The sequence below is a fragment of the Tachyglossus aculeatus genome, chromosome 14, assembly GCF_015852505.1.
Source record: "Tachyglossus aculeatus isolate mTacAcu1 chromosome 14, mTacAcu1.pri, whole genome shotgun sequence".
NCBI lineage: Eukaryota > Metazoa > Chordata > Mammalia > Monotremata > Tachyglossidae > Tachyglossus > Tachyglossus aculeatus.
The window spans coordinates 59,134,465-59,192,382 of NC_052079.1; the positions used below are offsets into that span (position 1 = coordinate 59,134,465).

At 51.2% G+C, this 57,918-nt stretch overlaps 1 protein-coding gene and 1 non-coding gene across 2 annotated transcripts; one reads left to right on the top strand and one right to left on the bottom strand.

Annotated features, from left to right (window-relative positions):
* The first annotated feature begins 756 nt into the window (after positions 1–756).
* ARFGAP3 (ADP ribosylation factor GTPase activating protein 3) lies at positions 757–32,180 on the top strand. Its single transcript, XM_038756281.1, has 16 exons — positions 757–895; positions 5,553–5,671; positions 7,023–7,095; positions 9,396–9,527; positions 10,066–10,149; positions 11,475–11,571; positions 13,970–14,026; positions 14,785–14,831; positions 15,783–15,925; positions 18,271–18,399; positions 19,039–19,167; positions 24,622–24,762; positions 25,171–25,294; positions 26,228–26,318; positions 29,993–30,114; positions 31,060–32,180. The coding sequence occupies exons 1-16, from the start codon at positions 827–829 to the stop codon at positions 31,075–31,077; spliced, it is 1,575 nt and encodes a 524-aa protein (XP_038612209.1). The 5' UTR covers positions 757–826; the 3' UTR covers positions 31,078–32,180.
* Positions 32,181–51,110: 18,930 nt separating this feature from the next.
* On the bottom strand, positions 51,111–51,248 carry LOC119937294. Its single transcript, XR_005453971.1, has one exon. It is a non-coding gene; the product is annotated as a small nucleolar RNA SNORA7 (small nucleolar RNA).
* Between the last annotated feature and the right edge of the window lie 6,670 nt (positions 51,249–57,918).

A 57,918-nucleotide genomic window follows, 5' to 3' on the forward strand; every position in this document is an offset into this window, starting at 1 on the left:
TATCTATTCTGTTTTCTTTTGTTAGTATGTTTGGTTTTGTCTCCCCCTTTTAGACTGTGAGCCCACTGTTGGGTAGGGACTGTCTCTATATGTTGCCAACTTGTACTTCCCAAGCGCTTAGTACAGTGCTCTGCACACAGTAAGCGCTCAATAAATACGATTGATGATGATGATATTTATTTATTTATTTATTTTACCTGTACATATCTATTCTATTTATTTTATTTTGTTAGTATGTTTGGTTTTGTCTCCCCCTTCTAGACTGTGAGCCCGCTGTTGGGTAGGGACTGTCTCTATATGTTGCCAATTTGTACTTCCCAAGCGCTTAGTACAGTGCTCCGCACACAGTAAGCGCTCAATAAATACGATTGATGATGATGATATTTATTTATTTTACTTGTACATATCTATTCTATTTATTTCATTTTGTTCGTATGTTTGGTTTTGTCTCCCCCTTTTAGACTGTGAGCCCGCTGTTGGGTAGGGACTGTCTCTATATGCTGCCAACTTGTGCTTCCCAAGCGCTTAGTACGGTGCTCCGCACACGGTAAGCGCCCAAGAAGTACGATCGATGGTGATGATGTTAGTCCCCGCCTCCCCGCGGGGAGCTGCCGGTCACGCGGCTGGTCACGCGGACAGGCTCGTCGATGTGGCGCGCGGACTCCGCGCGAGGGCCCGGGGCGCATGCGCACGCGCCTGCTGGGGGCCGGGGCCAGGCGCGCGACCGCCCCTCCCCCGGCGCGTCCCCGCTCCCGCGCTCCCGCGCTCCCGCGGCCCGGCTCCCGCGCTCCCGCGCTCCCGCTGCGGCCGACGCTCCCCGGGGACGATGGGGGACCCGAGCAAGCAGGACATCCTGGCCATCTTCAGGCGGCTCCGCTCCGTGCCCACCAACAAGGTACAGGGCCCGTTCTTTCCCCCCCCGCCCCGCCGACTTGGTCCCCGCCCCCGGCCCGGCCCGGCCCGGGGACACGTCGCACTGTCGGGGCAGAGATGTCGCCCAGGCCTCCCCCCACCGCACTCCCATTTGCAATCAATCAATCGTCTTTATTGAGCGCTTACTGTGTGCAGAGCACCGGACTAAGCGCTTGGGTAGTCCAAGTTAGATCAATCGATCAATCAATCGTCATTATTGACCGCTTACTGTGTGCAGAGCACCGGACTAAGCGCTTGGGAAGTACAAGTTAGATCAATCAATCGTCTTTATTGAGCGCTTACTGTGTGCAGAGCACCGGACTAAGCGCTTGGGAAGTCCAAGTTAGATCAATCAATCGTATTTATGGAGCGCTTACTGTGTGCAGAGCACTGGACTAAGCGCTTGGGAAGTACAAGTTAGATCAATCAATCAATCAATCGTATTGAGCGCTTACTGTGTGCAGAGCACCGGACTAAGCGCTTGGGAAGTCCAAGTTAGATCAATCAGTCGTCTTTATTGAGCGCTTACTGTGTGCAGAGCACTGGACTAAGCGTTTGGGAAGTCCAAGTTAGATCAATCAATCAGTCGTCTTTATTGAGCGCTTACTGTGTGCAGAGCACTGGACTAAGCGCTGGGGAAGTACAAGTTAGATCAATCAATCAATCGTCTTTATTGAGCGCTTACTGTGTGCAGAGCACAGGACTAAGCGCTTGGGAAGTACAAGTTAGATCAATCAATCGTCTTTATTGAGCGCTTACTGTGTGCAGAGCACAGGACTAAGCGCTTGGGAAGTACAAGTTAGATCAATCAATCGTCTTTATTGAGCGCTTACTGTGTGCAGAGCACTGGACTAAGCGTTTGGGAAGTCCAAGTTAGATCAATCAATCAGTCGTCTTTATTGAGCGCTTACTGTGAGCAGAGCACTGGACTGAGCGCTTGGGAAGTCCAAGTTAGATCAATCAATCGTATTTATGGAGCGCTTACTGTGTGCAGAGCACCAGACTAAGCGCTTGGGAAGTCCAAGTTAGATCAATCAATCGTATTTATGGAGCGCTTACTGTGTGCAGAGCACCGGACTAAGCGCTTGGGAAGTCCAAGTTAGATCAATCAATCGTATTTATGGAGCGCTTACTGTGTGCAGAGCACGGGACTAAGCGCTTGGGAAGTCCAAGTTGGCAACATATAGAGACAGTCCCTACCCATCGGTGGGCTCGCAGTCTAAAAGGGGGAGACCGAAAACAAAACCAAACATACTAACAAAATAAAATAAATAGGATAGATATGTAGAAGTAAAATAAATAAATAGAGTAATAAATATGTACAAACATATATACAGGACAGTCCCTACCCAACAGAGGGCTCACAGTCTAAAAGACTGGGAGAATTTCCCCCTTCCCCCAACCCCCGTACCCTCCACTCCCAAGCCCCTCCCCTCCCCCCGTGGATCCGGAGGCAGACCCCCATCCCCAGGCCCCGTCCCCAGGCCCACCCTGCCCATGTAGGGCAGTTTCTGCCCAATAATAATGATCAATCAATCAATCAATCAGTCGTATGTATTGAGCGCTTACTGTGTGCAGAGCATGGTACTAAGCGCTTGGGAAGTACAAGTTGGCAACATATAGAGACGGTCCCTACCCAACAGTGGGCTCACAGTCTAAAAGGGGGAGACAGAGAACAAAACCAAACATACTAACAAAATAAAATAAATAGAATAGATATGTACAAGTAAAATAAATAAGTAAATAGAGTATTAAATATGTACAAACATATATACATCATTTGTTATATATATTTATTATATAATGACGGCATTTATTAAGCGCTTACTATATGCAAAGCACCGTTCTAAGCGCCGGGGAGGTTACAAGGTGATCAGGTGGTTCCACGAGGGGGCTCACAGTCTTCATCCCCATTTTACAGATGAGGTAACTGAGGCACAGAGAAGTTAAGTGACTTGCCCAGAGTCACACAGCTAAGTGGCAGAGCCGGGATTTAAACCCACGACCTCTCCACTCCAAAGCCCGGGCTCTTTCCACTGAGCCACGCTGCTTCTCCTAATGAAACTTTGTTTTTCTTCCCCGAGTTTCTTTCGTGGCTTGACAGTTAATGTCCCCGTCCCCGTTCACCCTCCCCCCAGCTCCGGGGTGTGTGTGTGAGAGTGTTGGGGTGACGCACCGGGCTGTCACGATTCCGGGGAGGCCCGATTGGGTGTAACATATGGGAAAGGGCAAAGTGCTCGTGGGCCCACAGCGCCCCAGCTTCACCCACCATCTGCTGCAGAGAGCGTTGTGGGCAGGAAATGGCTCTTTTCTAGTGTACTGTCCCAAGCACTTAGTACAATGCTCTGCACACAGTAAGAGCTCAGTTAATATGTTCGACTGACTGACTGACATCGGGGCCCAGGGCAATCGCACCGGCGGGGTGAGAGGCACCTTAGCAAGATAGCTTTAATTCTATTTGACACCTGTCTACATGTTTTGTTTTGTTGTCTGTCTCCCCCTTCTAGACTGTGAGCCCGTTGTTGGGTAGGGACCGTCTCTATATGTTGCTGACTTGTACTTCCCAAGCGCGTAGTCCAGTGCTCTGCGCACAGTAAGCGCTCAGTAAATACGGTTGAATGAATGAATGAACGCCTCCCCTGGAGCATAGTCCCCACCCCCAGCCTCTGCAGAACTTTTTTACTAAATGCCAGGCACTGAACTAAATCCTGGGGTAGATACAAGATAATCAGGATGGACATAATCCCTGCCTCACATAGGGCTCACAGTCTTAATCCCCATTTTACAGATGAGATAACTGAAGCGAGGAGGAATTAAGTGACTTGCCCAAATTCCCACAGGTGGCAGAGTAGAGATTAGAACCCAGGTCCTTCTGACTCCCAGGCCCGAGCTCTATCCACCACGCCACTCTGCTTTGTGCCTGCCTCCCCTCAGACAAATCCACTGTAATCGAGTTGGTAGATGGAATCCCTGCCCACAGGGAACTTTTAGTCTACAGGGAAAGATGAACACTAAAATTACAGGCAGGATAAATGGATAGAGACGAGTTAATCAGGTCATACACAGTCTCCATCCCATTTGGTACTACAGTCTAATCAGGAGGGAGAACAGGTATTGAATCCCCATTTCACAGATAAGGAAATAGGCCCAGAGAAGTTCCTGCTTGCTTAAAGTCACACGGCAACTTGTATGGACACATAAATGCTAGGGGTGGCCATCGGGTTGACCTAACTGAGGTGTTGGAAGTTAATCAGGGAAAGGCCTGTTGGAGGAGGCTGGACTTTAGAAGGGTTTGAAGATGGGGAGGGCAGAGGTCTGGCTGATGTGGACTGGGGAAACACAACGGCCACAGCTGTGGGTGAAGAGGCAAAGGGAAGAGGCGACCTCGTTAGCCCCGCCCTCTCCTCAGCAATCTCGGGTTTCCAGGACATCTCTACCAGGATGTTCTGCCAGCACTTGAGGTGCAACATGTCCAAATCTGAACTCTGTCAAAGTCCTCTGGCGGAAATCGATATCGGATGTAGAAAAACTGTTCCTTTCACCGGCGGTGTGAATCAGCAGGGTCCATGGACTGTTGCCCTGGTGACAGCAGCTGTCCCTGGAGGCCTGGCGTGTGTCCCGTGCTCCCCTCCCCCCCACACCGGAGCCAGAGCCGGGCCCGTGGCAGCTGAGGAATTGCCCTAGGCTGCTATGTGGGCGCTGCTGGTCCCTGGGCAGCACCTTGGGGGCAGACCACCCAAGCTGGCAGTAAGGCCAGCCTGGGCCTGGATCATCCCCTCAGCCCCAAGGGGGCATTCCACATGTGAGTGCTTCTGGTCCCTGGACCGGTGGCACTCGGTGTGTGTAGCACTGTAGCAAGTTTTCCCTCTCCCGGAGACGTAGGTGGCTGGCGGGTCGACACTAAGGAAATCCTGGACCATGGCATACAGCGGGAATTGTGCCTAAAGAAGCTTTCCTTGATTGTTCTGGTCACCCGTCGGCTGAGATTGGAGCCAGTTCTGAGGGACAGCCCATGGCCTTAAGAGTGTGGGAAGCCCTCGGAGGCTGTTCCCCACAAATGCTGCTCCGCATACGGGCGTTACCCTGTGAGGGCCTCAGCCTGGGAGCTGGGAGCCACTGGCTTTGGCCCCTGTGATAGTGTGCGGGATGTCTGTGGTACAGCTGTTGGAGCCGTGGTGGGGGTGTCCGTGAGGGAATGCAGTGTCTGTTAACGGCAGTACGGGCCTTGGTGGGGGTACCCGTGAGAGTGGGATGGCCATGTTATGGCAGTGGGGACTGGTGGGGATATCTGAGAGACTGGGGTGACTTGCAGCAATGGTGACTGGTGAAGTGACCATGAGAGAATGGGGTGGCCGTTACAGCAGTGGGGGCCTGTGGTGGGCGTGTCTGTCAGAGAGTGGGGGGTCTGTTACAGCAATGGGGGCATAGGAGCTTTGATTCAAAACTTAGACAACTGGTGCCCTTGCAAGTCCTTATTTAAAGTGGCTTATTTAGAGACAATCAGTATAGCTAGAAGAAAGGGTCGGGCATGAAGCTGGGGCCTGGGGACCAAATTTGCGGGAGTTTTCCGCCCTGCGGCAGGAACTCGTCATTCAAACGTTTGAGTTTCACTGGGTCTCATGGCGGGGGTTGTCTTCCAGGTGTGCTTTGACTGTGGCGCCAAGAACCCAAGCTGGGCCAGCATCACCTACGGCGTGTTTCTGTGCATCGACTGCTCTGGGACACACCGCTCTCTGGGTGTCCACTTGAGCTTCATTCGGTGAGCTCTTCTGCCCATCCTTCTTCCTTCCATCGTTCCTCAGTGTGGGTGTATGCTGGGGACCGAGCACCTCCCTCTTTCTCTTCTTCTTCACGCTCAGCTCAGGGCATCGTTTGGGAACCAAGCCACTGCCCCTTCTCCCCCTCATCCTGCCCTGGCGCTGCCCTGATGGGTCCTGGCTCGGAGCCTTTTTCTCCAGTGGTCCCTGACGCTCCCTTCCTAGGAGGCTGCGGATGAGAGCGTGGCTTCCGTCCTGGGGATTTTGGTTTGTTCCCCGCTGGCTGAGGTAGAGGCCCAATGCCACTGGGCTTCCTACTCTGAGAGGACTGTGTGTGGGGCTCCCCGGGGAGCTGGAGGTCTCATGCCCCGAGGCGATAGCAGAGCTGCTTAAGCTGCTGTTTTCTCGGGTGATGGAGGCCCAGCAGGAAGAGGGTTACCCACAGGGATGCCCTGACCCAACCCAAGCACCAAACCGTGCACCTCCGCCTGGTCTGCAGGTTGAGACGAGGCAGTCTGGTGGGTTCTCCCCGCCGGGTTGCTTTCCCTTGGACTCGGGTGATCCGTGGGGCCTGGTGGAAGGGGCTTCCGTGGCTCCGGTGTGGAGCATCACCGATTCTGGTCAGTGTGTCTCCTGGCCCTGCTGCCCCCTCCACGGCCCCACATCGCCCATGCCACCGCGGCCTGGTGACTACACCAGCCCAGACGCCTGAGCTGGCCAGTTTCAGTGTGTCTCCCGACCTGTCTCTCCTTTCCGGGGTGCCACGGGGGTCAAGTCAGATGTCATGGGATGGATGGTCTGGAATTAACCCACCAGCTTCTTCTTCCACGACAGACTCTAGGAAATCCTGCTTGGGTCATCTGGCGGCCAGCAAAGGTCAGGCCTTTGTCTCTGGCCAGGGTGATTGTCTAAAGCGCTTAGTACAGTGCTCTGCACATAGTAAGTGCTCAGTAAATATGATTGAATGAATGGCTCTGCTGGGAGACGCTCAGTTGCAGGTGTCTGAATCCTTTGCCGTCATTTTCTGGGTCCTGGCCTGTGCTCAGGCTATGAGAGAGTATCCTCAACCAGCGTTGGGCGCCAGACCAAGCATACCCCTGAGGACCAGTACCTGGAGAGAGAAAGTCCATGCTGACCCATCAGCTTTAAGTGTGTCTCTCTCCAGTCCTCCATCCCTGACCATACCCACACTTCCATTCATAGATTGTGAACCCCTGGAGGGACAGGGTCCGTGTCCAGTTGCCACCCAGGTGTTCTTTCCTCATGCTTAATATGGTGCTCTGTACACAGTAAGCACTTAATAAATACATTTCTGAAGTCAGGTGCTGAAGTTGGAATCTCTCTTCGCCCTAGGTCGACAGAATTGGATTCTAACTGGTCTTGGTTTCAGCTGAGATGCATGCAAGTCGGAGGGAACGCCAGTGCCGTAAGTGTCTCCTAGAAACCACGGCCTCCCCCGCGGAGGCCCTGGCTCTCGTTAGCAGGCCGTTCGTGGGGTTTGACCAGGCTCCCGAGGCAATACAGGATGGGGTCAAAATGAGCTTTTCAAGGAAGCCCCACTTGACGAGGGCTTGTTTTCATGTCTTTGGACAAAAGATCATGTGGACCTGAGGTTTGGAGTTTGAACTTGATTTCTAGGGCTGTAGTCAAACCACCAAAAGCAACAAAAGTCTTCAGATTTTTTCACTTTTTACATCACTGTCTTAGCAAAGGAGTCAGGATGATATTCTCCTGAAAGTCTTTCTGGTTTGGGAAGCGAGTGGTTTTGAGTCGTCCAGTGAGGTGCCACCTCAGACTCTCACTGACCGAGCATCCACCCTGAGGGTTTTGTGTGGCCAATTTGTAAATGAGCCTAGATTCCCAGGGGGTCCTCCGCCCCTTCCAGAGATGGTCGTTGGAGGGTTTTTCAGGGCGGTTTTGGGCTCGTCACCCTGCTTTTTCCTTAATCCAAGGGATTAAGGTCGCATTCACACCTAGAGATTCATTAATTCATTCATTCAGTCATATTTATTGAGCACTTACTGCATGCAAAGCACTGTACTGAGCACTTGGAAAGTGCAATTTGGCAACAGGTAGAGACAATTCCTACCCAGCAACGGGCTCACAGTCTAGAATGGAGAGATAGACAAAACACCACAGGTAGATAGACATCAGTAGCACCAAAATAGATAAATAGAATTATAGATATATATGTAATATAGAGATGCTGCAGCCGATGCAGTCAGGACAGTGCTACTGACTAAATTAAGAAGAAATAGTGAATCATTGCCCGGGACCGGTCCATTGCGGAGAACAGCTTCAGAATGACCAAGACCTGGGCTCCTGCTGGCTTCCTTTTCCAAATCCGTCACTTCATAAAGACGTTGTTCATTTGCCAAGCGGGCCCCCGGGACAGGACTCCAGGGTCAGCCCCAGTGGGTCAGCTTTTTTGGCCCTTCGTCTGTCTGTTCCCGTGTTTTTCAGTCTCCAGCAATGTTTCCAAACTACTGTTGATGGGTTTACCATGCACTCTTCTCTCGTTATCATAGTCAATCTTCAAGTCCCAACGAAGGTAGCCTTCCACTGCCACTCAGATTCCTTGGCACAAAGTAGGCCAGTGCACTCTCGCTCACTCTGGGGTGGGGTGGGTTGGACTGGGGACCCACCTACGTCCAGCTCCCCCCATAATCTGGTGATGATAATGATGGTTGTGAGATTTGTCGGGCGCTGTGCTAAGCACTGAGGTAGATCCACCCAGCTCTCCCATTCCACAGAGGCTACTCTCCTGACCAGCCCACGTCAAGGAAAATTTGCGCTCTGGCTTGCACTCTCTCACCAGCATTTCTTGCGACCCTACAACCGTGTCCTAACTGGGCAGACGTGTCGTCGGAAGAATAATAATGATGGCATTTATTAAGCGCTTACTATGTGCAAAGCACTGTTCTAAGCACTGGGGAGGTTACAAGTGATCAAGTTGTCCCATGGGGGGCTCACAGTCTTAATCCCCATTTTACAGGTGAGGTAACTGAGGCACAGAAAATTTAACTGACTTGCCCAAAGTCACACAGCTGACAATTGGTGGAGCCGGGATTTGAATACGTGACCTCTGACTCCAGAGCCCGTGTTCTTTCCACTGAACCATGCTGCTTCCCCAACTGGGCTCTAGCCTCATGTTCCCAAAGAGTGTTTGCATCTCCAGGAACAAGGGGGCCAGAACCCATGCCCCCCCGGCCTCCTTCCCTGGGCGGAAGGAGAACATGTCGCTGCCAGGTGGTCAGTGCCCTAGGCAACCGCCTGCATCCAGGGCCGTGGAGTGCAGGTGTGTTCCAGGCCAGGACCCTCCTGCCCATTGGCTATTTCCAGAGTTGAGGGGGAAGTCTGGAGGGGCATGGCAGCCGGGGGAAGTCGTGGAGAGGGAGCGGTGGCTCGGGGATGGCCCTGGGTAGCACTGGGCACAGGTGGTCTTGCTCTCCCAACCGATCCCTGTAACTGATGTCTGTAACTGCTGAGCAAGCAAATCATCACCCCAAAGCCACAGCCCGGTTGTCCGAGAGAGTCGAGAGCCCGGCGACTTCCTCCCGCTGTCAGCTGGGCCACCGTAGATTTCTGGAGGTGTCGGGAGAGCCCGATTTTACGTGATGTGACCTCAATTCCTATTTCAGTGATTTGGTGGCCAGGGACTATCAGCCCCAGTTGAGTCGGAACCTTGCCTTCTCTCACTACATTCCTGTGCCCTTTCTTTTTCAGACATCTTTTTTCCACCAGCACGGCTGCACCACAAACGACAGTAATGCCAAGTACAACAGTCGTGCGGCTCAGCTCTACAGGGAAAAGGTTAAGTCTCTCGCCTCGCAAGCAGCCAGGAAACACGGCACAGACGTAAGTCACGTGGGACTGGGCGTTTGGGGGTCGGAGAAACCGAGGAGTTTTCAGCAATGCATTCCTTAAACCTCACTGATTTTTAATGAGTGGTTTCTTGATTGCTATCATCAGAGTCCTGAATCAGCACAATCATGTCACAGAGTCTAGTGGCAAAAGGAAACCGTGTTTTTATCCATTTTGTTCCTCTTGCAGTGCAGTTGGAAGAGTGAACAAGGAAATGCTAATTATGTAAAGAAATCTGATTTTCAAGTGACACAGAGCTTTGCTTTTCCTGCTGAGATCCAGAGAGAAAATTATTTCTTTCTACTTTATCTTCTTTCCTAAATAGAATCGAAAACTTTAAAATAAGGGAAAATAATCCAACCAGTTCACCTAGAAGATATTGCAGGCAGCTATCAGGCAGTTTACCAAGGCCTGCAAGGGTTGGGAAGAAGGAACTGGGTCAAACGCATTAAAATTCCTTGTCAAAGTGGGAGCGTGGTGTCGGGACCATTGAACTCTGAGAACCGCATCCCGTTCTGTTCTCTTGTTCCAGCTGTGGCTCGAAAGCTGTGGAGTTCCACCCGGAACGCCTCAACCCAAAGATGATGACTTCTTTGCATCCCATGTGTCTACCGAGGTCTGGAACAATCTCTAGGATGGGGTTGGGGGCCGTCTGGGGTTGGGGAGGGCGGGTGGGTTTCATCTGGCCACAGCAGGCATCAGCGTGGCTCAGTGGAAAGAGCACGGGCTTTGGAGTCAGAGGTCATGGGGTCAGCTGTGTGACTTTGGGCAAGTCACTTAACTTCTCTGTGCCTCAGTGACCTCATCTGTAAAATGGGGATTAAAATCGTGAGCCCCTCTTGGGACAACCTGATCACCTGGTAACCTCCCCAGTGCTTAGAACAGTGCTTTGCACTTAGTAAGCGCTTAACAAATGCCATCATTATTATTATTATTATGTTTCAAGAAGAGTTGTTAAAACCGAATATTTGGAGCTTCCAATATATGCAAGCAGGGTGAAGATGTCCGCACAGCCCCTGAATAGTAATAGTAATAATAATATTCACGGTGGTATTCAAGTGCTTACTCTGTGCCAACTGCTGCACTAAGTGCTGGGGTAGAGACTAGATAATCAGACTGGACACAGTCCGTGTCCCACATGGGGCTCACAGTCCAAGTCTGAAAGTCGACCAGTCTTGGCCAGAAGTCATTCCCATGGCATAATAATAGTAATAATAATAATGGTGGTATTTGTTAAGCGTTTACTATGTGCCAAGCACTGTTCTAAGCCCTGGGGGGGATACAAAGTGATCAGGGTCGTCCCACGTGGGGCTCACAGTCTTAAACCCCATTTTACAGATGAGAGAACAGAGGCCCAGAGAAGTTAAGTGACTTGCCCAAGGTCACACAGCTGACAAGTGGCGGAGCCGGGATTCGAACCTATGACCTCTGACTCCCAAGCCCATGCTCTTTCCACTGAGCTACGCTGCTTCTCTAAAGTATGGCATACTTTATCAGGTGTTTGAAATATGGAACCCTCTGGCGTTGGGGTTCACACCGAACAAAAACTAAACCCAGCTCCACAGAATGTTCAGTAGAAGCATTCTTTCTTTTCATACCTTCCCTGATTCTTCTGGGATGGTGGTCTCCAGGAGAGCATTCAGTTGAGTTCCACGTTAACATGGAATGCAGCTAGAGGGAATAGAGATACCTCAAGTGTCCTCTTCTGGGTTGTTTTGGGTTTTTTTGCCTGTGCTGATGATTATTGTCAAAGCAATTCTGAAGCTCAGACTTTATTTTTGTTGCCCTAGAAGTCAAAATGCAGTGTTTCCTTTTCTGTATCCTGTTTGGCCCAGGAGGTGGCTATTGGCTATTTCATATTAGGCCACTTCCAGTTTAGGACTGGCTGGCTCTGGAGAGAGCTTGCCCTCCTGCTCGTTAACAGCTGTTTGCATTGTCCAGGTGGGCAGCGAGGAGTGGGCAGCGCCATCACCAGGAACACCACCTGAGCTAGTCCCTTCAAGGACCAGACCTTCCGACCTCAGCCCAGAGAACAAAGGTATTTGGGGAGCTGCTGGGTCACAGTTTCAATTGGCAGGGAGTGGTTCCCTACTTCCTGAAAGAGCTCCCACATGGTAATGTTCATTCAGAGCTTGTGACTGAATTTTCATTCCAGACTTCGAAGAGCGTATCTGGGCCAGGGAGTAGGGTTTTCTCAGGCCCAGGGTCCTCTGACCAGCAGCAGGATCTGTGTCGACCTCAAAGAAGTAGTTTAGTCATTTGATGGACTGTACTGAGCACTCCCTGAATGTTAGGCACCGTACTAAGTGCTTGGGAAAATACAACAGGAACAAGACTCGGATACCCTGCCCTCAAAGAGTTACAGTCTAATGGGAACGACAGACAAAACTCAATGGGGATAACTAGCGGAAGAACAAGAATGAAGCAGGAAGTGAAAATATCCATTGGTGCCCAAGTGTTGAGGACAGAATCAGAGCTCCTGAGCTTTTTGGAAGCTTTTCCCAGCTGTTCAGTCTAAAAGTGCAGTGGATTGTCAAGAGCTGCAATGGATCCTAGTGGCCAACCCCTCCTCTGTCACCCAACCTGTCTGTGTAAATCTCCACTGTCCCAGGGTAAACCAAGGAGGAGGTAAAGTCAAGGGCAGCAGAGATGGGGAGCTTGCAAGAGTCCCCCAGGAGGCATTGGGGAAGGTGAAGGAGGAAAAAGCTTAAGAATTACACTCCAAACCCTAAGACCAGTCCGGAAAATAAATACACGCACGCACGTACGCAAACCTCCCCTTCCTCGCTGCCCCCTCTTCTCTCCCACTCTTTCCCTCTCTTTCTCCCTCTCCCTCTTAAGCACTTTGTATGAGTCAAGCTCTCTTCGAAGTTTATCAGTCATATTTATTGAGCGCTTACAGTGTGCAGAGCATTGTACTAAGCACTTGGGAGATTACAGTATGACAATATTGCAAGCACATTCCCTGCCCACAGTGAACTTACAGTCTAGATGGGGAGATGGACATTAATATAAATAAATAGATTACGGATATGTGCGTAAGTGCTTTGGGACTGGGAAGGGGATGAATAAAGGGAGTAAGTCAGGGCGATGCAGAAGGGAGTGGAAGAGAAGGAAAAGAGGGCTTAGGGAAGGCCTTTTGGAGGAGGTGTGCCTTCAGTAAGGCTTTGAAGATGGGGAGAGTAATTGTTTGTCAGATATGAACCGGGAGGGAGTTCCAGGTCAGGGACAGGATGTGGGCAAGAGGTTGGCAGCAAGATAGAAGAGATCCAGGTACAGTGAGTAGGTCGGCATTAGAGGAGTGAACTGTGTGGGCTGGGTTGTAGTAGAAGAGTAGTGAGGTGAGATAGGAAGGGGCAAGATAATTGAGTGCCTTAAAGCCAATGATAAGGTGTTTCTGTTTGATGTGAAGGTGGATGGGCAACCACTGGAGGATATTGAGGAGTGGGGAAACATGAACTGTAGAATTTTGTAGAAAAATGATCTGGGCAGCAGAGTGAAGTATGGACTGGAGTGGGGAGAGACAGGAGGCAAGGAGGTCAGCAAGAAGGCTGATAGAGTAATCAAGGCAAGATCATCATCATCATCAACATCAATTGTATTTATTGAGCTCTTACTGTGTGCAGAGCACTGTACTAAGCACTTGGGAAGTACAAGTTGGCAACATGTAGAGACAGTCCCTACCCAACAGTGGGCTCACAGTCTAAAAGGGGGAGACAGAGAACAAAACCAAACATACTAACAAAGTAAAATAAATAGAATAGATATGTACAAGTAAAATAAATAGAGTAATAAATATGTACAAACATATATACATATATACAGGTGCTGTGGGGAAGGGAAGGAGGTAAGATGGGGAGGATGGAGAGGGGGACCAGGGGGAGAGGAAGGAAGGGGCTCAGTCTGGGAAGGCCTCCTGGAGGAGGTGAGCTCTCAGTAGGGCCTTGAAGGGAGGAAGAGAGCTATCTTGGCGGATGGGCAGAGGGAGGGCATTCCAGGCCCGGGGGATGACATGGGCCGGGGGTCGATGGCGGGACAGGCGAGAACGAGGTACGGGGAGGAGATTGGCGGCAGAGGAGTGGAGGGTGCGGGGTGGGCTGTAGAAGGAGAGAAGGGAGGTGAGGTAGGAGGGGGCGAGGTGATGGAGAGCCTTGAAGCCCAGGGTGAGGAGTTTCTGCCTGATGCGCAGATTGATTGGTAGCCACTGGAGATTTTTGAGGATAGGATAAGCAATTGGATTAACATGGTAAGTATCCGATCAGGCAGAAGTCTGTGTGCTACCAGGACAGAACCGGAAGCTGGGAGTGGAGAGAGCATGGTGGGAATTAGGTAGTGACCAGGAAAGGTACGGCTGACCCCACATCCATGTGATCTGTGCGGGAGCAGGACACCCTTTCCACGCTTTGGACATTCTTCTCGGTGTTCTGCTTTTTCAGGTGGAGATCAAGGACCTAGTGTCGACTGCCTGAGTATGTCCCCGAAAGCGGCTCTAGGTAACGAGGCCCAGGCCCCACGGCGGGGCCCGTCTCTCTGGGTCCCACTCAGCCAACTCTGCCTTTTCCCCTTCAGCTTGGTATCTGTGCCCCCCTCCCGCCCCCGCCCCCAACTCCTGGTTTTCGGGATAAGACCCGGCCCATCCAGCAAGTGGCAGAAGATTGTTTTCCAAGAGAACGTTTGGGATCCCCTGCCCGCCAAGGGTTCCAAAGGTGTTTTGTGCCACAGCCGAGTCCCACCGACACCAGGGCGTGCTTAACCCAGGCTCTAGCCAGGAACCCAACCAGTCATTGGCTGGGAGCGAGGGGGAACCCCACCCCCTGCAGCTCTTCTGAGACCTTGGGCCCAAACAGAGCCAGTGCACGTGCAGACCAAAGGGCTTCCCATCAAAGAGCCATCTTCTGGGAAGGCTCTGCGGGGCAAGCGTTAAACACCCCCCCACCCCACCCCCATGCTGGGCTCCAAAAGCACATCTGAAATGAGCTCCATTGGTTCCAGCTAAACACTTGGTAACCACTGGCCCAGGCAGCTCTCCTTCCACAAAGTGACCATCTGGGATCCCGCAACCTCCTCCCTGGCCTTAGGGCATGAGAGCTGGCTCTCTTGCTCGAAACTGGAGAACGATTCTTGTGTGCCCAGTTTGGTACCGGGCATCTACCCCAGTGCTCACACCCAGGAAGCTCCCAAACAATTTATCTTCACTAAATGCCAGGACTCCTGTAAGCCTCTCACTCTGAATGATTTTTGTGTTTTGCAGAGGTTACCTCTATTATAAAAAAGAAACCAGGTCAACTTAAGAAAGGGGTAAGATGAAAACAGGGAATAATTGTCTTATCTGCTCATTGTCTGTGGGCTAAATCAACAAGTCTGCCATTTGGGGAGGTTCCTGAGTCACTGTCTTACTTTGTGTCTGGTAATTAATATTTTCTTTCACTAGAATTCATACTATTTTCAGTTAGCCAACCACTCAGTACAGCACACAGTATAAATGCTAATAAATACAATCGAGTGAATGATAAAGATGTTTTTAACTGGGAAAGATTTAACAGCTAAAACCCCCAAAATGTTTAGCTGCTCTATCTGTGGGATATCTCCCTATGGGCAGGGAATGTGTCTGCCAATTCTATTGTATTGTACTCTCCCGAGCACTTTACACAGTGTTCTGCATATAGTAAGTGCTTAATAAATACCATTGATTGATAATAATAATAATTGTATTTGGTAAGCACTTACTGTATGACAAGCCTTGTTCTAAGCGCTGGAGTAGATAAAAGATAATTAGGTCAGACACAGTCCCTTTCCCACAATATATTCACACTCAATGTCCTTCTCCCCCAACTCCCCTTCTAGACTGTAAGCCCATTGTGGGCAGGGATTGTCTCTCTTTATTGCTGAATTGTACTTTCCAAGCATTTAGTACAATGCTGTGTACACGGTAAGCGCTCAGTAAATACGATTGAATGAATGAATGAAAAGGGAGAACAGGTATTTCATCCCCATTTCACAGATCAGGAAACTGAAGCACAGAGAAGTTAAGGGCCTCGCCCAAGGTCCCACTGCAGGCAAGTGGCAGGGGTAATTTAGCCAATCCCACCAGGTAGAGGCACAGGTTTGCTGCATGTTTCCCTCGGCACCTCTCTCCCCCTGAGGCTTTGCTGAATCTCTATTCTGACCATTTAATTAACGTTTCCTGCTGGCTGGGCAAGGCCAAGACCAACTGAAGACAATTCAGTGTCTGCTTCTTCCTCTTTCGAGCTCGGGGGCAAAAAAGCGGGCCTGGGAGCGCAGAGGGTGAGCAGTACGAGTTTCAGCGAGATGGAGAAACAGGCTCGAGCTGGCGACCAGCTCAAGGAGCAGCAAGACCAGGCTTCCAAGAGGACGGACAGAGAAGAACCCATGTGAGTGGGGACCGATCACAGAAACTCCCTGGGAGGGTCCGGATTTGCTTGGCCACACTGGAGTGACCCCTTGGGCCAGGCCGCATTTGGTGAAGTGACCAGTGGCTCTGAGTGCAGCCTTTAACAGGTCAAGTGGGCACTTGTGGAGAGAAGCGTTTGTGTCTCTGAAGCCCACTTGGGAGGTTGGGGTTGCGGGGTGGGGGGAGACTGTGACCTGATGGGGTGCTAATATGCTGACACGGATGGAGAGAAGCCCAACAGGACACTGTAGCTGAAACGTAGATTGAAGCAGCAAGGAGAAGGCCGGAGTTTGAATTAGCAACAGTTTTCTCTTGCTTCCAAGGGTATCATCGAATTGTCAATAGGGGGCCTCAGCTGCCCATCAGTAAAATAGTAGCTGGCAGAAATGAGAGTTATCCCTCCTTTTCAACTTTAAAAAAACGTATTAGATCACTTCAAACATGAGCATGGCCCCGGCACAAATCCTAGGGGATCTTGAGCCGGATATGAGGGGGTTTTTCTCTATAAAATAGACCCTCTGTGATCAGAAATTTCCATCTTTAATTCTCATGTCTTGCATCACTCGTCGCTGGAGTAGAGGCAGGTCTCCACTAGGGGTCAGCGTTCAGCGAGCCCTCCATTTTGGCCACCATGGAGCATATTTTTAAAATTACAAAAAATAACTTCCGCAATTTAGTTATTTTTAGAAATAACTGCTGGGTTTAGCCTGTTTTAGATAGTTTAGCAGGCGAGTGCACTCCTATAGTTGTACTAGAGGATTCGGCTGGTTCTTTTTGTTTTTCCTTTATTTTTTTAATGGTATTTAAGTGCATACGCTGTGCCAGGTACTGTACTAAGTGCTGGGATAGATACATGCTAATCAGGTGGGACACAGTCCATGTCCCATGTGGGGCTCACGGTCTTAATCCCCAGTTTACAGGTGAGGTAGCTGAGGCACAGAAAAGTTAAGTGACTTGCTCAAGGTTACACAGCAGACAAGTGGAGGAGCCGGGATCTGAACCCAGGTCCTCTGACTCCCAGGCCTGGGCTCTTTGCACTAGGCTATGTTGCTTCTCACAGTTCTATAGGGCTCTGCTTGTGTTTCAGCACTGTTCATTCATTCATTCAATTGTATTTATTGAGCGCTTACTGTGTGCAGAGCATTGTTACATCCCACCTGCTGCTTCTGGAACTCTGGGCCCTCGGCTGGGCCTCTCCCACCCTCCAAGGTGCAGCAAGGGGTCGCGGCAGCAAAACACCCCTGGGAACGGCTGCCGGGAGCTGCAGACCTTCCCCACATGCTAGGGAAGTCGATTGTCTGGCAGCGGATTTGGCCCGACAGGCTGCCGCTCTACTGGAATGAGTCTGGAAACTAAGCCTCTGCTGCCCGCTTGAGAGCAGACTGGCCTTCGGGTCATCTGTAACGTGGGAACTAAGACCGTTAGCTCCTGTGGGACAGGGACCGTATCCAGCCCTATTTGCTTGCATCCATCCCAGCGCTTAGTACAATGACTGGCACATAGAACTTAACAAGTACCACAATTATTATTAGTCCTGGTATTTATTGAGTGCCTACTTGGTGCAGTGCACTGTACTAAGCACTTGAAAAGGATGAAGGGGTGGGAGTCGATGGAAGCTATCCCTGGCCCCTGTTGGCCACATAGCCAAAACAGGTTGTACAGGGTCACTGCTTGGCAACCCAGCTTGGGCCTGGGGTTCCAGCCCAGCTCTCTGGGTGGGCAGCCCTGCCTCCCCCTCCCCCAACACACACACAGACACACACACAAATACACATGCTGAGGCAGCTGTGGCAGAGTTGAGGGGCTCAGCTTGATGAATGCAGGAATTAGAGTGGCAGCAAGGTCGGCTTTCCCCACCCCAGTTCCCAAAGGTGCAGTGGTAGAAGGCTCCGGGCTGCGGTGGCTTTTCTGCTTTCCTGGCCTGATGGCGATTCAGGGGTGCCTGGCTGGCATTTCCTGATGACCACGGTTCCAGGGCTAGGGAGCCCTGAGCCAGTAGGTCGCAGCTCCGATGGAGAAATCCTTCCCCGCGGGGCACCCGGGACTGCACTTGCTTTCCGTGATGGGTGCCAACCAGGCCCATCAGGTCAACGTCAGTCGAGGTGCGGCAGACCAGAGTGGGTAAGCCAGAGACCCGGGCTCTGAACACAGGGACCCTCACCATCAAGAATTCAGAGGATGAGTAGGACAGGAAGTCAGCCCTCAAGATCAGTGAGGCTGGAAGGAGGCGGGCCGATTGGGAGTAGGCTCGGGAATCGTGCTTTAATCTGCTCTAGCGATGTTGGCTTGGGGCACGTTACAGCAGGTCGGGGCGCTCCCTTGCAGGGTGTCCTCCTTACGTTTGGCGTACAAGGACCTTGAAATTCAGATGAAGAGAGACGGAAGGATGAATGCCGGAAGTAAACAGACGGCAGAGTCGGAGAGGCTCGGCATGGGATTTGGGAGCAACAGGAGGTAAGTGAGAGCAAACTTTCTCTGTTCTGAGAGGCCGGTCTGGGGTCCTGGAGCCGTTGACCCCAAAGCCATCACCTGGTTTTCATTCGCTTTAACTGCAGAAATAAATGTGGGGGCTCCCCTCTCCCCTCTTCCCGGAACCACAGAGATACCCTTGGGGAGTTCGGGACAGAAGTTGATTCACATCTTGAGTTTGCAGCTCTGTTCTGATGGAGCGAAATTTAGTTCAGGGAGAAAACTCTGGTCTGGGACAAGGCACCAGGATTTTCAGGCCATCTTTTGAGGGGCGGTAGCTGCTAGCAGTGGAGGTGGGATCCTTCTGGATATGGGGGTGAGCATGAATAGTATCCGATCAGGACTACTCATTGAGCACTTACTGGGGGTAGAGCGCTGTACTAAATGCTCGAGAGAGTACAACAGAGTCGGTAGACATGATCCAGGCCCTCAGGAAGCTGGCAGTCGACAAGGGGAGGCGGGAGGCAGGCTAGCGGGAGGGCAGGACCTCTCCCGCTCGGTCCTGGTCAGCCCCACAGGCAGCCATCGAGAACCATGTTGGCGGCCATCGCTTCGTGACTGAGAGAAGCCAGTCCTTTTCTCCGTGGCCAGCCAGAAGTGACCTTCTCTCCGCTCTCCCAACAGCGGCATCTCCCACTCAGTGATCGCAGATATGCAGACCATCGAACAGGAAACCCCGGTTCTGGCAAAACCAAGGAAAAAGTACAGTGGGGATGGCGGAGCAGATTCCTATTTTGGTTCTTCAGGCTCAAGGTAATCTATCGCCCCTTGACTATCTATCATCAGGGGGACAGCGTCGGGACGGTTTGTTTGAATGAATGAATTGAATTACAAGAGAGAAACAAATATACTGCAGTTTTATTTACTTTTGACTTTCAAACCAGTTCTTGGTAACTGGCTACAGATTGTGCTGGGGGCCGGATGCTGGTGTAGGGGCTGGGGAAAATTCAAAGCGATTGGGTCGGACGTGCCAATATCTAAGGCCCAGAGCACACGCCTTAGAAGGCAGGCCCTATCTGGAATAGGGATTGTGCCAGTCCAGTTATCCTCTGTCCATCCCAGCCCTTAGCCTTTCACTTGGCACACAGTCGGTCCGACTGCTGTGCCTGGGGCTCAGTCCAAATGGGGAAGGCCTATAGATGGTCAGCTACAGTGCGGGACAAACAGCTTTCGGTTCCAGCTGCAACAGATCAAGGTACCGACATTTCCAAGAGAGGCAAAGCAGCCATGGCAAGGGCAGGGCCCAGGCTCGTGGTCCATCAGGGTGCAGTTCCAAACTGGACAGGGGCTGGGAGGCTGCTCCAGGCGACAGGCAGATTCCACGGACTCTGGCGTTCTGCTGGCACCGGGCCTCGGAGCCACGGAGAGTGAACTGTTGGCCACCCTCCCTCCGCTCTGTCGATGATCAGCTGCTAGCTGTCCTCCTGGACATTTCCGCCAGGCAGGGGCTTACAGTGGACAGTCTTTCTTTTGGGGAGTGTCGCCTCCAAAAGGGTAGCTGCTTGTTTTTCAAATGGAATTCAGGTAGAGAATGCATTTTCTCACTGGGATTTATTAAGATGCATTGGCAGCGTGTTTTCAAGTGCTGAGACCAAAAACAGCCATCTGAACTGAAGTCTGGATAAATTGGAGATCAACCAGAGAGAGAGCCAGCCAAAGGGTGATGGGGTGCCTTCTCCGCCAGTGGAACCGGGGCACAAAGGGCTGGAGGTGCCTCATGTTCCACAGAGAGAAATCCGAAGTTCACCATGCGGAGGCGAGCCTCCCTGGGAAAGCCCCTCGGGTAGTGTTTCGGTTTGCGTGCCTCCCCTCAAGCCCGCATGCCATCCCAAAGAGGCTGCAGCCCACGATCCACCCAAACCAAACTACCCTGCCACTCTGAAGCCTGCCTCCCACCTACCCATCAGTCCTGGCTCTGCCCTTTTATTCCATTCGGCAGTTCTTTATGCATCCAGTTCAGTGCCTGGTGAGTAATAATAAATAATGGTGGTATTTGTTAAGTGCTTACTAGATGTCAAACACTTTTCTAAGTGCTGGGGTAGATACAAGGTAATCAGGTTGGACACAGTGCCTGTCCCACATGGGACTCACAGTCTTAATCCCAATTTTGCAGATGATGTAACTGAGGCACAGAGAAGTGAAGTGATTGCCCACGGTCACACAGCAGACAAGTGGAAGAGCCGGGATTAAAACCTACTTCCCTCTGACTCCAAGGCCTGTGCTCTATCCACTAGGCCATATTAATTCACTGGTGAATGCCAGTGCTGCTCCGGGTCCTGGGCAGGTGCCCAGTGGGCTGCCGCCAAGAGCCGTAAAAGACAAGTGCTTCAGGCCCCCACCCTTCAACAGCTGGGAAATGGGGGATGAATTCTCAAGGGGCAGTGGGCAGCTGCTGTCCCAGAAATAGGGGAGCGGAGTCTTCGGTACCTGTCCAGTGTCTAAGCCCACACAGAGACTCTTTTAATGGCCCTGCCCACCCTGGTCTCGGTCAGCCGGTCGGTAGCTGGGCGGGGAAGGGAGCCCCAGGGCAGATACGCCGGCCACGGCCAATGGCAGTGCGGCACCGAATGCTTCCCTAAATTCCTGCCTGCTCTGTTAGGACTCTTATTGCTTCCAAATTATTCATCAACCCATTAGGAGTTGGATACAATGAATTATGGAGGAGTTTTTGATATGATGCTATTAAAAACAAGATCAACCACATCCTTGGTTTATTTTGCCTTTACCTAGTCCTTTTATTTCCAGAATAAAAACAATTTAATTATGCTAGATGTGCAAATTCATTCATTCATTCAATCATATTTATTGAATCCTTACTGTGTGCAGAGCAGTGTACTATGAACTACATACTGTGCTTGAAAAGTACAATTCTGCAACAGAGACAAGCCCTACCCAATAACGGGCCCACAGTCTAGAAGACATTGGGTCAGTTTGCTCCGCCTTTCAGTGTTTGGGGAGCTTAACACATTGGTGACCTGTGAAGTAGATCGAGTACATTTGACTGCGTTCTGTTCCTTCTGCGCAGTGTTCCCATTTCCCGAGAAATGGCGTCTCTGAGTTTCTCCAAAGGGGGAAGAGGAGTCCCTCTCCAGAGAACATTTTGGAAATGCTCACCCCCAAGTCTCCCCCGTGCCCATGGCCAGTGCTCTGTCCTCTTTGCCCCTCCATCTCCTTCCCAACCTTTGGAAGTTTGTAGCGTTTTCCTTCCCAGCCAGAACTTCCAGCTGTGGACAGGTAAGCGGCATGCTGCGGGAAGTCATGCATTGTGTGCTGGTGCGTACATATGTCCTTGGCCCTTAGGCTGGCGGGCTTGTGGCCAGTCTATTCCTGGGCTGGGCCCCGTGGCTCCAGGGAGCGAGGGCCATTTCTTCTTGCTCTCCGGGAGCTCCCCCAGCATCCAGCAAGACCCCTCCCTGCAGCGGGCCCTCACCCACTGTGCTCATGTCAGCCTGACTGGTTTCAGAGGATTTGAGGGCTGAGAGGCCCCATGGAGCGGAGCGGAATTAGGATGGATCGTTGGACAGATGATGGGACAGGGCGTCAGGCATCAACGTGTGCCCTGGGAACGGTCAGTCCCCGGGCACCGGTCAGCCCACCAGCACAGAACGCTTGGGAGGGGCCGAGCAAAGGAGGGTTGGTAGTGAAGCGGGCTCATTCCTGTGGGACAAAGAAGGTTCAGGGGAGAGACCAGGGCATTGAAGGTGTTCGATCCAAGCCCTGTCAGGGTTTTCTTCCTGCTAGCAGTTAGACTGTGAGCCCCTGAAGGGCAGGAGTCGTGTCAATGAATCATCAATCAATGGTATTTATCGAGCGCTCTTACAATGTGCAGAGCACCATGCTGAGCACTTGGGAGAGTGCAGTTTGATAGAGTTTGTAGATACAATTCCTGCCTACAAGGAGCTTACCATCTAGAGGGGCAGAAGGACATTAAAATCAATGATGGGAAATGGCAGAATATAAAGATACATCCACAAAGCGCTATGGGGCCGAGGGTTAGGGTCTGCCAACTCTATGGTATCCTCCCAACATGCTCAGCAAGTGTTCCGCACACAGTAGATGGTAAGCTCCTCGAGGGCAGGGATGGTGCCTACTCTCTCTTGTGCTCTTCCGAGTTCAGCGCTTTGCCCACAGTGGGCACTCAGTCAGTAAGGATTGAGCAAGCGCGCCGGCTCCGTGCAGCTCTGTGAATCACTTGAGACCAGCAGGGCACAGAAGGGTGTGTCCCCGCTGGCTGTAGGGGTGAGCTTCAGGACTCCAGTGGACGGAAGCTCAGCCTCTCTCCCTGAGAACAGAGTGGAACTTCGACTGATCTTTCAGAATGGTTCCAGAGGAGCAGCAGGACCTAGTGGAGAGAGCCCGGGCCTAGGAATCAGAGGGCCTGGGTTCTGATCCCGACTCCACCATGTACCTGCTGGGCAACCTTGGACAAGTCCCTTCACTTCTCTGTGCCTCAGTTTCCTCATCTGTAAAATAGGGATTCATTATCTGCTCTTAGACCATAAACCCCACGCGGGAAAGAGATTTTATCTGATCTGATAACTTGTATCTATCCCAGTGCTTAGAACAGTGTTTGACACATAATGAGTGCTTAATGTCATAATAATAACTTAATCTGGGCCCCAGAGTTGTCACTTGTCTCCTAGGCTAAGATACAGTGATATGGGAGTCAATTTCATTATTCATTATTTCATTCAAGAGAATGATGGCAACACCCATCAGTCATTCAGTGGCATATATTGAGCACTTACTGTCCACCGAGCATTGTAATAAGCATGTGAGAGCATACAGTGCAGTAGAGTTGGTAGACGCAAACCTCAAGAAGCTTACAATGTAGAGCAGAAGACAGAAATTGAAATAAGTGACAGATAGGGGATGGGGCACAGTGTAAGAAGTGCTGTGGGGGTGAGGCGAGTGCTAAAGTGCTTAGGGGCTTCAGACCTATGTGCAGAGGCAACACAAGAGAAGGCCAGTAGGATGGGGAGACGAGAGGTCAGCGAGGTAAGTCTTGGAGGAGAAGTGATTTTCGGAGGGCTTTGAAGATGGGGAGAGTGGTGGTCTGTTGATTTGAAGAGGGAGGGAGATTCAGGCAGGAGGGAAGTTGTGGGCAGGGGGTGGACAGTAAGAGGGAGGAGATTAAGGCACAGGGAGTAAGTAGGGGTTAGGGGCAAAGTGTGTGGGCTGAGTTGTAGTGAGAAAGAAGTGAGGATAAGTCCAGGGAAAGAGCCAATTGAGGGCCTTAAAGCCAATGGTGAGGAGTTTTGATGCAGCACAAACCTGGGAGTCAGAAGGACCTGGGTCTTAATCCTGACTCTACCACTTCTGTGCAGTGTAACTGTGGGCAAGTCGCTTCACTTCTCTGGGCCTCAATTACCTCATCTGTAAAATGAGGATTAAGACTGTGAGCCCCATGAAAGGACCCCAGGGTAAGGAAGCGCGGTCTGTCCCTAAGAACAGAGAAGAGCTTCTACTGATCTTGCAGAAAGGTTCCCGAAGAGCAGTGGGGCCTGGTGGAAAGAGCACGTCCCAGCTGTGCCACTTCCCTGCTGGGTGACCTTGGTCTTGTTCTCGTTCATGTTTCAAGGCCACCGAGCAGGGACTGTGGGAGTGGAAGGGTTTTGCCCTGATCCATGTGTGCTTCTGGGGCATGCAAATATGAGTTTAAAATGGTATTTGTGTTACTGTTCTCTTCAGCAGAATACACTGCCCCAACTCTGAGGCCACTTTTAAATAGTGCGATCTAGGTGATATCTGGCTTGACAAACAAATTACCGAAGGGTTTTCACTTTTTGCCTTGTAGTAAATGTTGAGCAAGTACAATTGGCTGCCACAGGGCTGGTTATTAATGATGCTTTGGATTTGAGTAGAGCTTTCATTTTTCCAAAAGACTTTCACTGTATTTATCTCATTTAATTGGTACTTTGGCACGGCCAGACTTTCAAGAATCAGAAATTATTCCTCCCGACACCCTAAGCATGATCTGCACGCCTGGCTGCCGGGAACAGGGCCGAGGACCACGGGGCCTCGTCGCGCTGTCTCTCTTCCTTAGTCTGGCGAGCCTGCTGGTGGCCCAGGGGGCTGGGGGCCAGCCAATGGGGGAGCGGGGTACCGAGCTGGGGACTGAAGAGCGGGGGGACCGAGCTGGGGGCTCAACCAGCCGGGGGCAGGGCCAGGACTGAGCTTGGACGATTTGCTCTTTTTTCCTCCCAGATACTTTGAAGATCCAACAGAACTGAGGACCAGTCCTTTCAGCAGCAAGTGGGATGACAGTTCGGATTCCTTTTGGAATAAAGAGAGTGCCAGAGACACAGACCTGATTCCCAGTTCTAAAGAGGCTGGCTCTTCAGACAGGTGCGACTTGGACCTTTATCCCTCTGACATGTGATTCATGCCCACCTAAAAAGAAAGTCCCATAAGTTACAGCGGGGAGTTCTGGAGAGGGGAAGCTGCTGTGCCCATTGCCGCAGCGCAACTTCAGCCAAAGATGCTGACATAAACAACAGCCCCAGGCAAAAGGGGGAAGAAGGAATTTGGAATGTGTTTGGCGATGGCAGTGCCGGGGCGGAGCGCTGCGGCATTCCCCTCTCTGAATCCCCGCCAAGCATCCCGCTGCCAGAGTGCTCTCCTTTTCCTCTCCAGCATTTTGGGCCCCCAGGGGCTGCTGGGGTCTTGCAGACTAGAAAGGCCCTTCCTACCCGGGGTCACAGTCAAATGGGCTTGGTCTGATTGCCGCTTATGCGCCCTTGGTCTTCACCACAGGTCAGCTTCTCGCCGCAAGCCAGATTACGAGCCGCCTGGTGCTACCGACGAGGCCCAGAAAAAGTTCGGCCATGTCAAGGCCATTTCTTCTGACATGTATTTTGGAAGGCAAGACAATGCGGACGTACGTGTTCACGCTTTGGCTGCACCGGGCCGTGATGGCTGCAGGGGGTGCAAATGATCTCAGAGTGAGGAGGAGGAGGAGAAAGGACTTCAGCTCTAGAGCCTTCCTTCTCCTACTCCTCTTCCTCTTCCTCCCAGACCCAGGGTCTCTTCCTTCCAAGATCAGTCCATCATTCAAGAACTGACATTTCTTCTTTCCCTCTCCCTGCTGTTCTCCCAGTCTGTCCCCGTCCCACCTCCTGGCAACACTCTGGGACTCCTCCTCACCCCCTGCAATTCTTCTGGCCCCCTTCCCTGATGCCTTTTGCCAAACAAGAAGTGGTGGTGGTGGTGGTGCCAAACCGATTCAGAATCATGAACAGACTCGAGGTGTGAGGAAGTTGTCAAGGGAATCAGTGCAGAACAATCCACAGCTTGGAGGGTGGGGGATGGAAGGAAGGCCCACATCCCTCCCCATCGGCCCATATCTCCGGCCCGTGTGACTTGCCCAAAGTCACACAGCTGACAAGTGGCAGAGATGGGACTAGAACCATGACCTCTGACTCCCAAGCCTGGACTCTTTCCACTAAGCCACACTGCAGACTTTGAGCCCCATATGGAACAGTGCCCAACCTGGTCAACTTGTAGCTACCCCAGCACTTGGAACCGTGTTTGTCACATAATCAGTGCTTAACAAAAACAATAATAGTAATAATAATACGGCTCTCTTGTTGCTGGCAATGGCAGCAGCAGCATGGAGTGTGTTTCCAAGAGGGTTTCCAACCTCCTCCCCTAGTCCTGGCATGGCCCAGCTGGTTCAGGAGGGAAGCCAGTCTGGAGGGGGTGTGGGGAGAGGAGGTCTGGTGGCCAGGGGGCCGGGCTCAGTGTCATCATCGTGGTTGCCGGCAGCTCCAGACCCAGGGAGAGCGCCGTTCCTTGTCCTCTTCTTTCCCAGTATGAGACAAGGGCTCGGCTGGAGAGACTATCTGCGAGCTCATCCATCAGCTCCGCCGACCTGTTCGATGACCAGAGAAAGCACCAAACAGGTATGGCAGACGGGCGTGCGGGCTGGGCATGGGAGCTGGAGGGTGGCCTCTTTGGGGCCCAGAGAGTCTTCGGGTTAGAATGCCTAGGGTCTGAAGACACGTTCACCTACCAGTCTCCTCCATTCTTGAAATGTTCCCACTCTGCAGCAGAGGCGTGGCCATGGGCCATGTTTGCTGACGCAGCCCTATCCTCGGGCCCCAATGGGGAAGGTGGCAGCGGTGGTGGCGGCAGTGACAGTGTTGGGGCTGTGGGCCGTGTTCGCTGAGGCCATGTTCGCCGTGTCCTCTGGCCCCGCTCAGGAAGGTGGTGATGGTGGTGGCGGCGCCAGTGGTGGTGTTGCTGTGGGAGGTGCTCGCTGACGCATCCCTGTTCTCGGGTCCCGCTCGGGCAAGTTTGGCCTGAAGCGGAGATGGCTCCCAGGAGGGTGAGCGGTGTCAGGACCGTGCCCGGGGATTTTCCGAGAGGTCAGTGGATACACGTCCGAACAATCCCTGATCCCGAGACACAGGGCAAAGGTCCCTGTGGGGCTGTGACCCTGGCCGGGCCGAAGCCCAACACAACAATGGCCAAACTCAACCTGACCGGAGCTCCAAGGCTCAGGAAGGTCTCAGGGGCCACTGGTCAAACAGCCAGGGCTCGGAGAGCCCCAGGCCCTGGCCTGTAGTCAGTCAGCTGCTTCGTCACGTGGCCAGGTCTGGCTTTGTGGGCAAAAGGAAAAGGAACAAAGGCAGCAGAAGGGGAGGAGTCAAGCAGCTAAAGAGAATGAGTGCGGTAACCATTTCATTAAGCCCCAGCTCTATGCCAAGCTCTGTGCTAAGTTCTGGGGGTGATTCCAAGAAATCAGTTTGGACAGGGCCTGACTCTCATGAGGTTCATAGTCTCACAGCTTTACAGATGGGAAACTGAGGCCCAGAGAGATTCAGTGACTTTGGAGTCATATAGCAGGCCGGGGAGAACAGGCATCAGAACGCAGGTCTCCTGGATCCCAGGCCACCCTGTGCTCTTTCCACAAAGCTCGGCTTGCTTCCAGGCTGTGTGTGCATTTGTGCGTGCGCGTGTGTGTGTGTGCCCAAATGTCTGAGAATGAGAGGTGTGACTGAGTGTGAGGGCCTCTGTGGACTGGGGGCCAGTAGAGCAGTGGGAGTGTGTGCACATTGCCCATATGCACACACAGTCTTTCAGGCAGGGCTCGAGACAAGCCGCCATGAACCCGGAGTCCCGGCCACCCCGTGGGAGGTGGCAAGGAACAGCTGGAGCAGGATTCCTCACCGGGAGGTGCTACTGCCTCCAGACCATTCCCAGGAATCTTTTATTTGGGCACCGGACATAAACTGCCGGCTTCCGAGTGCTGCTGAGGGGTGAGCGGTTGTGGGGAGCAACCTGTGCAGTGGGGGGACAGCCCATCTGCTGGCCTTGACAGTAAGCCAAGCATAGCCCTCTGTGGGCAGCCAGAGATGCCTAGAGACCCCTGAGAATTGGGCCGGGGGGAGCAGGGGAAAGGTGATATGGCCCTAGGCTCGGGTCTCTGGAACTGTGTGCAGCCTGTGCTTATTGCCCCCAGGCAAGAAAAAGATATTCTTGGGATCGTTCCAAAACAGTGGCCTCCCCAGAGATAATTGTGTTTGCCTCCCTGTCCAACACAGGACGACTCTTTAGCCCTTCTGGAAGCCTCAAAGCCAGAGGGGCCCAAAGCCAGCGGGGGCCCAAGGCCAGGGCAGCCACGGACTTAGGAAGATGGATGGCTATCTGGCCATCTAAGCGAGGGTTTCACTGCGATTTTCTGGTTGGAGGGATGGGGAGTAAGGCAGGGGGCTCAGAGAGGAGAGGGTGTGTGTGTTTGTGTGTCTGTGTCATAGATCACAGAGTTCATTCATTCATTCAATCATTTATTGAGCGCTTACTGTGTGCAGAGCACTGTACTAAGTGCTTGGGAAGTACAAGTTGGCAACATATAGAGACGGTCCCTACCCAACAGTGGGCTCACAGTCTAGAAGGGGGAGACAGAGAACAAAATAAAATAAGTAGAATAAATATGTACAAATAAAATAGAGTAATAAATACATACAAACATATACACAGGTGCTGTGGGGAGGGGAAGGAGGTAAGGTTGGGGGGGTGGAGAGGGGGAGGAGTGGGGGAGGAAAGAGGGGGGCACCATTACCTAGAGCCACTTTCGGGGACACACTCAGGCAGTCGACGCTCGGCCCTTGATCTCCACCTTTGGTCTCTGGGCTGTTGTTTCAGCTTTGCCAAAGGAGATTTAGTTACACAAACTAGAGTTTCATTAATTTTCACAAATCCATTTTTGGTTGCTTCTGGTCTAGAGAAGCATGATTAGAAATATTGGCTGAGCACTGAAGTCCGCAATTCCCAAAATCCTGCCCCGGCGCTTCTCCTGGCTGCAAACGTCTTGGGACCTTAGCGCCTTCCCCTGCCCCTCCCCTTCCACTCTCTCTCCTACCAGCACAAAGACTGGGTGGGTGGGGGTGGGGTGTGTGTGTATGTGTGTTTGAAAGAGAGAGAACCTATGTATGACACATGGGGACATATGACACATGGAGAAACATGGGTCTCCTGACCAAAGGCTGCAAGTTTGACCCACAAGAGGCCCCGTGACAAGCCCCAACCAAGTTGGGGTCCGGAGATCCCTCCCCCTTCCCCTGCCTTTCGTGGGCTGGTTTGGGTCTCCTCCCTTCCCCCACCTCTTTGAGAGATTTCTGGAAAGTTGGGGGCCCCAAGGTCTGGAGGGTAGGGCCACAGAGCCAGGGAGGGTGGGGCCTTGGGGCCAGGGTGGGCTGCAGAGTTTGAGGGCTGTTTCTCCATAGACGAGTTGCTATGGCTCAGACTCAAGGTGTGTGTCTGAGGTCTCTGAGGTATCCAAAGTGGGCACATGTGAGGATGGGGCTGTCTGACCTGGCCCATCAATAGGTTACAGTGTTGGTTATTACTCTGGGCCAAGCACTGAGCTAAATGCTGGGGTGCTGGAAACAGGAAGAGTTCAGCACAGACCTGTCCCACCTATCCCACGTAGCTCAAAGTCTGGGTGGGTGAGGACAGACGTAGGGTCATTTCAGAAAACGGCAGCTCCTGAAAATCCAAGAATGGGAGGCAAATGGATGATCGTGGGAGGGAGCCGACATGACGTCCTTCGGCCTTGGCTTCCAGATGGCCCCCACTGCTGCTTCCCAGGAGCTCCTGGGGGCTGGGGGGCCAACAGGGACGGGACCTAGGAGAGGAGAATTTGCCCCTTTGGCCTTGAGTCCCCCAAGTGAGGAATACCACCCTGAGTCTACCCTGTGCCCGACCCCACCCAGGGGAAGGACGCTGAGAGAGATCTGCTAGGTGCCCCTGTGGAGTTGGGAGATCAGTTGGTGGGAGTATGGGAAGGCGTCTGCTGGGGTCTTGGGTTCTGGGAGATTGAGGACTCAGTAAGTCAGTCATTGGATAGACAATATTGGCGGAGCACCTACTGGGGGCCGAGCTTTTGGAAGAGTACCCCAGAGCTAGTAGACACAGTCCCTGCTCTGGGAGCTTATAGTCTACCTTGCACAGAGCACTAGACTGAGCGTTTGGAAGAGTCCAGTAGAGTAAGTAGACACGGTCCCTGCCCACCATTTTGGGGATTGCACCCCAGCCTCAGGGAATGATGCCAGGCTGTGCCTTCTCCGCGCAGGAAACTACAACTTGAGCAGCGTGTTGCCATCGGCGCCCGACATGACCCAGTTCAAAGAAGGCGTGAGGTCCGTGGCCGGAAAGCTGTCTGTCCTTGCCAATGGGGTCATGAACTCCATTCAGGTCAGCAAAGCCTCGCGTATGCATCTCGGGGCCGGTTGCAGGGAGCCCGTAGACCCAAGAGCAGACGCAGGCGTCTGCCTCAACCTCTCCGCGCTAGAACTAGGTTGAAATCTGAGCAATGCAGCCAGACCAGACCTTTCAGCTTTGTGTTCCACAGTGGCTCCCACGGGGTGGGGTTCTGGCCACAATCTCCATCAGAACCTTAAAGCCTGGTAAGGGGCAAGGCTGGGAGCACTGTTTGCCAAGCCCTCTAGTCTGGCCCAAGAATTTTCATGGCATTCTGGGGTTGGTGGCCTGATGTTTGTGCCGGGGCTTGCCTCGGGATCATGAGCGCTTTGGCCTCAGAAGGACTTCCAGACTCGGCCCTGCTCCCTTTGGAAGGGAACAAGCAGCCAGAATCTGGCCTGGTTTCCCCAACCCCCTCCCCGCCTGCCCCATGTGCTCTGGCCTCCGGGGACTCTGGGAGCCTCCTGGCCCCAGAAAGTCTCTGGCAGGAGCAGGAGGAGGAGAGGAAGGGGACCTTTCCTTCTTGGAGGGACCCTCCCCTGGCCCCCCCATTCCCTCCTCTCCAATATTTGGCCCCAGCCAGTACAGGTAGCCTCCCGCTGTGCCCAGGCTCCCACTCTCTTCCCCCTTGCCACCCTTGGCCCTTCTAGGGAGGCCCAGCCAGGGCCCCATAGCCTCTGTGCTTTGGCTCACTGCCCCCCACCCCCTTGGCCCCCAAGACCCAGATTCTGAGGGCAGTTTGGCTGCACACATTGCGCTCTGGGGCACCACTCAGCCAGTGGCGCTCTGCTCCGGGCTCTGACTCCACGTGTGATGCCGCATTCTGGGGCATCATTCTGGCAATGATGTCATACTCCAGGGCACCATTCTGCTGGTGATGTCATACTCTAGGACACAACTCTGCCAGTGTTGATGCTACTGCTTCTGGTTTCTTCCTAGGATCGTTATGGGTCGTAAACCAACTGCCTGGGCCCCATCACCCCTCAGCGAAGTCTGGGCATCTGAGGAGAGAAAGGCCTGCATCCTGATCCCCCCCACCTGGTGATAACGCTGCCAAGCCCCCTGAAGGCTGGCTGCTCTGGGCAGGTTGTTATGCCACTTTGACAGAGACCAAGAAGAATCATTCTGAATTTTACTATTTCTTTCCCAACGGTCTTATGTAGTAATAGCTTTGTAGACATTTTTTTAATTTATGCTTTGCATCCATTCCCGGCTCCCCCCCAGTGTGTAGCTTGCCCGCGGGGTGGTGGGTGGGAGAGGCAGCCTGCTCCGGCTAGCCGGTGCCAGCGGGAGAGAGGCAGGGAAGAGATCTGGTGGGTGGGCAGGACGGCCACCCTGGGGCTGCCACCTGGGGACCTGACAGAGGTGTAGCGGAGGCTCAGACGTTGCCTTTCCCCGGCTAGACACCCTGCGGGCGAGGGCCAGAGCCACTTGGCAGACAGTGCGTTGCTGGGGCTTGGCATGGGGCCCGGGAGGTACGGGGCTCTCCCTAGGGCGGGCTGCCTGGGCTCTGGCCGAGGCTTTGAGATCAGTTCTTGTTTGTTCACAACTTGAAGCTTTCTGCGTTCTTGAAAAATGCAGTATGAGACTTCCCTAAGTGCTTTACAAATCAATAGAATGTACAGAATGGAAAGCAACTAAAAAGTAACTAAATATATATGGGGGGTGTACATATTTATGCATATGTATGTGTGTGTATATATATATATATATATATGCATATATATATACCCATACATAGAGATATATAAAGAATAGCACAGATGAGTATAGGGCTAAGTATACTAGTTGTAATTGAATATTGAGTTTGGTCCAGTATTTTTACTGTAATTTTGCATTTCCAAATATTTCAGACTGGGTTTTCACAGGTGAAGAACTGTAGCTTGGTTGTGATTTAGACACAACCTGGAACGTATTGTTCTGCTACACAAAATATATTCAAAATCTGGTGGACCCCAAATTGGCTTCAACTGAATGACATTTTTATGGGTCTTTTTCTTACCCCCAAATCTTTCTTCTGTCAGACTTCCGAATCCAATAAATGCAGTGGCAATGGGTCATTTGGTCTTTGTATCTGGCATGCCGGTTTCCAGCAAAATACAAATGTGACACATGGGTGCAGCTTTTGAGAGCCTCTGGACTGTGAAGGGGAGCCCTCCCGACTGAGGATCTGGGCCGTAAGGGTAGGCCCTCCTGGCCAAAGGTCTGGGCCACCAAGCTGAATGTTCGAGTGCCGGGTGGGGCCGGGGCCACGGCGCTGTGGGGCGTCAGGTGGTAGTGGAGGCAGAGACGTGGCTGGGAGCCCCTCAGCTACTGGTCCTGACTCCCCCCACTCTGGGATCCGGCCCAGGTCACTGAAATGGGGCACGCCCGCCGCCCTCCCCTCCCCGGCTCCTGGCCTTCCCCACTGGATGGAAACAACCATGCGACCTCACCAGCTGTGTGGCTGCAGGCAGCAGGTCCCGAAACGCACCCCCGAACCCCGGGGCAAGGGAAGACCCCAGCCCAGAACCCTTCTTTGGCCGCGGCTGTGGCCTTCATCTGAGGGGGATGTGGACGTTTCCAGACACCCGGCTTCCCAGCTGCCTGGCAGGAGCCACCTGGGTAGGCCCAGCGCTCGACTTCCTCCACCCGCCCACCCCGGGGCTCGGAGCTGTACCAGAGGGGAAGGACAGGGGTGGGAGCAGGTAGGATGGGAGCGCGGAACCATGAGCCCAGGTCACTGACCGACCCTGCTGGAAGAGCATCTGGGGGATCCACTATGGTCTCTGCTGCCTCTCAGAGAGACCCTGGGGCAGTCCTAGGGCAGATGGGCGTGCAGGCAGGGCCTGGGGAAGTGTGAGCTGGGCGCCATCTTCGCAGGCTTCTGCTGGAACCGGTGGGAGCTGGCAGCCTGTGGGGTAAGGAGCATTGGCAGATTGTACTCCCAGAGAGCAAGCCAGAGGGGAGCGTGTGCCTGGGGCCTCAGGAGGATGTGTGCCCAAGCACTTAGTACAGTGCTCTGCACACAGTAAGCAGTCAACAAGTGTGATTGCTCGCTGCTACCTGAAATCTCATGTTCCTGGCGGATCATGGACTGTGTGGAGCGGGGACGGGGTGAGCTCCAAGCTGGCCCGTGGATTCTCCCAGAAAACCTGGCCAACACAGGCCATCAGCTCCCCTTGCAGGGGCTCTGGGCCAGCCCAGGGCAGATGCCAACTGCTGCAGCCCGACACCAAGAGTTCTAGGGGCATTCCTCACTGGGGAAGGTCAACTTTAAATGGCGGTTTGCAGGTAAGCCCCCATCTATCCTCCAAGGTCAGTGTGTCCTGTCCAAAACAAGGAGCTTGGGTCAGGTCTAGAAATTGGGCTGCCCTCACTGCCAGTGAAGCAGAGCCACCCAACCAGAGGAAAGCAGGGATGCATAGTGGGCCGGGCTGGGCTGGGCTGGGCCTGTTCACCTTGGTCTGTGCAGCCATGCTGGAGGCCTGGATGCAAGTGTCGGCATTCACTTCCTCAGCCCTGAGAAACTCATCCACCTCAATCAATCAGTGGTCTCAACTGTGTGTACAGCACTGTACTGAGCATTTGTGAGAGTGCAACACGAGTGGTAGACAAATTGCCAGCCTATCAGGAGCTTACAGTCCAGAGGGGGAGACAAACATTAAAATAAATTATGGAAATGAACATAAGTCCCATGGGGCCGAGAATGGGGTGAATAAAGGGTACAAATCCAAGTGCAAGAGTGATACAAAAGGGAGAATGCATGGGGGAAATGCAGGTACAGTCAGGGAAGGCCTTCTGGAGGAGATGTAATTTTAATAAGGCTATGAAGGTGCGGAGAGTGGTCTGGTGGTTATGAAGTAGGAGGGACTTCCAGGCCAGAGGGAGGATGTGGGCAAGGGTTCAGTGGTGAGATAGATGAGATTGAGGTACAGGGAATAGGTTGGTGTTAGAGGGACCAAGTGAGCATGCTATGTTGTAGTAAGAAATCATTGAAGTAAGATGATAATTAGTATTGTATTTAAGTGCTTACTATGTGTCCAGTGCTGTGCAAGTGTTAGGGTATATACAAATCAATCAGTTTGGACACATTCCCTGTACCACATGGGGCACACAGTCTAAGTAGGAAAGAGGGGAACAGGTATTGAATCCCATTTTACAGTTGAGGAAACCAAGGCACAAAGAAGAGATGTGAATTTCCTAAGGGCACAGAGCTGGCAAATCTATTCTGCCTTTTTTTAAAGTGGTATTTGTTAAGCACTTTCTATAATAATAATGGTATTTGTTAAGTGCTTACTATGTGCCAAGCACTGTTCTAAGCCCTGGGGTAGATACAAGGCAATCAGGTTATCCCACGTGGGGCTCACAGCCTTCATTCCCATTTTACAGATGAGGTAACTGAGGCACAGAGAAGTGAAGTGACTTGCCCAAGATCACACAGCTGACAAGTGGCAGAGCTGGGATTAGAACCCATGACCTCTGACTCCCAAGCCCAGGCTTTTCCCACCAAGCCACGCCGCTTCTAGCTTGTATCTTGCTAGATACAAGCTAGTCAGATTGGACACAGTCCATATCAGCGCTTAGAACAGTGCTTTGCACATAGTAAGCGCTTAATAAATGCCATTATTATTATTATGTCCCACAGGGGGCTCCCGGTCTTAATCCCATTTTACAGATGAGGTAAATCAGGCCTGGAGAAGTTAAGTGACTTGCCCAAGTTAACACAGCAAAATGGAGGGAGCCAGGATCAGAACCCAGGACCTTCTGACTCCCAGGACCATGCTCTATCCAATTGGCCACACCGCTTTCCCAGGCCACGTTGCTTTAAAGCGGATGGTAAAGAATTTCTGTTGTTGCAGAGGTGGATGAGCAACTACTGGAGGTTCCTGAGTGGGGAAACGTGGACTGAACAGTGTTTTAGAAAAATGATCTGGGCTGCAGAGTGAAGTATGGACTGGAGTGAGGAGAGACAGGAGGCAAGGAGGCTGATGCAATAGTCAAGGTAGGATAGGATAAGTGCTTGGATCAGTGTAGTAGCAGTTTGGATGGAGAGGAAACTGGATTTTAGCAATGTTGTGAAGGTAGAACCAACAGGACTTGGTGACAGATTGTTATGGGGATTGAATAAGAGAGATGAGTCACGGATGATGCCGATGTTAAGGACTTATGAGACAGGGAGGATGCCGATGCCGTCTACAGCAATGGAAAAGTTGGGTGGGGGAAAGGGTTTCGGTGGAAAGATGAGTTCTGTTCTAGACGTTCATTCATTCAATCGTATTTATTGAACGCTTATTGTGTGCAGAGCACTGTACTAAGCACTTGGGAAGTACAAGTTGGCAACATATAGAGACGGTCCCTACCCAACAATGGGCTCACAGTCTAGAAGGGGGAGACAGACAACAAAACAAAACGTATTAACAAAGTAAAATAAATAGAATACGTGCAAGTAAAATAGAGTAATAAATATGTACAAACATATATACGTGTATACAGGTGCTGTGGGGAGGGGAAGGAGGTAAGGTGGGGGGTATGGGGAGGAGGGGGAGAGGAAGGAAGGGGCTCAGTCTGGGAAGGCCTCCTGGAGGAGGTGAGCTCTCAGTAGGGCTTTGAAGGGAGGAAGAGAGCTAGCCTGGCGGATGTGTGGAGAGAGGGCATTCCAGGCCAGGGGGAGGACGTGGGCCGGGGGTCGATGGCGGGACAGGCGAGAACGAGGCACAGTGAGGAGGTTAGCGGCAGAGGAGCCAAGGGTGCGGGCTGGGCTGTAGAAGGAAAGAAGGGAGGTGACGTAGGAGGGTGCAAGGTGATGGAGAGCCTTGAAGCCGAGAGTGAGGAGTCTTTGCCTGATGCGTAGGTTGACTGGTAGCCACTGGAGGTTTTTGAGGAGGGGAGTAACGTGCCCAGAGCGTTTCTACACAAAGACGATCTGGGCAGCAGCGTGAAGTATAGATTGAAGTGGGGAGAGACAGGAGGATGGGAGATCGGAGAGGAGGCTGATGGCAGCAATCCAGTAGGGATGGGATGAGAGATTGAACCAGCAGGGTAGCACACAGTAAGCGCTCAATAAATACGATTGTGAATATAGGACAGATTATCACTCTCCCCACCTTTAAATCCTAATTAAAAGCACATCTCCAAGAGGCCTTCCCAGGCTAATCTCTCATTTCCTTTAGTTCTTCGCTGTTCTGTGTTGCACTTGCACTTGGATTTGTATCCTTTAAGGATTTGATATCCACCGTACCCTCAACTCCACAGCACTTTTGTACGTCTGTAATTAATTTTAATGTCTGTCTCCCCCTCTGGATTGTAAATTCATTGTGGGCAGGGAACATGTCTACCAACTCCTTTGGGTGGTACTTTCCCAAGAGCTTAATACAGTGCCCTGCACACGGTGAGTGCTCAGTAAATAATGACTGATAGATGAGAAATGAACCCACCTCGCTGCCTCACTGTATGGGTTGGGGGGGCCAGGGCAGTGTGTTTGGGGGTGGGGGTGGGGCTGGACCAGGAAGGGAGCCCGGGCAGGGAGGCAGAGGGCTACAAGGTCATTCTGTCAGAATGACAATGCCAATTGACAGAGCAATTCCACACCTGTTGACAGCAATCCACCTTCCTCTAAGGGAGGAAATGGAGGCAAAAAGCACTGGGTCGGGACCCTTGGGAAGTATGGCCTGAGATGGAAGGAGAGTGTTGGCGCGAAGGACCCTCTCGCTCTCACCGTCCCTGTTCCCGTCCCTCCCAGGGGGAGCTGAGGGAGAGGGGAGGGGGCTCTGCTCAAGGGGGACCTACAGCACAGCACCCATCCAGGCAAGGGGATGGTCAGCCACTCAGCCATCTAGAGAGAGGAAGGGTTCTCGCTCTGCAGTGAGGAGGCTTGGGGCAGTCCGGGCCCAGGCCCAGCCCTCGCCCCCGCCCCCTGACACACAAGCCAGGACTCAGCCCTAGACATATGCTTAACTGGGGCCACAGGCAGGCACAAGCCCACAGTGTGGGAATGGTGGTATATATGTATGTGTACATATGTATACATATATATGTATACATATATATGTGTATGTGTATATGTGTATGCAGATATGCATATGTGTATGCATATGTATGTATGCATGCAAATGTGTGTATATATGCATGCATATGTGTATATATGTGTACGTATATATGCACATATGTGTATATATGTGCGTGTGTGTACATATATGTATATGTATATACATATATGTGTGTGTTTGTATGTATTTATTACTCTATTTTATTTGTACATATTTATTCTATTTATTTTATTTTGTTAATATGTTTTGTTCTCTGTCTGCCCCTTCTAGACTGTGAGCCCACTGTTGGGTAGGGACCGCCTCTATATGTTGCCAACTAGTACTTCCCAAGCGCTTAGTACAGTGCTCTGCACACGGTAAGCGCTCAATAAATACGATTGAATGAATGAATGAATGGTAGGGTGGAGGGTAGGGTGCCCCATTCACCCACCACCACAGCCCACTGCCAGAAGGTGCTGCAGCCTCATACATGCAAACATGCATATGTACACACACACACATGTGCACACACACACACACGTATCCTGGCCCAGTTTCCTCCACAGAATGGTGTGCCCAAGTTCTCCAAGTGACCCAGCAACCCCACCACCCTCTGTGGGGCCTCTCTGCCCCAGTGGTGGTCTGAGAGCTGTGCCAGGCAGATAAGCTAGTCTGGATTTGGACTCCAGGAACCAGTCAGGACCGGGCAGTGTCTGAGCAACTGTGCACACCACGGTTTCCACCCTCAGGAAAGCCAGGAGCTGGTCACTCAATGTCCAGCTGGGTCCTGGGAGCATTAAACCCAGGCACAATGATCAGGTGACCAGGTGGTGCCCACCCCCACCCTCAACCCTACACCCTTAAGCACAATGGTCCCCTAGGTGACTAGGTAGCTTCATCCCACCTCACATGCTTACACACACACACACACACACACCCACCCACCCCCCCTTCCCCCACCCTGAGCAAAGAGCTCTTTAAGAGCAGAAGCTTGGAAGCAGATAAAGGGGCCCGGTAAACACATTAATTAAAGAACAAAGACAGCTGCAGTCTGCAGTGGCTGGTGCCCGTTCTGTTCCCAGAGCATCTGTGAATGCATATCGCTCCCCTCCATCCCCCGGGGCTGTCTCCTGGGGCCAAGGCACCACTCTGCCCAGGGCTCTGGCAGTCCACAGGGCTCCAAGCACTCTTCCCTCCCATCCCATCCCCTCCCCACCCCACCCCACCCCAGAGTCCAAACCTTCCATGCTCAGCCCTAGTTGAGGGGTTCCCGATTTAACTAGCAAAGATAGGCAGACTTGGCCAGGTTCTAGAGAGGCTGTGTGTCTCCTCTTCCTCCTCCTCCTCCTCTGAGGCCCCTCTTCTTGGGTCAGCCTGTCTGTCTATCCCTCCCTTCCTGTTTCCTCTCAAGGATACTGCTGTTTTGTCCTCTCTCCTCTCTGTCTCAGCTGGTCTCTGGGCACCTCTCCCATCTCCCTCCACTGCTGCTGCTCCTGAGCCCTCTGTCCTCCTCTTTCTCCTCTCTATCCCTCTCCTCTTCATCCTTTCCATGGCTTTGCTTCTGATCCCCTCCCTCCCATTGCCCCGGCTCCCTGGCCTCTGAGAGCGACCACTGAGCAAGGCATTAAACTCAATTGGTCAGCACACACATGCCCACATGCATATGCACTCGTGTGTACACATGTGCATGCATGCACACACACATATGTTATAGCCTAGTGGAAAGAGCACAGACCTGGAAGTCAGAGGAACTGGTTTCCAATCCCCACTCCCTGACTTGCCTTCTATGGGTCCCGGGAAAATCACTTAACTTCTCTGTGCCTCAGTTTCCTCAACTGCAAAATGGGAATTCAGTACCTTGTTCTCCCTCTTATAGGGTCAGAGGCCATGTCTGACCTAATTATTATTATTGTACTAATTATCTTAGTACAATGCTTGGTACATAGAAAATGTTTAATAACACAATTATTATTATCCTTGTTTTTACACACCACACACACACAGTGTGTCTCTCTCTCTCTCTCTCTCTCTCTCTCTCTCTCTCTCTCTCTCTCTCTCTCTCTCCCTCTCCCTCTCCCTCTCTCCCTTCCCCATTTTGGTTTGTGATCTTCTTAGTCATTATTGCTTCCTAGTAACCTGAGATATGTTTTCTTAGTAGTTTCATTTTTTTCCCCAGCATGAAGGTTGGTTGGAAAATGCATTATTGATGACTGGGCCGTCAAGTCATTGCCCAGAGGGCAAGGCGGTGAGGGGGCGGAGGGCGGCGCTGGGCATGGTTAGGCAGGAAAGGGGTGGGTTGGACATAGCCAGGCACGGAGTGGATAGGGTCGGGTCAGATCCAATTTATTTGTTCCACGGTAGATAGGGTTGACAGGAACTGGTGTCTGGCCTCCCAACACGGCCGTGGCTCAGTTAATACCTGGGCCGGCCACAAGCTTGTCCATTGCTCCCCCATCCCTCCTGGCAGGACCCAGGCCATACTCCCAGGCCCAGCACAGTGGCTCATGGAGCAGAATTTGGCAAAGACCAGTCATCGGTACTCAGAGTGGGTCTTTTTGGCCAGTTCTGAGGGGCTACGGGAGAGCAGGGAGGCTAAGTGAAAGGAGAGATACCTGCTCAGAGAGACATCTCTGAGGTAACTGGGAGTGGAGCCATTCAAAGATTTCCCAGAGACAGTGCATTGTTGTCTCTCATTCTCCTCGCCCATCCCTCCCGGCAGAACTAAGTTAAAGTGAGCATCGTTTTGATGCTAGGGGACGGACTCATGATCATGACCTTATTTGTGATCTTCTTTGTCTAATATTTTGTCTGACCCATAAGTGACACAGGTGGAACTATGATCCAGGTCGCATAACTGATGAGAAGACTGGCCTACTCCACCACTCTGTAGACCTATCGTTTGGTCTGGAGCCTGGTAGCACACACTGTGACACTCTCCCAGAGGATGTGCTGGCCTTCTTTCTGTTTTCTATTTCCCTGTCTGTCACTGTGTCATTGGTCAGCCTGCTGCTATGGTAGCAGAATTCTGCAACAGCTTTAAGCTCTGTGTCGTCAATATAGATTTTGGAGTTGGGTGTGGCTTTCCAAGCACAGGTTGGTCCGTGACCTCGGTTTTCCTTAGACTTGTCAGCCCCTAGCATCTGGCTGATTTGGGGAAGTGGTTTACAATTCACTGCAGGTCTCCTTGGGGATTGGTACCTGCAAGGCAGCTTCCAGGGGAGCTTCTCTGCCACCGAGATAGAGGCAAGCAGAAAGGGGCTGCTGGGTGGGCAATGAACTTGGGTGGAGACCCTGCAGGTGGGGTTCATTCAGTTGTAATTTGGGCATTGTTGGCTTTTTTTCCTCATTCATCCATTCAGTCGTATTTATTAAGCCCTTACTGTGTTCCTTCCCTTCTTTGGAAAGCTGTGGGTGAAAAGAGGGTTGGAGGGATGGACAAAATAGGGAATTTCAAGGCCAAGGCTAAGAGATAAAAATTATCTCTGGACAGTACTGTAGCAGCCCCCCCCCCCTCCCCCTGCCCCTTTCTGGATAATGCAGCAGCAGACCACCTCTCTAGATAATGGGACAGAAGTTCCCCCCTATTTTTAGATGGCGCAGTGGTAGTTCCCCTCTTTCTTGATCAGGTGGAGAATCCCCCTTGTTTCTGGACAATGTGGCAGCAGGAGCTCTCTTGGTGATGTAGCCATGGGCTAGCCACGTGCTTGAGATTTCAGGTCTAACTCCAGGAGGAGGTCAGGGCTCAGAATCCCCTCAAACGCCACCCATACCCCGACCTCTGGCTTCTCAAAAACTCTGAGAGGTTTTGTGGGACAGAGAATAGTCTGAATGAGTTGCTGTTTAATGGACATGTTCGCTCTTTCTCTTTCACTGACCTCTTAATTGAACTCAGGCCTCAGGAAGGACCTGGAGAGGTCATCTAATCCATCCTCCTGCCTTCAGCCAAGGCCTCAGCTAACTCACCCAAGTAAGAGGCAGATATTTCCTGTTCTTAGAACATTCCCTGACTTCCCTGGGAAAGCCTTCCCTAATACCACCCATTGTAGGGAAGTGGGAGTGGGGGGATCTCTGGAGAGATTGAGCTAATGAGAGCCCAGCGACTGTTGGCACGGTGAGGGCCCCACCCTGCCATAGTAAACTATCAAAAGTACTTTGGCAGCAGCCCTGGGCTGGTTTCACACTCAGAGCTTGGACTATAGGAACACCATATTTCTGGGGTGATGCAAGCCTGTTGGAGATCACCCCCAGGGCTCCAGGGACAAGGACACAGAGAAGCAGCATGGCCCAGTGGCAACAGCATGGACTTGGGAGTCAGAGGATGTGGGTGCTAATTCTGACTCCTCAACTTGTCTGCTGTGTGACCTTGGGCAAGTCACTTAACTTCTCTGTGCCTAAGTTGCCTCATCTGTAAAATGGGGATTAAAACTGTGAGCCCCATGTGAGACAGGGACTGTGTCCAACCTGATTACCTTGTATCTACCACAGCACTTAGAAGAGTGCTTGGCACATAGTAAGCGCTTAACGAATACTATCCTTATTATTATTATCATTATCATTATTACAATCATCATCATCATTATGGTGGAATCCTGGCCGGAAAACCTTGGTTTGGGAGTGGTCATGTCCTGCTTCCTAGATGGTGTAGGAAGAACTCCACCGACTGGCACCTCCTTGTACCTCCTAAGGAGACCCTTAGGAGTGGCTACCAATCAACCTACGCATCAGGCAAAAACTCCTCACCCTCGTCTTCAAGGCTGTCCATCACCTCGCCCCCTCCTACCTCACCTCCCTTCTCTCCTTCTCCAGTCCAGCCTGCACCCGCCACTCCTCTGCCGCTAATCTTCTCACTGGGCCTCGTTCTCGCCTGTCCCGCCGTCAACCCCCAGCCCACGTCCTTCCCCTGGCCTGGAATGCCCTCCCTCTGCACATCCGCCAAGCTAGCTCTCTTCCTCCCTTCAAGGCCCTATTGAGAGCTCACCTCCTCCAGGAGGCCTTCCCAGACTGAGCCCCTTCTCCCCCTCCTCCCCCTTCCCATCCCCCCTGCCTTACCTCCTTCCCCTCCCCACAGGACCTGTATATATGTACATATGTTTGTACTTATTTATTACTCTATTTATTTTATTTGTACATATTTATTCTATTTATTTTATTTTGTTAATATGTTTTGTTCTCTGGCTCCCCTTTCTAGACTGTGAGCCCACTGTTGGGTAGGGACCGTCTCTATGTGTTGCCAACTTGTACTTCCCAAGTGTTTAGTACAGTGCTCTGCATACAGTAAGCGCTCAATAAGAAAGATTGAATGAATGAATGAATGACCTGGCCTGGCCCCCTGCAGTGAATTTGGTGAATGTTTGGTGTGAGGAGTTTAAAGGCATATTGGATTGAGCAATGCCTTCTTGGATCAGACCAATGGTCCATCCAGCCCAAAGTTCTGACTCTGACCATGGCCCTGGGATATTTGCCCTCCTGGACACCTACTTTCATTGTTAGGGAAGGGCCATCCAACACTCTGACTCTCCCCTCTCCATCCCTAACTCTTCCCCAGGGATCCAATGATTGTGGAAAATAAATTATTGATAGGCCCAGGGCAGATGCTCATCCAGGGATCCTTCCAAACTCCTGGGGACCTGCCAGTGTTCCTGACTGCCCAGCTCCCCATGTTCACCCCGTGCCCACCCCTGAGCTGAGCAAGTCATGTTTTCTGTTTCCTGCTGATTGCCTGAACTGCCCTCTGGCTCTGGCAGCCTAGTGCTCGGAGATGGTTGCTGCCTCAGTGCCTCTCTAGCTTCTCCAATCGAGCTGCCTCAGTGCCTCTCTAGCTTCTCCAATCGATCAGTGATATTTAGACTGTGACTTTTAGACTGTGAGCCCACTGTTGGGTAGGGACTGTCTCTATGTGTTGCCAATTTGTACTTCCCAAGCGCTTAGTACAATGCTCTGCACATAGTAAGCGCTCAATAAATACGATTGATTGATTGATTGATTGATTTACTAGGTGCTTATTGTGTGCAGAGCCCTGTACTAAGCACTCGGGAGAGTACGATATGGTAGGTACGGTGGACACAATTCTGTAAGAAACAGCAGCCACTACCTCAGCCACAGCCGCAACCCGGACCCAACAGTTCCCACTCCCAGATCGCTTCCTGGGCCTGAGCCTGAGCAGTTCCTGGAAAAGTACAGTGAGGATCAGGTTCTAGACCCACAAGTCCCAATCAGCCCCCTCTTCCTGCTGTCCCCACCTTGAACACAGTATTGGGGGTGGCCCACAGGGGAGGACTGCCATCAAACAGTAGCACTTATTGAGAACACACTGGTTTTGGAGGGGGGCGGTGGTTGTTTTTGTTTTATGGTATTTGTTAAGCGATTATTATATGCCAGGAACTGTATTAAATACTGGGGCAGATACAAACTAATCAGGTTGGACACAGACCCTGTCTCACATGGGGTTCACAGCCTTAATCCCCATTTTACAAATCAGGTAACTGAAGCCCAAAGAAGTGAAGTGACTTGCCCAGGGTCACACAGCAGACAAGGGCAGAGCCGGGATTAAAACCCAGGACCTTCTGACTCCCAGGCTCATGCTCTAATCACTAAGTCATGCTGCTTCCCTGTGTCCACATTCATTCATCATTCAATTGTATTTATTGAGCACTTACTGTGTGCAGAGCACAGTACCAAGCACTTGAGAGAGTACAGTGTAAGTGCACAGTATTTTACTAAGCTCTTGGAAAAGTACAGTATAAGTGCACAGCACTGTACTAAGCACTTGGGAAAGGACAACAGAGTTAACTGACATGATTGTTGCTCTGGAGGAGCGATCAGTCTACTAGGTGAAGAGAACTGATCTGAAACGTAGGCAAGGATAATAGGATGAGTAGACGTCAGGAGCTGACTGTCTACCTGGAGGACAGGACAGGGTAGGGAAGGGAAGGGAAGTGCAGGGGCAGAGAAAGTGAGACAATCCTTATGCTACTTACACAAACACTCTCACTCCTACTCCCATATTCACTTTCACACCCTCACAGTCATGCTCTCACACATTTTCAGTCATACCCTTGTGCACACATATACACAATCAATCATGATATTTGTTGAACACTGTGTTCAGAGCACTGTGCTCTGCATGCACACATAAGCTCTCAATAAATACAATTGACTGTAACAGCTTGAGCGAGTACAATACAGTAGAGTTGGTAGATAAAGTTTCTGCCTACAACGAGCTTACGATATACAGGGGGATATGGACATTAAAATAAACAAAAAGGGGAAATCACATAAGAACATGCTACCATGTTAATACACTCATCCTATCCCACCTAGATTACTGCATCAGCCTGCTTTCTGACTTCCCAACCTTCTAACCCTCCCCACTCCAGTCCATACTTCACTCCGCTGCCCAGGTCATTTTTCTACAGCAACGTGGCAAAACATGTCACCTCCATCCTCAAAAATCTCCAATGATTACCAATCCACCTCCGTATCAAACTAAAACTCCTCACCGTTGGCTTTAAAGCACTCCTTCTCCCTGTCCCCTCCTACCTTGCCTCGCTTCTCTCCTTCTAAAATCCAGGCCGCACACTTCGCTTCTCTGGTGCTAACCTTCTCACTGTGCCTCCATCTCACCTGTCTCGCTGCCTGACCCCTGGCCCACGTCCTGCCTCAGGCCTGGAACGCCCTCCCTCCTCAAATCTGACAGGCAATTACTCTCCCCACTTCAAAGCCTCACTGAAGGCACATCTCCTCTAAGAGGCCTTCCCAGACTAAGCCCCCCTTTTCCTCATTTTCCACTCTCTTCTGCATCACCCTGACTCACTCCCTTTGCTCTTCTCCCCCCTCCCCACACCGCAGCACTTACGTACATATCTGTCATTTTATTTATTTATATTGATGTCTGTTTATTTGTACTGATGTCTATCTCCCCCTCCCCCAAGACTGTGAGCTCGTTGTGGGCAGGGATTGTCACTCTTTATTGCTGTATTGTACTTTCCCAAGTCCTTAGTACCGTGGTCTGCACACAGTAAGCACTCAGTAAATATGACTGAATGAATGCATGAATTAATAGGCCCACTACATACAGATCTCCCCCACCACTGAGCATTCTCCTCCTATTCGGAGACACACCCAGCCCTGAAACACTTTTTGTATGTTATCTGAGCATTGCAGACCCTCCTCATTCTCCATCTATCGGGGAGTTACTAGGCAGCATCTGAAGGTGGGGGAGGTGTAGCGGTAGTAGTGGTAGTGATAGTACTAAGGTATTTATTTACTAGGCACTTAATAATAATAATAATAATTGTGGTATGTGTTAAGCACTTACTGTGTGCCAGGGACTGTACTAAGTGCTGGGGTGTATACAAGCAAATCATTTTGGACATAGTCCCTGTCACAGTCTCATTCCCCATTTTATGGATGAGGTAACTGAGACCCAGAGAAGTGAAGTGACTTGCCTACGTTCACACAGCAGACAAGTGGTGGAGTAGGGATTAGAACCCATAACCTTCTGACTCTGAAGTCCGTGCTCTATCCACTACACCTTGCTGCTTCTACTGCCTGCAGAGCATGGTTCTAATTGCTGGGAAAGAACTCACAAGTGGAATTAGTCCCAGCCCCTGCTTCTCAGGGTTCACCATCCAATTATCAAAAGGAAGAGAAGGGAATGGTGACAGACGCTTTAGGAGGAATGAAACAAAAACACTAAGACAGTAACAAAGATCAGAGAGGATTGTGCTAGAGAAGCAGAACTTCAGGCTCCTTGTGGCTCAGAGTCCACAGTCACAATCATGGCCACAGCGGGGCTGTTGGGGCAGGGCTGGTGGCTAGTGAAGGCTTCCTCTCCACCTGATGGAACTCTAAGCAGAGGACACTTCATCTCTGGTGGGGTTTGGAGGGCAGTGTCACCGTGGATGGACGCTGGCCCCCCCCAGAGGTCCCTCCCAGCTGCCGCTGCCCTCGGTTTCCCCTCCGGGTAGCCACGGGAGGAGATCAGCCACGCCAAGGGAGGGTAGAGATAAACCACAGGTTCTTTTGCTGGATGGACTGCGGTGGCTGGGCCAAGGAGGGGCTCGTGACTGTTAAAGTTAGGGTGGTTTGAATCTATCAGTGGTATTAATTGAGTGCCTGCTAAGAGCACAAACCACTGTACCCTGCATTTGGGAAACTGAAACAAGTTCTCCAGGCGTTTTTGAACAATGCAGGGAGGAGGCAGACAAGATTGTTTTTACAGTGATTGGGAGCAGGAGAAAGAACAAATAGTGCAACTGGGAGTAGCTGAATGAATTATTGAACAGACCTGTGGCTGTAGGGGTGGGTGTGCAGGTGGGAGAGTCAGGGACGCCAAAAGCGGGAGAGCCAATCCAGGGTAAAGGTGGGAGAACTAACTTCCCTTTGGCCAAATCCAACAGCCCCTCCTCCATTCTGATCCTCCTCGACATCTCAGCTGCCTTAGACATCACGGACCACCCCCTTCTTCTGAAAACATTATCCAACCTCTACTTCAATGGCACTGCCCTCTCCTACTTCTCCTCCTACCTCTCAAGCCACTCTCCTCTGTCTCTTTCGTGAGCTCCTTTTCCCGCCTTCTAACTGTAGGGGTTCCTCGAGGCTCAGTTTGGATCCCCTTGTATTATCCAACTACACCCACTCCCTCCCACTGCTTCAACTACCATCTCTAATTAGGCCTGGCCTCTCTCTTTCTCTGCAGTCTCACATTTCCTCCTGCCTTCAGGATATCTCTCCTTGGTTGTGCCTACTGACACCGCAAACGTAACATGTCCAAACAGAGCTCCTCATCTTCCCACCCAAACCTTTGACTTTCCTATCACTGTAGGCACTACCATGTAACATGTCCAAACAGAACTATTCATCTTCCCACCCAAACCTTGTTTTCCCCTTCACTTTCCTATCACTGTAGACACCAGCACCATCTCCCCTATTTTGCAATCAATCAATCGTATTTATTGAGCGCTTACCGTGTGCAGAGCACTGTACTAAGCGCTTGGGAAGTACAAGTTGGCAACACATAGAGACAGTCCCTACCCAACAGTGGGCTCACAGTCTAAAAGGGGGAGACAGAGAACAAAACCAAACATACTAACAAAATAAAATAAATAGAATAGATATGTACAAGTAAAATAAATAAATACATAGAGTAATAAATATGTACAAACATATATACATATATACAGGTGCTGAGGGGAAGGGAAGGAGGTAAGATGGGGGGATGGAGGGGGGACGAGGGGGAGAGGAAGGAAGGGGCCCAGTCTGGGAAGGCCTCCTGGAGGAGGTGAGCTCTCAGTAGGGCCTTGAAGGGAGGAAGAGAGCTAGCTTGGTGGATGGGCAGAGGGAGGGCATTCCAGGCCCAGGGGATGACGTGGGCCCGGTGTCGATGGCGGGACAGGCGAGAACGAGGTACGGTGAGGAGATTAGCGGCAGAGGAGTGGAGGGTGCGGGCTGGGCTGTAGAAGTAGAGAAGGGAGGTGAGGTAGGAGGGGGCGAGGTGATGGAGAGCCTTGAAGCTGAGGGTGAGGAGTTTCTGCCTGATGCGCAGATTGATTGGTAGCCACTGGAGATTTTTGAGGAGGGGAGTAACATGCCCAGAGCATTCTGGACAAAGACAATCCGGGCAGCAGCATGAAGTATGGATTGAAGTGGGGAGAGACACAAGGATGGGAGATCAGAGTTATTTCACAAGTCTATGACCTCTGCTTTATCCTCAAACTTATCTTTCTCATTCAACCAGCACATTTAGTCTGCCACCAAATCCTAAATTATATCAGTTCCACCTTCACTGCACCTCTAGAATCTTCCCCTCCCTCTCCATCCAGACTGCTACCCACTGATCCACTCATTTAACATAGCCTTCCTTGACTATTATGCAACCTCTTCACTCACCTCCATGTCTCCTGTCTCCCCAGACCATACTTCACTCTGCTGCCCAGATCATTTTTCTAAAAATACATTCAATTTATATTTCCCCACTCCTCATGAACCTCCAGGGATTGTCCATCCACCTCTGTAACAAACAGAAACTCTTCACCACTGGCTTTAAGACATTCAATCAGCTTTCTCCTTCCTGTCTCATCTGACTGATCACCTACTACAATTTAACCTGAAAACTTCACTCTAATGCCAACTTGGCCTAGTGGATAGAGGACAGGCCTGGGAGTCAGAAGGTCCTAGATTCTAATCCTGGCTCTGCCACTTTTTTTTAAAATGGCATTTATTAAGCGCTTACTATGTGCAAAGCACTGTTCTAAGCGCTGGGGGATAGAAGGTAATCAGATTGTCCCACGGAGGGCTCACAGTCAATCCCCATTTTACAGATGAGGGAACTGAGGCACAGAGAAGTGAAGTGACCTGCCCAAAGTCACACAGCTGACAGTTGGCAGAGCTGGGATTTGAACCCATGACCACTGACTCCAAAGCCCGGGCTCTTTTCCACTGAGCCACGCTGCTTCACTTGTCTGACATGTGAACTTGGGCAAATCACTTCACTTCTCTGGCCTCAGTTACCTCATCTGTAAAATGGAAATTGAGACTGTGAGGCCCAATGGAGGACAGGGATTGTGTCCAAATCAATTTGCTTGTATCCACCTTAGCACTTAGTATGGTGCCTAGCACATAGTGAGTGCTTAACAAATACCACAATTATTATTATCTGTAAAATGGGGATTGAGACTGTGAGCCCCATATGTTGCCGACTTGTACTTCCCAAGCGCTTAGTACAGTGCTCTGCACACAGTAAGCACTCAATAAATATGACTGAATTAATTAATTAATTAATGAAAGGGATTGGGTCCAACCCGATTTGCTTGTATCTACCCCAGCACTTGGTACAGTGCCTGGCACACAGTAAATCCTAACAAATATGACAATTGTTATTATTATCTACCCCAGTGTTTAGTACAGTGTCTGGCAAATGGTAAGCACTTAACAAATAATAATAATAATAATTATTATTATGGTATTTGTAAAGCACTTATTATGTGCCAAGCACTGTTCTAAGCACTGGGGAAGATATAAGGTGATCAGGTTATCCCACGTGGGGCTCACAGTCTTAATCTCCATTTTACAGATGAGGGAACTGAGGCACAGGGAAGTTAAGTGACTCCCCCAAAGTCACATAACTGACAAGTGGCGGAGCCGGGATTAGAACCCACGACCTCTGACTCCCAAGCCCACGCTTTTTCCACTAAGCCATGCTGCTTCTCAAATACCATCATCATCATCATTGTACCTTGATCTCTTTCTCGTCCACATCCTCCCTTTGGCCTGGAACTCTCTACCCCTTTATATTCGACAGACTACAACTCTCCCCCATCTTCAAAGCCCTCCTAAAATCATATGTCCCCCAAGAGGCCTTCCCTGAGCAAGACCTCATTTCCCCAATTTGCCTTCCCCTCTGTGTTGCCTATATAATCAGATCTGCATCCCTTAAGCACTTACTTACTCTGCCCTCAGTCCCATAGCGCTTACAAATATGTCCACACACTTTGCCATTTCCTCTCTATTTTAATGCCTGTCTCTTAACTCCACCCTCAGCCCCATAGCACTTACGAACATGTCAATACCCTTTGCCATTTCCTCTCTCTCTAATTTATTTTAATGTCTGTCTACCCCACAAGACAGTAAGCTCTTTGTGGGCAGGGAACATGTCTACCAACTCTGCTGTACTGCTCTTTCCCAAGAGCTCAGTACATACCATTGATTGCCTGGGAGTTAAAGGCTCAAGTCCTCAGTCCGGGCAGCTGTTGGTTGTTGCCACTTGACCCACCTGCTGCAGCAGGTCCAGGCTAGGGTCCAAACTAGGGCCCGAGCATCCCCTGAGTGAGCCCCAAGAGCGGGGTGGCAGTGGGCCAGCAATCCACACCCTGAGGGCGGAGCCACCCAGGCTCAGAAAGAGGGAGGGTCAGGAAGAGTATGGGGGCCAAGAGCTGCCCCTCCCCTGCCTGTCATCAGGGGATTGTGAGTGAGGGAAGTGGGGGTGGGGGGGCAAGAGAAGTGACAAGGGGAAGGCAGGGCACGGGCTTGGCGGTGTCCTACCGGACCCGAATGGCAGCAGGAGAAGAAAGAAGCTCCTCATCCACATCCTCAGCTCCCTGGCTCCCTCCCCTACAATCAAGTCCGGATGCCAGCCTCAGGTTTGAAGCTTTTTTGCAATCTTTTCCCCAGGCCCTGAAATCTGGTAGAGTTTTCTTCTTAAGCAGCAGAGCAGATGCTGAGGATAATCCAATTTTCCTAAAGCAGGGAGTGTTTCCACCAAAGGCAGCTGGAGCCTATGCTTCCGGGTCCATCGGCATCCATCAGTCTCACTGAAATATCTCGGTGCGGAGACTCAGGGTGGAGTGAGTGGGGGAGGGACACTCCCGGCCACCAGGGTTCCATTCCCAAAGCAGCCCTGGTGCTCTGGGGGTGTTCTGACCCAGCAGGAAGGGAAGAGTAGAGGCCAGGGGGCAGGCCTAATTACGGGGGTGGGGTGGGGGGAGAGAGAGAGAGAGAGAGAGAGAGAGAGAGAGAGAGAGCACCCTTAGTGGATAGAGCACAGCCTGGGAGTCATAAGACCCTGGGTTCTAATCCTAGCTCTGCACATGTCTGCTGTGTGACTCTGGGCAAGTCACTTCACTTCTCTGGGCCTCAGTTACCTCATCTGTAAAATGGGGATTGAGACTGTGAGCTCCAATAGGGACACTGACTATATCCAAACTGATTAGCTTGTATCCACCCCAGCACTTCGAACAGTACCTGGCACATAGTAAACACTTACTCTCTTATGCTGTCGAGTTGTCTTCGACCCGTAGCGATGCCAAGGACACACCTTTCCCAGAATGCCCCACCTCCATCTGCAATCGTTCTGGTATTGTATTCATAGAGTTTTCTTGGTAAAAATACGGTAGTGGTTTACCATTACCTCTTTGCACGCAGTAAACTTGAGTTCCACCCTCAACTCTCTACTATGCCGCTGCTGCCCAGCACAGGTGAGTTTTGACTTGTAGCATACTGCCTTCCATTCACTAGCCACTGCCCAAGCTAGGAATGGAATGGGTATGCCTCTGCTTGACTCTCCCTTCCATAGTCGAGACTGGTAGTGTACTGGAAACTCTCCAGATGCGACCCTGAGAGGGGCAAGCACTTAATAAATACCGGTAAAAAAATTGCTGTGGTGATTACGGAGGGACAAGTGGGAGGACAGAGGGGAGCGGAGGAGGAAGGAGGAACCTCAAGATCTTTGAAAGGGGAACAGTTTGGCAACTGGAATCAGGTAGGGGATTGAATTACAAGGTAATGATTTTGTTTGCTTGTCAAATTTAAGGACTGATCCTGTGTGCCTTGGCAATGATGAGATTACTGTCTCTCCCAACCACCACCAACAAACTTCTTCCCACCAAGATGATGAGCTGCCCAGGATGGGCTGCCCCTTTGGACAGCTGGACTTTTGACCAAGAGCAGGGGGGCAGTCAAGATCACTTTCTTACCCTTTTCAAGGAGCAGTTGGGGTGGGGGGAGAAGGTGCAACAGCCCCTCTGGTCAAGCCCTACTCTTGCCCCCAAGTGATACTGATCAGTATGCTCCTGATTCCAAGGGGCCTTGCCTCTAGATGCTCCGCTGGTGGCCCAGCATCCCAGGAACTGGCCAGCTGCTGGCTGAGTGTAGCCCAGCTTGCTGGCTGAGCATAGCCAAGCTGGAGTGCCCTTGCTGACTCCCAGAGATGAAGATATACATCTCTCAGCATCCTGGAGGTGATCAGGGGATCTCTGGGCTCAAGGGTCCCTGCCCAGCCTGTTGGCAAGCCTGGCACCTGAAACACCATGAATACGCAAGGTGAGGTCGAAATGGAACAGCCAGCCACAGAGTCAGCTGTACGGGTATGCATCGACAAAGGAGAGGGTACCTAGATTTATGTACTTAAGAGGACTTATGAAAGCCAGGTTTACTTAAGGATGTGTGACAGAAAGCCAGGAAGGTAGAAAAGGATGTAAGGTGGAAGACCAAGTGTAAGATGAAAAGCTAGGTTTGCAAAATCTTGACCACCAGGAAAAGAGAAGACTCACAGGGGACATGGAACTAAGAACCAACCACAAGTCCTAGCTGAAACCAGTTGAAATCAGGAGATGGGGAGACCCCCAGAGGGGAGGGGACACCAGCCCACCCAACCAACCAACCAATCACAGGAGGATAAAGATGGAGAAAAGGACCGGTAGAAGAAGAATGGGCCTGAGGGAGGATTGATTTTCATAGTTATTGTGACTCTCTAACCATCAGATTCCAACCACCATGGCACCCCTCCTGGATGGGCTGGCAATCAAGTGGCAACTGCTGCTCCCAAGTACCTCAATTAATCAATGGTACTGATTGAGCATTTACTGTGTGCAGAGCACTGTACCAAGCACTTGGGAGAATACGATACAGTAGAAGTGGTAGGCATGTTCCCTGCCCACAGGAAGCTTACAGTCTAGAAGGGGAGAAGACCCTAATATAAATAAATAAATGATGGGTACGTATATAAGTGCTGTGTGGCCGAGGGTAGGAGTGAACAAAGGGCGCAAATCTGAGTGCAAGGGTGACAAAGAGGTGGGAGGGGAGAAGAGGAAATGAGGGCTTTGTCAGGGGAGGCCTCTTGGAGGAGATGTGCTTTTAATAAGGTTTTGAAGGTGTACTTCCCTGCCATAGCCTTATGGTGCCACCACCATCAGCAGCAGAGAACAAGGCTGTTTCTTCCCACTTAAAAGCCCCTTCTCACTGTGGCTTTGAGAGAATCATAGCATTGGCCCTCTGGGGAAGACCTCTCTCTCCCCAGGCTCACATCTTGGAGGAGTCAGCAGGATTCTACTACAATTCTGTCACCACTCCGACTGATCGCCCGGACATTGCTATGAACTTGGTGCAGGCCCCCAAATTGTGGATATTTGGAGGTGAGTTATTGACCAAATGTCTCAACCATACCAGGATCCTGATTGACCCAGGAGATGGTGCTCAGTACACAGTAAACACTCAATAAATACGACTGAAAGGTGGGAGACAGGATCAGCTGACATTGTGGGTGGTCTGGGAGAGAGTAGGGGAGGGAATGTTGTAGAAGTATGCAACGACAAAGGAGAGGGCACCTAGATTTATGTATTTAAGAGGACTTATGAAAGTCTGACACTGTGGGTGGTCTGGGAGAGAGTAAGGCAGGGAATTCCTCATCGGTTGTTGGCGCAGGGGTGGGGACGTATGGGGAGGCTCTGGGAGTGAAACCTGGAGATTGGATCTGTGCCCAGGAGGCTTGGACATCCTCCGCTATGCCTAGTGACCTGAGTGTTTGAAGTGTGGCACCCCCAAGACCAACACCGTTGCAGTTGGGACAGGGATCCCTACCTAGAAGGGCCCTGCCCCCAAACTCTGGGGAGTGAAGGGGTGCCAAGGGTCCTTGGTATGACTGAGGATCTGGGGTCAGCTCCCAGGTCAGGGGGAGAGGGATTTTCTTGTGGACATCGGGTCCTCTTGGAATTTGGCTCTAGAACCCCTTGAAGGATTTCATGAAGTATCTATCTCATGGAGTGGGGCTGGGGGAGGGTACCAGAGTCACCTTTTGTGTGAGCAATTATTGCAGGTCAAGAGTGGTACTGGAACCTTTCTAAACACTATGGTTTGGGCTGTACAAGCACAGAGAGATATCATTGGTGCTAACTGATTAAAATCAGCTGTGGTTGATATGGCCATTGGTCATCTGCGGCGGGGCCCCAGAGCGGGGCAGTGTTGAAGGAAGTAAGGTGTGTTGCCATTTAATAGATGGCATGACCATAAGGGCCCTGACTAAGGAAGTGGAACACCAGGGATGGGAAAAGATAGCACTGTGAGCTACGAATGTCTGTCTCCCTCTCTAGACTGCAAGCTTGTTGTAGGGAAGGAATATATCTGTTTACTGTTTTACTGTACTCTCCCAAGTACGTAGTACAGTGCTCTGCCCACAGTAGACACTCAATAAATACGACTGAATGAATAAATGAATGAATGGTGCCAGATTGGAAGCAGGCGATCTGGGTCCAGATAAGGTTGTGGACAGCTAGGGGGAGTGGCCAAGAGAAGCAGTGTGGCCTAGTGAATAGAGCATGGGCTTGGGAGTCAGAAGGACCTGCGTTCTAATCCGCCTCTGCCCACTTGTCTGTTGTGTGACCATGTGTAAGTCATTTAACTTCTCTGTGCCTCAGTTCCCTCATCTGTAAAATGGGGATTAAGACTGTGAGCCTTATGTGGGACAGGGACTGTGTCCAGCCCAATTAGCTTCTATCTACCCCAGTGCTTAGAACAGTGCCTGGTACGTAGTAAGTACTTAACACCTATTATTATTATTATTATTAATAATAATAATAATAATAAGAAGAATACTAAAACAATACCAGATACCACGGGAAGCTACAGGGGACATAGGTAAAACTCTACAGGCATTAAAAACCACCAGTAGACTGTGTCTAGCATGTCTCTTTCCAATGCTCCAGTTTGGCCAGTCAAAAAGCCCAATGGGACCTGGAGGTTAACTGCTGATTACTGAGAATTGAATAGTCATTTGAGAATTAACTACTGTATCAGCCTCCTTGCTGACCACCTGTCTATCCCCACTCCAGTCCATACTTCACTCAGTGGCCCGGATCGTTTTCCTACAAATACGTTCAGACCATATTTCCCCAATCCTCAAAAAACTCCGGTCATTGCCCATCCTCCTCTGCATTAAACAGAAACTCCTCACATTGGCTTTAAAACAATCAATCACCTTGACCACTCCTACCTCACCTCTCTACTCTCCTACTACAACCCAGCCCACATACGTCACTCCTTTAGCTCTAATCTTCCCTCTGTACCTCGATCTCGTGTATCTCACAGCCAACCTCTCACCCATATACTGCCTCTGGCCTGGAGTGCCCTCCCTCCTCATATCTGACAGACAGTTGCTCTCCCCACCACCCTTCAAAGCCTTATCTCCTCCGTCAGGCCTTCCCCGACTAAGTCGTCCTTTCCTCTACTCCCACTCCCTTCTGCATCACCCTGACTAGCTCCCTTTATTCATTCCCTGCCCCAGCCCCACTGTACTTATGTCCATATCTGTAATTTATATTAATGTCTGCCTCCCCCTCTAGACGTAAGCTTGTTGCGGGCAGGGAATGTATCTTTATTGTTACACTGTACTCTCCCAAAAGCTTAGTACATTGCTTTGCACACAGAAAGCGCTCAATAAATATGATTGGTTGAATGAATGAATGAAAAGCATCAGGACAGGACAGGATGAACAGAACCCTCATGGAGAAGCTGGGCAAGGATGGCCAATGTTTCGGGAAATAGTTGGGCTACATCTCTCCTGATGGCTAATCTGGAGGGAGCTGAATTAAGTACTGCCTTCAGTCCCCCTGAGTTGATGTATGGCCGCATTATGAGACTGGTAGACTGTAAGTTCGTTGTGGGCAGGGAATGTGTCTATTTATTGTTATACTGTACTCTCCCAAGAGCTTAGTACAGTGTTCTGCTCTGTGCTCAATAAATACGATTGATTGAATGAATGAATGAATGAATGAATGAATATCAGATCCAGAGGGGCCTGACCTGGAGGAAGAAATAACGACGGAATACGGCTGAGCGCTTATTACCAGAGTCCATTTACTCAATCAGATTGGTGAGGACAGGCAAATCAGGAGCGAGAGAGAGTGATGATGAGGCTGATCCCTTCCCCTCCACCCCCCTCCCTGGGCATCCCCACAAGAGCTTCAGGAAGGGGACCAGGTAATGATGATGATGATGATGATGGTGGTATTTGTTAAGCATTTACTATGTTCCAGGCATTGTGCTAAGCGCTGGGGAAGATGCAAACAGATTGAATTGGACACAATAAGCAATCAATACCCATTTTACAGATGAGGTAACCGAGGCATAGAGAAGTGAAGTGATTTGACCAAGGTTACCCAGCAGACAAGTGGCAGAGGCAGGATTAGAACCCTTGACCTTCTGACTTCCAGGCCCGTGCTCTATCTACAAGGTCATGCTGCTTCTCCAAACCAGGTAAGATCAGTTTTTCCTAGCAGTAGTGGGAAGGGCCTTCTACGGTCATGCGTCTAGTGGGGTCTGAGGTGTCAAGTCCACAGCAGGAGGACTTGAATGACACACCTTGGAGTGCACATATCTCAGCTAAAACATACAAAATGTTCAGAGTAAAGGTATCAATCGGAGCCAGTTGGCCCCTGTTGAATGAGGAGTGACTTGCTGGAGAGCCTGCCTCTATGATAGAAGCAGTGTAGTCTGGAGAAAGCTTGCGGGAGCTGTGGGCGATCCACTCCATCGGGATTACATCGCCGTTACCATCATCATGAGTTTAGAGATAGTGAGGGAGGATGGATGGAACTACTACCTTGGGGAGATGTTCCACCAGGATCTTTTCTATCTTTATACTAGTAGACATTCAGTTTGTCATTGCAGGTCTGCATTTCACCAGACCCAACGCCATGGATGATCTAGGTGACCTGTGGGAGGTTCAGCAGCTGTGGGAACCAACTGGCCAGAGAGATGAGAGGAGAAGCAGGAGAGGACAGTGTCAGTGAAAACGGGGTTGGAAAAAGTTTCCAGGAGAAGGGAGTGGTCGACTGTATCAAAGGTAGTTGAGAAGTCGAGGAAGATTAGGATGGAGTAGAGACCGATGGATTTGGCAAGAAGGAGGTCATTGGTGACCTTTGAGAGGATGGTTTCTGTGGAGTGAAGGGGATGGATCCCAGACTGGAAGGGGTCAAGGAGAGAATTGGAGGAGTGGAATTTGAGGCAGCGGGTGTAGACAGCTCGCTCAAAGATTTTGGAGAGCAATGGTAGGAGGGAGATGGGGTGATAACTGGAGGGAGCCATAGGGTCAAGGCCGGATATTTTTTTGGATTGGGGAGATACGGGCATGTTTAAAATCAGTGGGGAAGAAGCCATTGGAGACCGAACCATTGAAGATGGCAGTTAGGGAGGGAAGAAGGTGGGGCAAGTGTTTTGATGAGGTGCGAAGGAATGGGGTCTTACGCTCAGGATTATGGGGTAGATTTTGAGAGAAGGTAGGATATTTCCTCTAGAGGTACTGCTGAGAAAGTTGGGAGAATTGAAGAAGGGGCAGGGCTTGGAGAGGGGCAGGGGAGATTTTCGGGAGATCATGCCCTATGGTGTCAATTTTGTTGATGAAGTAGGTGACCAAGTCATTGGGGGTGAGGGAGGCAGGGGGACAGGCGGTCAGAGGAAGGAGTTAAATGTCAGGAATAACTGGAGAGGGCAATGGGCATGGGAGTCCTATCAAATGGATACAATGGGTTTGGCGGGCAGGAGACAGCCCACGGCCCTCGGTCCTGGGCTCTGGGAAAGATGTGTGTCTTGAGGAGACAGTGGAGTGTGCATCTACTTTATTGAGAAAATTGACACTATCAGGCATGATCTCCATAAAATCTCCCCTGCCCCTTCTTCAACTCTCCCATCTTTCACAGCAGTATCTCTAGAGGAAATCTCCTGCCTTCTTTCAAAATCCACCCACTCCACCTGCATATCCGACCCCATTCCTTTGCACCTTATCAAAACACTTGCCCCCTCCCTTCTTCCCTCCCTAACAGCCTTCTTCAACAGTTTGCTCTCCAATGGCTTCTTCCCCATTGTTTTCAAACATGGCCATGTCTCCCCATTCCTTAAAAAACCCTCCCTTAACCCCACTGTTCTCTCCACTTATCACCCCATGTCCCTTCTCCCCCTTCTAGACTGTGAGCCCGCTGTTGGGTAGGGACCGTCTCTATATGTTGCCAACTTGTACCTCCCAAGT

Coding starts and splice junctions, on each gene's coding strand:
- ARFGAP3 (XM_038756281.1), top strand. CDS start 827: ATGGGGGACCCGAGCAAGCAGGACATCCTGGCCATCTTCAGGCGGCTC. Junction 7,096..9,395: donor TCGGAGGGAACGCCAGTGCC/GTAAGTGTCTCC, acceptor TTTCTTTTTCAG/ACATCTTTTTTCCACCAGCA. Junction 18,400..19,038: donor GGATTTGGGAGCAACAGGAG/GTAAGTGAGAGC, acceptor CTCTCCCAACAG/CGGCATCTCCCACTCAGTGA.